Source organism: Desmodus rotundus, chromosome 6 (assembly GCF_022682495.2).
Source record: "Desmodus rotundus isolate HL8 chromosome 6, HLdesRot8A.1, whole genome shotgun sequence".
Classification (NCBI taxonomy): Eukaryota; Metazoa; Chordata; class Mammalia; order Chiroptera; family Phyllostomidae; genus Desmodus; species Desmodus rotundus.
This window is the reverse complement of record NC_071392.1, coordinates 71,303,295-71,375,383: the sequence shown is the minus strand read 5'-3', so window position 1 is coordinate 71,375,383 and position 72,089 is coordinate 71,303,295. Positions and strand designations below refer to the sequence as shown.

At 41.6% G+C, this 72,089-nt stretch overlaps 3 pseudogenes; 1 reads left to right on the top strand and 2 right to left on the bottom strand.

The window, feature by feature from the left end:
- Positions 1-32,149: 32,149 nt before the first annotated feature.
- On the bottom strand, positions 32,150-37,244 carry LOC112299820 (large ribosomal subunit protein eL6 pseudogene; annotated as a pseudogene).
- Positions 37,245-60,748: 23,504 nt separating this feature from the next.
- Positions 60,749-63,343, bottom strand: LOC112299819 (rho GTPase-activating protein 20 pseudogene; annotated as a pseudogene).
- A 3,316-nt stretch (positions 63,344-66,659) lies between these two features.
- LOC112299798 (cytochrome b-c1 complex subunit 7 pseudogene) lies at positions 66,660-66,898 on the top strand (annotated as a pseudogene).
- Positions 66,899-72,089: the final 5,191 nt, after the last annotated feature.

Here is a 72,089-nt window from a genome sequence, read left to right as displayed (position 1 = left end):
TTATGGTTAATCAACACTTCTAGCTTCTCCAGTTTCTCCAATCTCATTTACAAATGTGAGTAAGAATCTGGATAGTATGAGTATACAGCAATAAAGCTAAATCAACTAGATTTCCACAGTAGTCATAGCCAGGAAGCCAGGCCGTCCTCTTCTACCTGACTACAGTGTGGGTGCCCAGGTAGCACTCACTACTTCTGACTTCTGTCTACAGGAGGACCATTTTTCCTCCTCACAGAGACACTGACTCAACAAAGATCCATGGATTAACGTTGTTTGTGATAAATCCGAAAACCAGTTCAGAGGCCTCTGCACCCCAGGTGAGCATGACACCAGCCTCATCAAAGCCAGTAGGAAAATGCATGCATTCCCTCGCTCACATTAGTCCCTTCCACCAGCTCAGCACCACGCAGTTAGAGGAAAACTGCTAGTTCCCTGCTGCTCCCTGGGAAGGGATAGAGAAGATTTGACCTGACGTTCGTCAGACTTTTCAGGGGGCTGTCCAAGGAACTGGTGTCTGCCTCACCCAACTCAGACCACTGACGAAACCCAGCACACTCTGGAAGCCTGAGTGGTCTGCAGCAGCTCCAGAGAACCTGCAGTATTGCAGACAGACACCAGAGGGAACAAGAGAGAACATACTCCTGAAAAAAGACAGCAAATCCCTCTAATCGGAAATTAAACCCAGAGAAGACACAGCCACAGAACAGATTTGAGAGGCCCCTAGACTCTCAGGGAAATGAAAATTAAAACAGCAATGAGACATCACTGCATAGCTGTTTGAATGGCCAAATTCGGAAACTGACAACAACAAATGCCGCTGAGGATGTGGAGCAGCAGGACCTCTCACTCACTGCTGGGGAGAGTGGAGACTACAAAATGGTACAGCCACTCCGAAGCTGGCGTAGCAGTTACCAAACTGAACATACGCACACTTACCATACATCTCAGCCGCCATGCTCCTTGATTTACCCAAAGGACCTGATAACTGGTATCTGCACAAAAACCTGCACAAGGATGTTTATAGCAGTTTTAATCATAATTGCCGAAACTTGGAAGCAACCCAGATGTGCTTCAGTAGGTAAATGGATAAGTAAACTGTGGCACATCTAGGCAATGAAAAATTATTCAGCCCTGTTCTAAGGAATGAGCTATCAAGCCATGAAAAGCCATGGAGGAAGCTTAAAGCATATTAGTAAGTGGATGAAGCCAATCTGAAAAGGCTGCATACTGCATGATTCCAACTCAGTGAAAACTCTGGGAAAGGAAAAACTATAGAGACATTGAAAAGATCAGTGGTTTCCAAGTATTGGAGGAGGGGGAAGGGAGGAGGTGGAAGCATGAATGGGCAGAGCACAAAGAATTTTAGGCAGGAAAATGTCTATATTATAGTATAATGATAGGTATATGCCATTATGCATTTGTCCAAATCTATAGATATACAACACCTGGAGTGGACTGTAGTGCAACCTATGGACTGTAGGTGATGTGTCAATCATTGTTTGTTCATCGGTTGTGCTAACAAATGTACCACTTTTGTGGTGAAGGTTAACAAGAAGGGGGCAATGCATGAGTGAGACAAAGGAGTAATAGGAACTCTCTGTGTGCCTTCTCAGTTTTGCTGTGAACCTAACACTACTCTAGAAAAATGAAGGTTTTTTAAAAAAATAGAAAGTCTTATAAAAATACATTAAAAAATACATTTCTAATACATTTCTGTTAAAAAACAGAAAGTCTTCCTATAAAAATACATTAGTACACGATATAAAAAGATATAATTTGTGACATCAATAACTTAAAATGTGGGGGAGACTAAAAGTATAGAGTTTTACATGTACCCGAAGTTGTTATCAGCTTAAAACAAATTACTATAACTTTATGATGTTTTATGTAGCCCTGTGGTAAATGCAAAGAAAACACCTATCGCACATAGAGAAAAAGAAAATGAGAATCAAAGCATGTCAATGTAAAGAAAAATCAATGAATCACAAAGGAAGATAGCGAGAAGCAAGAAAGACAAAAAAGCTACAAGAGAGAAAACAATGATCAAAATAATAATAGTAAGTCCTTCTCTATCAGTAATTACCTTAAATGATGTAAAAACATCTAGATGTGTTCCCAGGTAATAAAGATATTTTCCTGGATTTTTATCTAGAAGTCTTGTTGTTTTAGCTTTTACGTTTATGTGTATGACTCTAGATTACACCTTATTTTTCAAACTTTATTATCAATTTTCTCCTACTTTTCCATGTATTATATTCTTACATGGCTGTATTATATGTACACAAGCAATCCAAATCAAGCCCCTTTTGGAAATGACTCAGAATCTAAATAAAGCATTATTTCAATGCATCTCTGAAAACAGGTTTTACAATTGAGAACAATAGCACTTACACTAGTTTAAATTTATCAAATATCTAAATGGGAGTACCATCTTTTCTCTCAGGCCATGAACTAATGTGGGAGCAAAACAAGGGCTTAGTCATCCTATCACAGGTGTTGGGTCGTGTTCAATTCCCCCTTTTCTCCTGTTTCCCCAACTGGGCCATGGTCTCTCTTCGCCACCAGTTTATAGTGTACAGATAAGCAGTACTTAAGGGAAAAGTGGTATGGGGCTTTGTTCTTACACCATTTATTCTAACTAGAACCACTGAAGTTCAAGGGCATTTGATGAGACTTCAGGGAATTCACTTCTTCTTTCTGTTAGGGGAGGAAGAAGAGCAAAAAGAGCTGCAGGCTCACTGTTTCCACATGTTCCTGGCTGGCAGGTCATCAGGGTGTAGCAAATGATATCTTTCTTTGTCTCCCAGCTCATCTGAACTACCAACACTCAAGAATAAGATATCTGACCTATGTTCCCAGAAATATTAGCTCTAGACTTCTTTCTAATGTAATATCTTTTTTTTCCTATCAGGCATTATTGCTTTTTTTTCATTTGAAGCATTATTGATTATCTTCTATGTTCTTGATATTGTTGTATATGTTGGTGATTAAGAAAGAAATAGATATGGACTGGAGATGAAACTGCTTGACTTTGAAATAACAGCATTCATCAGCCACCCTGAGTCTTCCCTACCCTTTCACACACTGCAAATCAGTCACTTAGCTTTTGAGAACTGAATATTACTCTTTGAAGGTACTACTAGGTAGGTGAAAGCTGTTTCATATAATAAAATGAAATGAACCTAACAGTGGAGTTTCCCCTCAGTCTGTGAGGGAAAATCTGTGAAACCACACAGGGAGAACCAAATTAGTCCCCTGAGTTCTAATCTCTTTTATCCTGGGGGAGAAAATGTTTTAAATTTGCTTAAGCAAAAATACATTGAGGAATACAAAAATGACAAAGATATTTCAAAGTGCTATAATCCAGGCAGCAATATTTCTCACATATTACTTTTCACTTAATTCCAATCAGCAAAACAATACAGTATGTGTGCATACTATTAAAAATCTCACTGTATTTATTCAAGGTTCATAATGGCCAAAGCAGCCACTAAAAACAAAGATCCAAATTTTGAGGAAAAATGAACAACTGTAAACCTACTTTTGCCCACCCCTCTATATACAATTTTAATTTGTCAAATATACATGAAAAATGACATATAACACCATGGGTACCTTCAGGCACAACCCATCATTCCTGCTGTGACTTACCTTGCCACCAGTGTGTACCCATCTCCTGGCTGCCACCCTGGTGCAGCTGGTTTGACAGAGATAAGTGACGATGGAATTTAACTAACTGCCAGAGACAAAGAATACAGTGATGTTCAACTGCAGGAGAAAATCTAAAAGCAGAGAACTCTGGGAATTCTCACATCTTAGAGCCCACCATACATAAAATTATCCAACAAGGAAGAGAAGTGTTTAATCTATCCTTATTATTGAAAATGCATCTGCTCTTAAATAATGCCTCAAAATTATATCAGTGATAGCTACAGATTATACCTTGTTTTGAGTTTACCTATTTGCTCACAAATAAAATTTTGAATGAAGCCTAATGATAACACTTTATTTTTTCCAGTTTTATTGAAGTATACTTGACAAATTAAAATTATATAGAGAGGAGTGGGCAAACATAGGTTTACAGTTTTTCATATGGAAAAAATGCAGGTTATAATTACTATAATAGCTTTATTAACTCAAAAGAATGTCATAATGCAACTGTAAACCTACTGTTGCCAACACCTGTATTTAAGCTATACAAAATGAATAAGTTTTGATTACACTTTTTAAGAAGCTGACTTCATCAGAACAAAAAATATTATCAAATGACAAAAAGGATGAGTAATTGGTAACAAAAATGCTAAAAGAAAATGTAAAATCTACTTAAATTTAAGTTTTTTAGAACCTACAAGTTTTGGTGGAAATTAAAACCAAAACTATGCAATAAAGAAGCTATCACCAGAAAATAATGTAATACATAGAGCTATCTCACAGAGCTTAGAGAAGAGCACACTACCTTTCCGTCACTACCAACCCACTCACATGCCTCAGGATGCAATAATTGATATGTTTAGAATAGCACAAAAGTGAATATTCTTAATACACTGACAACAGTTACAGAAAAGAAAATATTCAGGCATCAAATTTTTCTGTGCTTGTCCTTTATTCATAGTCCTTCCTCCCATCATTAAATTGAAGCTATTACTCTTAAAGTACTCTGAATAGCAGATAAATGAGGAACTGTGGCATGAATATCAATATTAACATTTATTTCACATGAATATTTTCCAAAAGAATAGCAATGAATTATCTAGAGTTTCTTCAAAGTCTTAGCAGAAGTATGGTACATGGCAATTGCTTATTAACTTTAATAATAGTCTATCCAAAGCAGAAAATCTCAAAACATTTCTATTTGGTGGTGAAATGGTTTGTTTTTCCAGCAGATGTTTATGAACCATGTGACTCTAATGGAAGGCATCTGAAATGATTTTTCTCCACTGCACTGGCAAAAGTGCTCATGAGGCCAGAGAAAGTATATTGATTGGCATTCCATTTTTCTAAAGAAAACCCAGATAGATAACTAAAATCAAAGTGTCTGTTGCAAACAGAAAAAAAATAAAAAATAACATCTCTTCTAGGTTTAGCTAACAGCATAATTTCATGTACCAAGAATGCCTCTAAAAGCTGGAGGTCCAATGGGGAGCATGACACTTGGCCCTGGACTGTTAGCATCCAGTGAAAGATAGAGGCAGGGGCTGATGCCACTACATTGAAAAGTAAGGATGCTGCAGGAGAGCTCGCAGTGGAAGACCACACGCCAGGTTTACAAAATCAAGAAAGACTTCTCAACCTCACACCTAAGCAGAAACCTTAAGGAAAGTAAGGTTAGGTAGGTTAAACGCCATAGAATCAGGAAGTTTTGACAATTAACAAATACCAAACACTAACAGAGTAGCTATAATTATTAGGAATTGCAGTATTCCCAAATAGTCCATAATTGTATATGGTGGTACTGACTATAGTTATATCCAGTTCCTGAGCTATTTTTTAAGCATTAAAATGGAAATAATTGTAGTGAATTTGTATCATGCTCACTTAAGCAAGATGTGTGTTTCCCAGAATTCACTTCTCTGCACAGTTCTGAGTTAGGAGTACCGGAAAAGAACGTGTTGAGTGAGTTTAAGAAGGTGAAGTGAACCTGAGGCATCCACATCCTTTGCTCATGGATAAGGGCAGTGAATTGTTCCACGTGCATGCTTGTGGTTCCTGATCTGCTGTCTCCTCTGCTCGCCCTGTACCCCATTAGAGTGGGTCAACAGCCAGGCCATAGCTCCTACTGCTCACAACGTTCTTTATCAACTTCCCCAGCTCCTGACCAAGTGTGCATTTTGCTATGAAGGGTAGACACTTGCTTCTCTTTGCAGGTCGTCTCCATCATCAAAGTTGGAGGTGTGGAGGCCATGAGAAACCAGTGTTTGTTCCAGTCCAGCCTCATCAGTCTCAGCTCATCCTTGTAGGTTCTGGGTTATTCTGCTCCTCCTGTTCTTTCTTCTAGATTGCATACCTGGCTGACTTCAAACTCCTCTACCAATCACAGGACAACAGCTTCTTAACCTGCTTTCTCATTGCGTAGGATCAAATTCTTACAATAAATGCCTTCTTATTTTATCCTCTGATCAAACTCTGATTGCCTCAATGATGTTTTTACATCCTGAATAATAATATTGTAAAAAGAATCATGGCATAATGTCAAGTTAAAACCTCAGCATGCAAAATTTATGTAAATTTTAATTTCAATAGTTTAAATATAAATGGATCTAAAATTCACCAAAATATTAACTGTGATTTTATTTGGGTAAGTGGGACAATGTGTGGATTTTGTCTTCTTTATATTATTCAGTGTTTCTACATTTTAAAAATGAACATACATTCATTTTATAATTTAAATCAGCAAGAGTATATAAACTTATTTTTCCAACAACAAATCTTCAGAGCAAAAAAAAACGCATTCACCTAACTGTGTGATTGTAGGTCCTCTTAATTCAGATAAATGAATCCTTAGGGGCTTTCTGAATGCTGGTATTTAAAAACCAGGAGTAGAAAGGGTTTTAAACAATTAAAGCATATTTAATTGTTTAAACATATTTTCAGTATGTTCAGCTATGGTTCAGCCACCAAACTTCATGAATGCTAACTTGAAAAACTGTGTCATATTTCCCAGCACAACTTTATGTATATTTTTTCCTATGGAAGGGGTAGATTTAAAAGACTTTTAGGTAAATTTATTTAAATTATATATTCTAAACATAAATTTATTTTTTTGCAATTATATCTATATCTTATGCCAAACACCCACAAACACACACACAAAGGAATTTCCATTTTGAATACCTAATTGCAAATTTTGAATAAATTTATTAACCATCTGTGTATGTTTCACTTGAAAGTTACACATATGCATATACATACACTCACAAATTTTGAACTTTGAAATAGGTACCTTATTTAAGTAAAAATCCTTTATAGCTTTTTAGTAAGTCATCATAACAAAGAACTTACATAAAGTTATGGAAAAGACATTTTTGTTTTTTAATTGTTGCAAATACTAAGGTCCAACTAAATTAAGAAATGAGGTTAGGGTTCTCATTAACTTTATTGCTGACTTTATAAAACATTATCACCTGGTTATTTTTAAAAGTGAGTTTCAAACACTAAGAAAAGGTGAATATTTAAAGGTACAATACTAACATAAGAAATGAAAGTATTGATATTAACTGGCTATTTTTAAAGTTTAAAACCATTCATAAAACCATTCATATTTCTCTGGCTAATGTTGACAAACATTGGACTTTAACAACATCACATTTCCCTCTGCTCATGGAAATCTTTTAATCTTTGTTAACATTTTCAATGGTGAATGAAATACATACTTTAAAAATTAAAGTCAATACACCATACATAAAAATGAATTCAATGTGGATAAAAGACTTAAATATAAGTTGTAATACCATAAAAGTCCTAGAGGAAAACATTGGCAGGAAAATCTCAGACATTCCACACAGCAACATCCTCGAAGACACATCCCCTAAAGCAAGGGACATAAAGGAAAGAATAAACAAACGGGACCTAATCAAAATAAAAAGCTTTTGCATGGCTAAAGAAAACAGCATTAAAATACAAAGAGAACCAACAGTATGGGAAAACATATTTGCCAATTATACCTCAGACAAGGGCCTGGTCTCCAAAATATATAAAGAACTCACACGACTCCACTCCAGGAAGACAAACAACCCAATTAAAAAATGGGCATAGGACTTCAACAGACACTTCTCCAAGGAAGACATACAGAGGGCCCAGAGACATATGAAAAGATGCTCAGCATCACTAGCCATCAGAGAGATGCAAATTAAAACTACAATGAGGTACCATCTCACACCAGTCAGAGTGGCCAACATAAACAAATCCACAAACAAATGTTGGAGAGGATGTAGAGAAAAGGGAACCCTAGCGCACTGTTGGTGGGAATGCAGACTGGTGAGGCCACTGTGGAAAACAGTATGGAATTTCCTCAGAAAACTAAAAATGGAACTGCCCTTTGACCCAGCAATTCCGCTGCTGGGATTATACCCTAAGAACCCTGCAACACCAATCCGAAAGAACCTGTGCACCCCAATGTTCATAGCAGCACAATGTTCATAGAAGTACAATAGCAAAGTGCTGGAAGCAACCTAAGTGCCCATCAGCAAATGAGTGGATCAAAAAGTTATGGTATATTTACACAATGGAATTCTACGCAGCAGAGAGAAATAAGGAGCTTATACCCTTTGCAACAGCATGGGTAGAACTGGAGAGCATATTATGCTAAGTGAAATAGCCAGGCAATGAGGGACAAATACCATATGATCTTACCTTTACCTGGAACATAATCAACAAAAGAAAAAAGCAAACAAAATATAACCAGAGACATTGAAGTTAAGAACAACCTAACAATAGCCAGAGGGGAGTGAGGAGGGGACAGTGGGAGAGGGGTTTACAGGAACTACTATAAAGGACACATGGACAAAATCAAGGGGGAGGGTGGAGGTGGGGGAGGGAGATGGGTTTGGCTGGGGTGGGGTGGAGGGATGGGGAGAAAATGCAGACAACTGTAATTGAATAACAATAAAAATTTAAAAAAGAAATTAAGAAACAGTAAGAATTGAGTAATAAGTTTTGAGACACAGCTAAAAAATAATGAAACAATTAAAATTAAAGTCAATATTGTTTATTAAAAATGTTTTGCTGAAATTACATTACCCAAGATTAAAGATAAGGAGAGAAATTTAAAAGCAGCAAGAGAAAGGGAGACAGTTACCTACAAAGGAGTTCCCATAGGACTATCAGCTGATTTCTCAAAAGAAACCTTTCAGGCAAGAAGGAGCTGGAGAGAAGTATTCAAAATCATGAAAGGCAAGGACCTACATCCAAGATTACTCTATCCAACAAAGCTTTCATTTAGAATTGGAAGGGCAGGTAAAGTGCTTCCCAAGTAATGTCAAGTTAAAGGAGTTCATCATCACCAAGCCCATATTATATGAAATGTTGAAGGGACTTATCTAAGAAAAAGATGATCAAAACTATGAACAGTAAAATTACAACAAACTCATAACTATCAACAACTGAACCTAAAAAAGGAAAGCAAAAACAAACTAAGCAAACAACTAGAACAGGAACAGAATCACAGAAATGGAGATCACATGGAGAGTTATTGGTGGGGAGGGGAAGTGGGGAGAATGGGGGAAAAGGAACAGTGAATAAGAAGCATAAATGGTAGGTACAAAATAGACAGGAGGAGGTTAAGATAGTGTAGGAAATGCAGAAGCCAAAGAACTTATATGTATGACCCATGGACACAAACTAAGAGGGGGAATGCTGGTAGGAGGGAGGTGCATGGCAGAGGGGAATAAAGGGGAGAAAGAAAATGGGACAACTGTAATAGTATAATCAATAAAATATACTTAAAACAAATTAAAAATAATAAAAAAGAAATTAAAATCATGCTTACTTTGGGAGTGATTAAATGGGAATATTCCCTTCATAATGAGCTTTTGAGGTATATAATCATTGTATATTCTCATTTCTCAATGTCTGCTATCCTTCAATAAAACACTTTAAAAATACAATATAATGATTAAATTAATAGTTTATCAAAAACACAGAGGTAAAGTAAAAATGTTACTGATAAATCAGGGTGCGTATTTTGAGTTGCCCTGAGAATGGGGTGGTGGTCTTTGTCTGTTCTATTTAGTGTTATTTTGTTTCCACAGTAGAACCTTTCTTGCCCAATACAATGTGACACATTCAATCTAGTGTGAGGAGTTAAAGGTGAGGAGAATGGCTCTATGCAAGCATATTTTCTTTGTGTAGAACAAAGTGGCCTTGGAGGAATGAAACTATAGGCTAGGTCGTCGTAGTAGCACCCTGAAGCCAAAGGAGTAAACCAGGCTGGATTGTAACTACCAATGAGTGTACATCTGATTAGTGGTATTATACACATCATGTGTGTCCAGCATACTGAAAAGCCACAAATAAGACTGAACGTATGTTACAGGAACACCCCACCCCATACAGCCATGCATGGCAAGAAGAAACATGTTCACACCAGCTGGCGTGGTTCAGTTGGTTAGGCGTCATACTGGAAATAAAAGGTTCCCAGTTGATTCCAGGTCAGGGCACATGCCTTGGGTGCAAGTTCGGTCCCCAGTCCAGGCATGTATTCTAAGGCAGATCCATGTTTTTCTTCCTCCATTTCTCCCTCCCTTCTCCTCTCTCTAAAATCAAAAAGTAAAAGTAATATTTTTTAAAAATAATAAGAAATATCTTCAAATGAGCACTTAAACGTATATGAGACTTCACGTATATTTAATTCTTTGGCATTAGTCCCTACATATTTTAAACAATTAACTCATTTTATTTCATTAAAAAACAAGTTTTAACTACCTATTTTAAACACCTAATATTTTCATTAAAAACATTTTAGTTCCTCTTTTACAGGAACAAGCTTGTCACTTGTATTTTAAATATGTATCTATTCACATTACACTCCACAAAATACCTCAGGCTTGTAGATACTCCCTGACAAAACTTAAATGACTCAAAACAACTAAAATGTTCATTCTTTTAAAATTATTTTTAAAAGCTTAGTAATCATTTATGACCACTAGTAAAAATCTCCAGATCTCACCAATAGTCATTGTGTAGTTAGCAGCAACCTTTGACTTAAGAAGCCATTTGCTTGGTAGGCTGATCTTGTGTAAAGTACACCTGGTTTGCTATTTATCACATTACTAGTCAGAAAACACATTTGTCTTAAAACATTATATGACTTGAATGAGAGTCTCTGGGTTTAAAGTATTAATCTAATACTTATTGTTATGTGGCCTTGAAAATACTATTTAACTTTGTATCATTAGATTCTTCTAACTGTAAAATAAAAATAAATACCATCAAATAATTGTGAGATTAAATAAGAGAACCCCTGAAAAGTACTCAGTACATAGCCTGGCATTTAGTAAATGCTGAATAAATGTTAACTATTATTATTTATTATCTCAATTTATCATTCTTGATGCATTCTGTTATTTGTCACAGCTTCGATTTATATTTTATTCTGCACTTGTAGATTAATAAAATCTTTTGAACATGTTTTCCTAAATTGAGGAGATGGTTCAACTAATTAATTAAGATATATCCCAACTGTTTGGTTGACAAAAAAGCCAATATTTCCCTACACTATAAATTCTGATTGGACAGACACTGTTACTTAGCTCACCTACACTCATTCATTCATTATTAAGAAAGTACCTATTATAAATTACAAAAAAGTAAGGAATATATAGCATTAATTGCATTTTAAAGGATCCAGTGGGAGAAGAAAAATTGTGTGAAACTAGTTAACAGAAGTGAAAAAAACATATGTGATGACAGAAGTTGATTTGAAATGATAATATCTGATTTAGTCAGGCACTTTATGGATGGAGAAAGAGGTTCTAAAACCAAAACCCATTTTTTTACCAAAGTCTTGAAATTCCTCTGCATTCCACAACCCCTCTGCCTGTGGTTGACTGAACCCTAACTGCTCAGCTCTTCCAACCACTTCCATTCTGAATCCTGCTTTGGAGTCCTGCTACAGACAGGATTTGCTACTCTTGCTTAGCCAGCACCTATTCTCCCCATTTTCTGGTAATAATTTCCCTTATAATAAAAAAATTGAAACAAAATTGCCTCAAACTCTGGTCTGAACAGGAAGCCAATTATAATGTCTCAGTTTCCAAAGAAGAACAGTAGCTTCTATATTAGTTATTTTTATGTTAATAGAATATTTTATTGAGGAAAAATGTACGTTGCATGAAAAGTACCATTTTAACCATCTTTATGTGTATGTGTATAGTTCATTGGCACTCAATGCATTCACAGTGCAACTATCACCATCTATGTCCAGAGTTTTTGCCTTTCCCACCTGAATTTCTGTACAGATTTAATGCCAACTCCCCACTTCCTCCTCCTCCCCAGCAACCACCATTCTGGTTTCTGTTTCTATAAATCCGATTACTCTAGGTATTTCATATAAGTGGAATCACACAATATTTGTTCTTTTGTTACTGGTTTTTTACTTAATAGAATGTCTTTAAAATCCATCCATGTTGTATCATGAATTCAATATCCTTCCTTTTTAAGGTTGAATAATATTTCATTGCATGCATGTACCACATTTTGTTTATCCATTCATTTGTCAATAGACACTGGGTTTTCCTCGCCTTGGATTATTGGGCATAATGCTGCTGTGAACATGGGTGTACAAATACCAGTTAAAGTCCTGGCTTTGATTGTTCTTTTTTTTTTTTTTTTGGTGCATACCCAGGATTGGAATTTCTAGAGCATATGGTAACTCTAAGTTGTTTTTTTTTAGGAATACCATTTTACACAGTAGCTTTACCAATTTACTTTCCCACCAACCATGCACAAGGATCCCAATTTCTCCACATCCTCAGCAATACAACAAGTGTTGAATAACAACTTTTCTATTTTTTTGACTAGGAATCCTACTGGGTGAATAATTAAATATTCTTAATATAGACAGAGACTGTAACTTTTATCTCAGGCATGTAGATATAGAATATATTCACATAATGACACCTAAACAAATATAACAAAAATCAGTAAATCTACTTGTTATTTTGTATATACTGCCTGCTAATATTTTGATAGTATGATTTGGCACTAGGTTGCTGTTGTCATTTTACATATTTTTGTTTTGTATTGAATTTATTAAGGTGACATTGGTTAATAAAATACAGGTTTCAGGGGTACAGTTTTATAATACATCATTTGTATGTTGTATTGTGTGTTCATCACCCCAAGTCAAGTCTCCTTCCATCACCATTTATCCCCCCATATCCTCTTCTACCTCCTCACATCCCCCTTTCCCTTTAGTACTCACTACACTGTTATTTGTGTCTCTTGAGTTTTTTTCCCCTAAACCCCTTTATTTGGTTTTATTTTTCACTGACAGGTCTGCAATCAGCCTGTAGTTTTGGCATACATCATAGCCCCTTGCTTATTTCATGAAATGTTAGAAGAAGGATCCTGAAGTTCATCTGTTGCAAATCCAACTTGCTCACCTTACAAACCTGTGGTTTTGAGATACGCAGCAAAATGAAAGGAGGCAGCAAAACCAGGGGGCTCCTTATCTTAGTCTTCCCCTTGGGGCTTTGTCTCTTCAGCAGGACTGCTTCCTAACATTCATAGCACATAAATAAATAGAGATAGAGGGACACGGACTCAGGAAGAAAAAGACAACAAGTCTCATTTGGTTACCTTGTTATTTAGCAAATATTTCTATTGGCAGAAAGACAAGCTTAGTGTGTAATTAGATCTGCACCTCACAGAACCCAGAGGCCTAAACCTGCCAGTGGAAGGACCACAGATACATTCCATGTGGAAGTTCACAATGATAATGTACCTTCGATTGGTCTGAAAGCTTTCATTTAAACACTCTCTGGAGCTCACCCATAATGCTGTGGCTGTGCCTGAAGTAAGAGTCAGATTCCTAAAATCCATTCTATTACAACACATATTTCAGTTTCTAAATCCAAGCTCTTTCTCAATATACCCTCCCCCAAAGTCTGTCTGTCCCTTCATCACTAAATTCACTGATGTGATGTTTAACCGGCCACCTCATCAATCTTTCAGCTGCCTCACCACTGAGGTGATAAATCCCCATTTCCCTCTTGCAAGTTTGACACTTGGTGGCCCTCCCTCTTCTGCAATTATAATGCTCTTCCGGACTCTCATGATTAGAATTTCTAATTATGCCCAAGTCTGTGCAGCAAAATCACATAACAAGTCGCTAACTTCTTTTAATTTTGTTATAGGTGGGCCTTGCTTTAAAATAATGACTTCAATGTTTCACCTTCCAAAAGGGCAGTGCATGCCATGTCCTTTTAATGTTAACAACACATGGTCCACTTTTCCCGATCAGGCCCATTTATATTAAAAAGTGGTTTAAACCTCAGGAAGATAGCTATGCCTTTGGAGTGCTATTTTCCCTAATGTCTAAGAGGCTTTGTAAAGCGTTCATAGGCATTGTCTGCATTTATCTTGGTTCTAAATACAGTGAGTATATTAATCTACACTCAAATTTATTGATTAAGTGGGAAATATTTTATAGGGAAATAATGTCAACTGGAAACAGATAATTTGTCTCAAACTTTAGGAGAAAAATGAAGATCACTTAGGTCTCGAGGACCTGCGTGCTCACGTGGTCACAGGACTGACACGAGGATACCTGAGAACCCAGTGCCCCACCCTATGCTAGTTTTTCTGAAATGCTTAAATTTTATATTCATTTTTCATTGGTTTTCCCATAATTTATTTGAATGAATCATTGATACTCTATTACATTTTAAATATTTTCTTTTAACTAATGAGAATATATGAAAAGGATAAAGCCAGTGTGCAAAATGCCAGAATTCTAAAAGGTACATTTGCTACTGTTTAAACCACTATTAAAACTGAATACACAGTGTCCAGCAGAAGTAACGCCAGTGAGTGTGGTGAGAAGGGTACTTGAGTGTCTTGCATGAGATGGACAGCAACTTGAACATTTCACCTAAAATGTCATGTGGTGTGCTTGAGTGTGATATTGTTATGTTACAGAATTACATGCTTATGATTTTGTAATAAAAGATTTGGAATAGATTACCAGCTCATTAAAAAGGGCATTATTTGTGCCAGACCCTGTAGGTATTCACGTTGACTTGAGTGCAACTTATATTTATATTAAGAAGTAGTTTTCAAGCATAATATTGGTAAATCAAAATTATAAAGAAGATTTTTTTAATTTCTTGAACAGATCAACTTGTTTTACTTAAACAAGGCAATTTTTTTTTCTGCCATAAGAAAAAAGCCTGTTATTTGAAATTTATACATTTTGTAGAAAAGATGAGCTCCCTAGCCTTGAACTCTTGGCACTAGCCAGTGTCCAACTTCCTGAAAAATATGGAGTTTTAGTATTTGAGAACAAACCTATGACTAATTTCATTCATAATTTCTGGAGCAATCAATGCCAGATGTAAAAAAAGACAAAGTCCCTTCATTTTTCCAAATTCCCAGATTATAAATGAAGAGTGTCCTCCAACTCACAGGATGGGGTCAATTACAGAACACTACCAGAGGAATGTCATTGCTCATCACGGAAGGGCTCTCGCAGACCAGGTAAGGGAGAATGGGAAATGCAGTCTAGTATCAGGGTTCCTAAGCACGCTGTCAGAAATCAGGGCGCCCAAGTCGATGACACAGTCCCGGAGCTCACAGTCTTGCAGCGCTTCATTAAGTTTTCAAAGTTTGCTGTATGTGGGGATATTTATACCTAACACTGTGATGCTGGATCAGAAACATCATTACATACCATGTTCCCATACCATGTTCCCATCTTACTCTAGCCACAGTGAATCTGTATCATGATCTGAAGACATGTATACATTTACATCTCCATATGTTTATATGTTTTCCCATAGATTACACTGCTTTTATCTCTTTTTATTCCTTAAGTATAGTTTATTATATGCATAGCACCTGTGTATAACTTCATAATTATAATCATCATATTATATTCTAATTGCAAGTAATAAATTAATCAGTGGTCCTCCAGTTTTAGAATTGTCTGCTTAACCCCTAACAGACATACTTGACTCTAAGCACCATGAAAGAAAGGATCTTCACTGTCTTGTTCTCCCTCACAGCCTAATGCCTTTTGCAATGCCTGGCTCAGAGGACATCATTATTATTTTCTTTCATCAGTTTCTGTGGAAGCAAAGTCTGCTGTTCATTCAATAAAGCACATCAAGAGCCTGCTATGAGCTAGTTATCCTCAAGAAAACCAGGCTAATGGGGAGGACAGAAATATAAGACACTAATTATAATACTAGATCTTGACTCCCTGTGGTAAAGATGCTGAAGAAGACTAAAAGAGGAAGAAATATGTATTATAAGGTATCAACCTAAAGAGGAGTAATCTAACCTCAGTTAGACAGTGGAATCAGTCATTACTGGCAGTGAAGGCTGGAAGCATTTTAGGGCTCCCCTGATGCTCTGGTAGCTTCCTCAATTGAATCCTCTTCATAAAGACTTCCTTCCACATCTTTCCTCTTCTCAGACTCATTGATCATCTCTTCTGACCCATCAGTCCTCACCAGAGGATCCATAAACAGTGAAAGGTGGAATGAACACAAACTGGGTTATCAAAACCAGGATACTACAGAGCAACGTATTTATTCTTAGGAGAGATACTTTTAAGAGAAATAAAAATGGTCAATGCCAAATGATTTAGTATATATTCTGCTGCCAAGAACACAAGTAGAAAAAGGAGGAAAGTACATAAGGAAATATTATGTGTGAAAGCCTGGAAAAATAACTGTGCCTAAATCTCTAGGAAGTAATTTATGATGGTTGGGACAGAACACAAAGGAGAATGTTAGGACACAAGGCTGGAAATGCAAGCAGATTTTGGAGAAGGTGTTCGGGTCTCATTCAGTTGCCAGTGGGAGCCATTAAAAGGTTCGGCAAGGACGGTGATGCAATCTGACGGGTGGTTTGAAAGAGTGACTGTAGTGATGCAGAGCGTGAAGATGAGAAGGAGCATTTGCTGGAGGCAGGGAAAGTCTACAAGGTTTTTGCAAAACTTCACATTAAAAAATCCAATAAATTCCCTATCTACTTTGTGTACCCTTGGTATATGGTAGGCATTTAATCAGATAAGTAAACTACACATGAAGTTCTCCCACAACAAATATCTGTGCACTCCATTTATACAATTTAAACAGTTTAAAGTCCTAATGATAAGGATTATTCTTTGATAAAGAAGGAGACAGAACTATTTTCTGTTTATTTTTGTTCTTTTTACACAGCCTCTGTGCCGATGAATATTAAATTACTGACTGCAACCTTTTTCTTAATCTATTTTTGGATTACCTTAACATAACATTTTGCCTAACTTTTAGAATTATCTATCAATTCAGAATGGTGCAATATTTCTTAGGCAATCTTGATAATCAAGGCTTCTGATCTTCATGAGGTCTCAATAAAAAAAAGTATCTGCAAAATATCATAGACTAAGTGTCATCATTCATATGCCATTTTTCTGCATCTGTTAAATGGGAACATAGGGATTAACTAAATTAAAATGATATAAACACAGTATTATTACCATATTATGGAGCAATTAGATGAAATATGTGCTTAATTATACTTGTTCTAAAGAGAGTACCTAATAAGATGCCTTGGGCCAAATGTTATTTTAAAATGTCACTGAACATGTTTATATATTTTTCTGTTATATATTTAATTTTACTCTGCGTTTTCTACCAATTTGTTGAGAAAGTTAATAAATAGTAGCAATAGGTAGTTCTTTTATCCCTTCAAACTACATTTCCAATGCAGAAATCTCTTCTTTTTTCCCTGACAAATCATATGGACTCTGCTTGGAAGGAAGAAACAGCCTTGTGAGGCTGCCTGATGTTGAACTCAGTGTTCTACCGAGTAGCTTGGGTGTTCAGTCTTCTCATTGCCACCTGAAGCAACACAGTCTGCACCTGCTACACCACAGATCCTGGGGCACTTAGAGGTAGCAATTGTTTCCCTCAGTCTGGAAGCCGCTGCAGTAAGTCAGGAGTTATAACAAGGCTGTAATCTAGAGTGATTCCTGGAAGAATGGAAATGAACCATCAAGAAGAATGAACAACTTTGTTCCCTTCTTAGATGTGAGGGTAAAAACCCAAAATTACAAGGAGTTTCAATCCTGAGTGAGGAAAAAAAAAAGAATCTGCCATTAATAGGGATAGAAAGTCAGAAGCAAGTTGTCATTACGGGAAATTCTCTGTCTCAGGAGAAGACACGAGACAACACATGAAATTCATTCTTCCCATGACTGAACTGATTGAAAAGTATTTATCACTGAAGTGGAAAAACAGGGAATTCCGGGGCCTAGTGTTCGCTTGGATGTGTGTTGTATTTTGCCTGGATTGCTGATTCTTGTGGGACCTGAGTCAAGTGTTCTGCACTGTTTGGATGACAGGCTCCAGGGTAAATTGCGAAATCAAGTCTCATGGGGCAATAAACAACAAGCTCCTCAGCAGAACAGCAAAGCAAAACTCCTGAAAGTGTGCTGCCAATTGTAAAATCAGTGAACAGACTTTTACTCAGAGGTGTATTACCCAAATTCTAAAACATGCTCGGATTTGCAATTTCTGAGGCCTCGGAGAGCCATCGGGTTCCTACCGACAGGGTTTCACATGTTACGCTAATCAGCCTCCTTGGGCCAATATAATTAGGCAAAATTAGTTGGTACTTTTATTGCTTGGCCTTCTCCCCTAGAGCCATTTTACTTTGAAGTTTATTGTCTTGCTCCAGCATTAATATTTAAATTATAAATACAAAATTCTTAGGAGAGTTCATTAAGGAATATCTACAAAGTACTTTTAAAACCTTTGATTAAAAAATCTTTGATAAGAGCATGGAGTGAGAAGGGAGGTGTCTGGAGTCAGCGAGATGAGTTGAACCAGGGCTGGTGATCAATATAGTGACAAATATATAAGAGAAACAATTTAGCCAGTAGGACTTTTTAAATGCATCTAATAATGGTCTTGCCAAATACCTGCTTGCAACCCCATGACTGCTTCCCATGAGCCCTCAGTATGGCTTATAAGACTCTCCAATATCTTTCTTCCTCTCCTATCTCACTCCTTGCCATTCTGTAAACATTGTGCTGTAATCAAATTAGCTTCATGGGCAAATGCACCTTCTCACGGGCTGGCTCTATTCTAAAACACGCTTTACTCACTCTCCTCACCCCATTCCTATGGCTCATCATGGATTCGCTCATCCTTTAGGTCTCAGGTATTATGTCTTTTTCCATGAATATTTTCCTTGAACTGCTTTACACTAGACCAGCTGTTGTTCCTGTTTTTTCTCTTATAACACTTTCAATATAACCATAATAGCTCTGCACTAGCATTCCAGTCTGGATTGTCTGCCTCCCACCCATCCTAGACTGGAAGCCCAGAGTGTCTTTCACCTTTATATCCCAAGAACTTAGTCCAGTGCCAACAAAAAGTAGGGTTCCCATAAATATATATTGAATGAATGAATGAATGAGTGAGTGAATTGCTAACAGAATGGCATTAAAAAATGTCAATCTGTACCTTAAGAAAAAAACACACACACTTTCATATTTTCTTGAGTTTTAGCACTTTTTGCCATTAGAAATTAAACTTTTTATGCAGGAATTAATTTATGTAGTGTCCTATTCTGACATTGAAATAATTGAATCCTGAAAAAATCAGCCGACTAATCAACACTCATGGAGAACCTATTAAATGTTTAATTCTGTGAATGAAAGATTTTCTGGCTTTAAGCCAGTGAGAATGCAGAGTAGAAGTTGAGATTTTTCAGTGATGTATTAAGGTCTTACAAAACAGGGTAACAACCTTAGTAGCAAAATATAAACTGTTTATCACAAAATCAATTTTCCCCCAAATCTAGCAATATGTATGTCACCTGTTACAATTACAGTCTTCTCACCTTTTAAGACCCTCTCCTGTCCTATACTTTGGTTTACCTCAGTGCTTAAATAGGCAAAAGTCTAATTTTTGCATGATTTTCTTGCAAACAGTTGGTTATTATGGGTTATATAGAATACACAGAAATAATTTTCTTCTAAATTTTGATATATGGGTAAGGTTCTAATGACCTTATAGGCCATCTAATACCATTAAAACACAGCAATATTAACTAAAACCTCAACTTGATCAGTAACAATATTGCCAAAAGGACTGAATGAGAGATGTCCAGTGAAAGACCGACGATAATGCAGGAGATGATGTTTTGTAAGTCATAAGTCACTATGTAATTTAAAGATGTATATATTTCTTCATTCTTAAAATACTCCAAAAGAGAATAGTCTGTTTGTGGACATCTTCCCAACATGGAAGGATCTGAGAGTTTGAAATGATTAAGACTTGGTTATTAGTAAGATAAGGAATGCACTACAGTGTTAGAAGGAAGGATATGATCACAGAGGAGTAGGAGGCCAAGTGACCAAGAGGTCAAGGTGTTAGAAGGATGATCTATGTGGACTGCATTTTCATTAAAGATTATGACAGATGAAATTGGAATCATGCCAATGAACCTAGAACTAAATGCAAGAGAGGGGTGGCCTACGGATCAGTGACATAATTCAGGGAAGTGAATGGTAAAGTTGTTAGAAAGAATTAATGTTTTTTAAAGTACTTGTATTAAGCATAACTCCTATCTACATACATGTGAAAGGTAATTCAGAGAGACACATCTATGAAAACAGTTTGTGGAACATGCTTTCGGGTTCAGAGGGAATCTATTTTCAACAGTTAAGAAAAGGCTGTACCATATCAAGCTCAATTTGACATTCCTACTGAATTACTTAAGGAGATCAGAGAAGGTGTCCCAAAGAGTGGGACATTTGAATTGATCCATGAATAATATGACTTTTTCACTCTAGTCTCTTTCTTTCATAATTTGTAAGTATTCTTCTAAAATCTAAGTAGGAAAAAAGCTTCTTGTTCTTTGGTTTCTTTAATGGCTCTCTCTCTCTCTCTCCCCCCTCCCCTCAACTGTAATTATTTCAAGAATATGACCAGAATTTCACTTTTTAATGATGCTTTGATCTCTGTTTCCATTCAAAAGTCACATATACCTGTACCTTCCTACAGTAGGTTCCGTGCATATGCCAGGTTTTTGCTTGTTTGTTTAATTTATTTATCATCAACTTTCAAAGCCTTGCTCAAAATATACCTTCCCTGACGTCCCAGTTACCAACTAAGTCAGACATTCTGTAAATGTACTTCCAGCATGTACCTCTTCTCCTATCATTTATCAGTACGAGAACTAAATGTTTAATGGGTACTTTTGGGTAATTTTCTGTCCTGGTCACCACTGTCTTTCTAGCACCAAACATTGTACTTTGCATGGAGTAATCAGTAGATAATTACTGGATTTGTGAACAGATGCAACAATGAATGAAAAGCCCCAAATTGGAAGATACTAGTCATCCATTAAGAATTTTATCAGTAAGTAAAGAGATTACAAAGCAGTTTTAGAAAATTATACCATTTTTGTTAATCAAAAATTAAATGTCAAAAATATCTGCAAAACATTAGTGAAGAAAAAAATTGGGAAATCCTCCTTTGATTGGTTTTAAAGTTAATTTTTGGTGATTTTATACACATAACTTTCCAGAGAAAAAAAATTTAGATACACATATATTAGAGTATTTATTTAACTAGATCAGTTGTATAACTGACACATTTTTACACATGAGCTAAAAGAATATTCACTTTGTCTATAGGCTGTAAAATATCTATCATCGATATGATATATGAAGATAATTTTCAGACTCCAAAACAAAAATATTAGGCTAAATAAGGGCAGGGTGGCTTTTACAACTCAGCCACAACTCTTGCTTTGAATGTATTTGATATTGTTGCTCTTAGTAAAGAAAGTCTGTGTAACACACTATGTGTGTATATATGTATATATTTATATATGTATTTTTATTTTATTTTGACAAAAATGGGTACAGAAATTTCAAAGACCACAGCTGCATTTTGAAGATTGATTCCCTAAGAGCATAAAAAACATATGATGATCTTAACACATCCATTTATTCTTTGAATCAATTTTAATTAAGCCTCCTGAGTCTTGATAAGTTAATTTTAGGTGCCCTTTTGGAATATTCTGATGCTCTGTGATACATGGCCTCAACATAAGATAGACTCTTTCCACAAACCTTTCAAAAATATCATAGAGACCATCTGGGTAAAATTATCTAAATTAATTCTATAACAAATGAAGCCTGGATTTTGTTACTTATAAAATTAAAATATATCTATTTTTAAATTATTTTCTACTAGACACCCTCTATGTCATACTAATTTTCTTAAGGAAATGTTGATGTGGCCACCAGTTTTCTTTGTCATATCTAATTGATCTGCCACAATTGATAACCTGTTTTTAGCAGTGATCTCATTCCAGTTGTACCTCACATGCAGCCCCAAGGCAATTAAGCTGTTGTTGAAGATAGAGAACCCAAGGATGTTCATACAGGGCTGAGTGTGAGGGAAATCTCCAGAGCCAAGTACTTGTGCTCCACTGGCTAAGTCTTCTGGAGTGCCATCACATTCCGGAGAGAAAGTTTCACTTTATTTTTGAAAATTCTGATTATGACGATTTCTGATTAATGGCAGCAGAAACTTATTTGCATACACTGGAAAGATAGAACATGTATCAATAATGATGAACTTTTAATAATACTATACTTCTGAGAAGATGGTGGCGAGATAGGTGGGAGCAGAGTCCACTTCCCCTCAAGTCCAGTGAAATACCTAGCTGATCTGAGGAGCAGAGCGAACAGCCAACAGTATTCCAGCATATATGAAGATCAGAGACCAAAGATAGAGGACATTGAAAGATCAGATGGTAAGAAGAGTGCTTAAGGACACTAAGTTCCCTGGGACCAGCGGGGGACCAGGGCAGCTGAAGCCCCGGCCGGGGCGCAGGGTCTGCTGCAGGATTGTTGGGAGAGAGCCAGGCTGGGCTGTGTGAGCAGCCAGGTGCTCGTTTGGACCAGGGGGGCTTGGATAGGAAGAATTTCTCAAAAAGGAAAAGAAAATAGCAGCACTCAGCAGCTAGTTAGAGAACTCTTCGCAGCAGCCCTGGCCTCTGGTGCCCCTCCCTCCTCAGACCCTGGACTGTGAACGTGGAAAAGCAGCCACGGTGCTCACCTGAAGCCCGGCTGGCGTGCACCCAGATTAGTGGACTGCGGGCCCACAACTGAAACTCTGGGTGAGTGCACACCCTGATAAGTGGCCCGGCTGCCTGGGCGCCAGACCCAAAGTGCCCCAGTGGGTGCGTACTCCAATCAGTGGCCTGGGGCCCACACCTGAAACCCTGGGTGGGCACACGCCCTGATAAGCGGCCCGGCTGCCTGGGTGCACAGACAAAAAGCGCCTGGGTGGGTGCGCACACCTAAAACCCAGGCTGGGCGCCCACCTGACACCTCGGGTGGCTGCGCAACTGGATCAATGGCTGGCTGCCCCCGCACACAGACCCAAAGAGGGGGATCAGCAGCCAACCCAGGCCCAAAGCCGAGATCGGCCACACAACCCAATCAACGGCCTGGCTGCCTGCAGGCGACCACACCCAAAAGCACAGGTTCTGAAAAACTCCAACCTAGCCCCTGCGCACAGAACCCTGCAGGGCCTACTGGCTCTCTAGGACTAAGGCAGAACACCCAGCAGAGGGAAGCTTCAGGGCTAGGGGAGACTGCATTCCCCGGAAAGACTAGACCCAGTAGGGGGCTGAACTACCCCATAGCAGCACTGAGAGCCCCTAGCATCTAAGACAGCAAAGAGCAAGAAGGTGGAATGTGAGTTGCCCCTAATTGGTGCAACTCAAGGATAGCACAGCTGGTGAACTAAAGGCCTAGTGGGGAGCAGAAGGACCCTGAGGAACTGGACTGGAGGCTGAACAACAGCGAAGAGTGTGTCTCAGGAAGGGAGAAAAGGGAAACCAATCCTTCCAACCACCCCCTCCTGTTCCACAGACAGGAAGACCAGCAGAACTAACTTGACAGGTTTAAAGCCAGCAGAAGACTTTTTTTTTCTTTCCTCCTTTCCCCCTGAATTCCTTCTTCCTTTCTGTCCTTCTTTCTTTTTTTTATTCCTTCTTCCTTCCGTCCTTTACCGTTTTTATTCCTTCTTCCTGCCTTCTTTTATTTATTCTGTTGTTTTAACTTTTGTTAAAATTCCTTCTTATCTTGCCTCCAATCTTTCTTTATTCCTTCTTCCTTCCTTCCTTCCTTCCCTTTTCTATTCCCTTGTTCCCTCCTTCCCTTCTTTTTTTTTTTTGCCCCCCTTTCTCTTTTTCTCACAGGTGAGACAAGAAAACCTGGAGTACTGAAAAGACCAGCGTTAGACTGTGTTACACCCATAAACATCAGCTCAAGACCAGTGAGCACAAGAGATTAAGGAGACAGCACGACTGAATCCCATTGGCATTCTAACATAGAAGTTCATACCATAAACCCAGGGAGTCAGAATAGATCAATTTAAGAAGCAGAGGCTAATAAGAACAGTCTCACAAACAATAGGAAGACAAAGAAACAATCCCCAAATGAAAGGAAAGGAGGAAGCCTCAGAAAGAATGCTAACTGAAAAAGAGGCAAGTCAACTATCAGATACTGAGTTCAAAGCAATGGTCATCAGGAAGCTCACTGAGCTCTCTGAGCTCACAGACAACTACCAGAAACTACAGGGAAACTACAATGAACTCACTGCAAACTATATCAACATGAAAAATGAAATAGAAACTATCAACAAGGGCCAACAGGAAATGAAGAATACAATTTCTGAATTGAAGAACACAGTAGAAGGAAAGAAAAGCAGACTTGATGAAGCAGAGGATCGGATCAGCGAGCTGGAGGACAAAGTAGAAAAAAACACCCAGAAAGAGCAAGAAAAGGAAAAGAGGCTCAGAAAGAATGAAAAGGTAATAAGGGAAATGCAGGACAACATGAAACATAACAATATCCGTATAATAGGAATACCAGAAGGAGAAGGAGAAGAGCAAGGGATATAAAACCTGTTTGAAAAAGTAATGATGGAAAATTTCCCTAATCTGAGGAGAGAAAAAGTCACCCAAATCCAGGAAACACAGAGAGTCCCAAGCAAGAGGAACCCAAAGAGGCCCACTTCAAGACACATCATAATTAAAATGGCAAAATTCCAAGACAAAGAGAGGATCTTAAAGGCAGCAAGGGAGAAAAAGGAAGTAACATACAAGGGAGCCCCAATAAGGTTAGCAACTGACTTCTCAATGGAAACGCTCCAAGCCAGAAGAGAACGGCAAAAAATATTCCAAGTAATGAGAACCAGAGGCCTGCAACCAAGACTACTTAACCCAGCAAGGCTCTCAATCAAGATAGAAGGCCAAATAAAGAGTTTTCCAGACAAAAGAAGTCTAAAAGAATACAATTCCACCAAACCAGCTCTGCAAGAGATGCTAAAGGGACTGCTTTAAGGAAAGGAAGGAAAAGAGAAAGAGAGAGGAACACAGGTAGGGACAAATGGCAATGAATAACTACCTATCGATAATAACCTTAAATGTAAATGGATTAAATGCTCCAATCAAAAGACACAGAATAGCTGAATGGATAAGAAAACATGACCCACACATATGCTGCCTACAAGAGGCCCATCTCAGCACAAAAGACCTACACAGACTGAAAGTGAAGGGCTGGAAACAAATTTTCCAAGCAAACGGACAGGAAAAAAAAGCAGGGGTAGCAATACTCATATCAGACAAAATAGACTTCCAAAGAAGGGCCGTAAAGAGAGACCCAGAAGGTCACTTCATAATACTCAAAGGAAGAATCCACCAAGAAGACATAAACATTGTAAATATATATGCACCCAACATAGGAGGACCCAAATACATTAAGAAAATCTTGGAGGACTTCGAGAAAGATATTGACAGCAACACAATTATACTAGGGGACTTTAACACCCCACTGTCAAAAATGGACAGATTTTCCAAACAAAATATCAAGAAGGATATTGTGTCACTTAACAATACCCTAGAGGAAATGGACTTAACTGATATATATAGAGCTTTTCATCCCAAAGAAGCAAAATACACATTCTTTTCAAGTGTCCATGGAACATTTTCAAAGATAGACCACATGATAGGACACAAAGCAAGCCTCAACAAATTCAAGAAAATTGAAATCATATCAAGCATTTTCTCTGACCACAAGGGACTGAAACTAGAAACCAACCCCAAAGGAAAAAAACCCAAAACACTCAAAATCATGGAGACTGAATAGCATGCTATTAAACAATGAATGGGTCAAGAACGAGATTAGGAAAGAAATCAAAAACTTTCTGGAAACAAATGAAAATGAACTCACAACAACCCAAAACCTATGGGACACAGCAAAGGCAGTCCTGAGAGGGAAGTTCATAGCAATACAGGCCTACCTTAAAAAGATAGAAATGGAGGGGAACCAAGATGGCGGCATAGGTAGACACACTGCGCCTCCTCGCACAACCAGAACTGACAGAAAATCAAATGGCAAGGAAGTCCAACACCAAGGAAATAAAAAATAAATATTCATCCAGACCGGTAGAAGGGGTGGAAACAAGCATCAGGGCGGAAAGGACTCTCATGGCCATGGTGGGAACGAGACTGGCGGAGTATGGGAAGAACAGTGCAAGCAGTCTGAGCACTAGCAGACCCTTCGGCTCCACATTCACACACAGATGAACCCAGAGGGCCGGATTCAGAGTGGCGGAGAATGGGGCAGGAAGAGAGACAGGTAGCACCCTGAGGCCCCTCATTCGCGCACAGATAAACCAGACAAAGGGCAGGGCGCAAAGCAGACCTCACAACCCAGGGCTCCACCGCAGGGAAATAAAGCCTCAGACCTCTGAATGAAAATGCTGTGGGGGTTGCGGCGGCAGCAGGAGAGATTCCCAGCCTCACAGGAGAGGTCGTTGGAGAGACCCACAGGGGTCTAGGGTGTGCACAAGCCCACCCACTCGGGACCCAGCACCAGAGGGGCCCAGTTTGATTGTGGGTATCAGAGTGAAAGATTGAAATCTGGTGGAGAGTGGAGCAGGTGCCATTGCTCCCTCTGGGACCCTCCCCCACATACATCTTCACAGCACAGCGACCAGCGTCACCCTGCCCTGGTGAACACCTAAGGCTCCGCCTCTTTAAGTAACAGACATGCCAAGACAAAAAAAAAAAAATGGCCCAAATGACAGAACACTTCAAAGCTCCAGAAAAAATACAACTAAGCGAGGAAGAGATAGCCAACTTATCGGATGCACAGTTCAAAACACTGGTTATTAAGACGCTCACAGAATTGGTTGAATTTGTTCCAAAACTAGATGAAAAAATAAAGCCTATGCTAAGAGAAAGAAAGGCAAATGCACAGGGAACCAATAGTGATGCGAAGGAAACTGGGACGCAAATCAGTGGTGTGGACCAGAAGGAAGAAAGAAACATCCAACCAGAAAAGAATGAAGAAACAAGAATTCGGAAAAATGAGGAGAGGCTTAGGAACCTCCAGGACATAGGGGGGTTGCCAGAAGGAGAAAAGGAAGAACAAAAAATTGAAAACTTATTTGAACAAATAATGAAGGAGAACTTCCCTAATCTGGCAAAGGAAATTGACTTCCAGGAAGTCCAAGAAGCTGAGAGAGTCCCAAAGAAGCTGGACCCAAGGAGGAACACACCAAGGCACATCACAATCACATTACCCAAGATGAAACAGAGGGAGAGAATCTTAGAAGCAGCAAGAGAAAAGGACACAGATACCTACAAAGGAGTTCCCATAAGACTGTCAGATGATTTCTCCAAAGAGACCTTGCAGGCAAGAAGGGGCTGAAAGAAGTATTCCAAGTCATGAAAGGCAAGGATCTACATCCAAGATTACTGTATCCAGCAAAGCTATCATTTAGAATGGAAGGGAAGACAAAGTTCTTCTCAGATAAGGTCAAGTTAAAGGAGTTCATCATCATCAAGCCCTTATTATGTGAAATGTTAAAGGGACTTACCTAAGAAAAAGAAGATAAAAAATATGAACAGTAAAAATGACAGCAAACTCACAGTTATTAACGACCACACCTAAAACAAAAACAAGAGCAAACTAGGCAAACAACTAGAACAGGAACAGCATCATAGAGATGGAGATCAGATGGAGGGTTGTCAATAGGGGAGTGGGAGGGGGAGAGGGGGGGAAAGGTACAGAGGATAAGTAGCATAGATGATAGGTGGAAAATAGACAGGGGGAGGGTAAGAATAGTGTAGGAAAGGTAGAAGCCAAAGAACTTATAAGTATGACCCATGGACATGCAGTATAGGGGGGGAATGTGGGAGGGAGGGGGTGGGCAGGATGGAGTGGAGCGAGGGGGGGGGAAATGGGACAACTGTAATAGCATAACCAATAAATATATTAAAAAAAGAAAAAAAAAGATAGAAACATTTCAAACAAACAACCTAACCCTACACCTACAAGAACTGGAGGAACAACAACAAAGACAGCCCAGAGCAAGCAGAAGGAAGGAAATAACCAAGATCAGAGCAGAGTTAAATGACATAGAGACTAAAAGCACAATTCTAAGGATCAATGAATCCAGGAGCTGGTTCTTTGAAAAGATAAACAAAATTGACAAGCCTTTAAGTAGGCTCATCAAGAAAAAAAGAGAGAGTATCCAAATAAACACAATTAGAAATGAAAGAGGAGAGATTACAACTGATACCACAGAAATACAAAGGATTGTAAGAAATTACTACGAAGAACTGTATGCCAAGAAATTTGAAAACCTAGGTGAAATGGACATATTTCTAGAAAAATATAATCTTCCAAAACTGAATGAAGAAGAAGCAGAAAACCTGAACAGACCAATAACAGCAGATGAAATTGAAGCAGTAATCAAAAAACTCCCAACAGACAAAAGCCCTGGACCAGATGGTTTCACAGGAGAATTCCACAAAGCCTTTAAGGAAGAGCTAACCCCTATCCTTCACAGACTATTCGAAAAAATCCAAACTGATGGAAGACTCCCAAACTCTTTTTATGAAGCCAGCATCATCCTAATCCCAAAACCAGATAAAGACATAAGGAAGAAAGAAAACTTCAGGCCAATATCGCTAATGAACATAGATGCTAAAATTCTCAACAAAATATTGGAAAACCGCATCCAGCAATACATTAAAAAGATGTATTGTTGGATCCCACCATGACCAAGTGGGATTCATCCCAGGGATGCAAGGATGATACAATATTCACAAATCAATAAACATAATACATTACATCAACAACAGCAAAGACAAAAATCACATGATCCCATCAACAGATGCGGAAAAAGCATTTGATAAGATACAGCACCCATTTCTGATAAAAATACTCAGCACAGTGGGAATAGAGGGAGCATTCCTCAACATAATAAAGGCCATATATGAGAGACCTCAGCAAACATCATACTCAATGGACAAAAACTTAGAACTTTCCCACTAAGATCAGGAATAAGACAAGGATGCCCTCTCTCACCATTCCTATTCTACATAGTATTGGAAGTCCTAGCCACAGCAATCAGACAAGAAAAAGCAATAAAAGGCATCCAAATTGGAAAGGAGGCAATGAAACTGTCACTGTTTGCAGATGACATGATAGTGTACATGGAAAATCCTATAGACTCCACCAAAAGACTACTGGATCTAATAAGTGAATTTGGCAAAACAGCTGGATACAAAGTCAATACTCAGAAATCAAAGGCATTCCTGTACACCAACAATGAAACTGCAGAAACAGAAATCAGGAAAAAACTCCCATTTCATATAGCAACAAGAAAAATAAAGTACCTAGGACTAAACCTAACCAAGGAGGTGAAAGACCTGTACTCAGAAAACCACACAACACTGAGGAAAGAAATTAAAGAAGACACAAACAAATGGAAGCATGTACCATGCTCATGGATTGGAAGAATTAACATCATCAAAAGGGCCATACTACCCAAAGCAATTTATAGATTCAATGCAATCCCTATTAGAGTACCCATGACATATTTCACAGATATAGAACAAACATTTCAGAAATGTATATGGAACCATAAACGACCCCGAATAGCTGCAGCAATTTTGAGAAAGAAGAACAAAGCAGGAAGGATGACAATACCTGATATCAAACTGAATTACAAGGTCACTGTAATCAAAACAGCCTGGTACTGGTATAAAAACAGGCACATAGACCAATGGAACAGAACAGAGAGCCCAGAAATAAACCCAAGTCTCTATGGTCAATTAATATTTGACAAAGGAGGCAGGATCATAAAATGGAGCAAAAACAGCCTCTTCAACAGATGGTGTTGGGAGATCTGGACAGCTATGTGCAAAAAAATGAAACTCGATCACCAACTTACGACATACACAAAAATAAACTCAAGGTGGATAAAAGACTTAAATATAAGTTGTAACACCATAAAAGTCCTAGAGGAAAACATTGGCAGGAAAATCTCAGACATTCCACACAGCAACATCCTCACAGACATGTCCCCTAAAGCAAGGGACATAAAGGAAAGAATAAACAAATGGGACCTCATCAAAATAAAAAGCTTCTGCATGGCTAAAGAAAATAGCACCAAATTACAAAGAGAACCAACAGTATGGGAAAACATATTTGCTAATGATACCTCAGACAAGGGCCTGATCTCCAAAATATATAAAGAACTCACACGACTCCACTCCAGGAAGACAAACAACCCAATTAAAAAATGGGCATAGGACTTCAACAGACACTTCTCCAAGGAAGACATATAGAGGGCCCAGAGACATATGAAAAGATAATCAGCATCACCAGCCATCAGAGAGATGCAAATTAAAACTACAATGACGTACCATCTCACACCGGTCAGAATGGCCAACATAAACAAATCCACAAACAAATGTTGGAGAGGATGCAGAGAAAAGGGAACCCTAGTGCACTGTTGGTGGGAATGCAGACTGGTGAGGCCACTGTGGAAATCAGTATGGAATTTCCTCAGAAAACTAAAAAGGGAACTGCCCTTTGACCCAGCAATTCCACTGCTGGGATTATACCCTAAGAACCCTGAAACACCAATCCAAAAGAACCTATGCACCCCAATGTTCATAGCAGCACAATTTACAATAGCCAAGTACTGGAAGCAACCTAAGTGCCCATCAGCAAACGAGTGGATCCAAAAACTATGGTATATTTACACAATGGCATTCTACGCAGCAGAGAGAAAGAAGGAGCTTATACCCTTTGCAACAGCATGGTTGGAACTGGAGAGCATTATGCTAAGTTAAATAAGCCAGGTGGTGAGAGACAAATACCATATGATCTCCCCTTTAACTGGAACATAATCAATAGAAGAAAAAAGGAAACGAAATATAACCAGAGACATTGAAGTTAGGAACAATCTAACAATAGCCAGGGGGGAGTGGGGTGTGGACAGTGGGAAGAGGGGATTACAGGAACTACTATAAGGACACATGGACAAAATCAAGGGGGAGGGTGGAGGTGGTGGAGGGAGGTGGGTTCAGCTGGGGTTGGGTGGAGGGATGGGGAGAAAAGGCATAGAACTGTAATTGAATAACAATAAAAAAATTTTTAAAATTTAATTGAAAGTATCAATATGAAAAAAATAATAATAATACTATACTTCTTAAAGCCAAGCACTTCCAGAAACTTTGCCTGTAGTGATCATGCCGTAAATTAGAAATCTTGATAGGGTCTCTTTATCCTTGTTTTGCAATTTGAGTTTGGTATTTTTACTAGCAAGACATCTCCTCATGAACCCTAGTGCGCTAGCTATGTGGTCTGAAACCTTAGATCATTAGCCTACTTAGTAGTTGATTTGAGAACACATTTCTAATGTGAATAAGGTCATTAAGTGCCCTAGAAGCCAATTACCTTTGTTGGAAGGGCACAGTTTACATTAAAATACTAGCAGGTTTTCTTATCATGTGTACCTTTAGCTTGAAGGTAAATCACATGAGAAATGATAATGACAGAGCTCAAACCTCTCAGCACTAGTAAAAAGTCTACTCAGTTCAAATGATCTTATAACAATATGCAGGAATACTATCTTCACATAGGAAAAAAAGTGTCAATTATTGGTGTCACAGCCTCTTATAATTAGACCAGTTATTCATCAATTTGCTTCTGCCTGTTTTGTTATATATCTATAAAAGTATATTTGTAGGGAAGAAGAATAGGAAAATAAGGATATTAGAGAAAGGTTTATCGTGAGGTTGAAGTAGATGGGAACTTGGAAATCATCTCTCTTCATTTTCCAAAAGAGAAGACTGAGGGCTACAAAAAGTAAGTGACTTATCACTCTCATTAGAATTATAGGGAAAAATACCAAGTGTCAGTGATGGGTAATTTTCTGTGGCAACTTAGCTTAGCCACCATACCCAGATATATAGTCCAACATTCTTCTGGATGTTCTGTGAGAGTGTTTTATTTTGATGTGATTTGGTTTGATTTTACTGTATTTTATTTTGTTTTAAACAGATCATGTATTTTAATAAGGTTGCTACAAGAAATTTAGACCACCCGTTTGTGAGGATAAAGCCCATTGTGAGAGCACACACAGAGTGCAGATAGCCCAGAAGCCAAGGGACAGCTTTGATTTTTGGCAGAATTTGTGAGCGCATGGCTTTCTTATGAACCTTGTGCTGCTCTGTAGTCTCATATTTCTCTTTCTTAAAGATCTCACCCTCCTGGTGTCTGGGCTTGCACAGTGCCTTCTTCTTGAAGGAATTATCCATGAGATGTTTGGGGATGGTTCACACCACTGATATTAATTTGGGTGAAGGTGATGATGACAAATTTCTAGTGTGTTCTACACAGAGGAACTCAAAGGAGGGACAGAGGTCCAGTCACAAGTAGCAGGCCATGGCTCAGCTGCGTCAGGAAAACGACCCTCTTACATCTGTGATGCCCAGTGAGGATGATCAGATTGGCCCTGGAGTGCCCTGACCAGTGTAGCTCAGCATAAGTAAAACCAGGTACAAGAAGCACCCTGAATGAGTGGCTCAGTTTCTTGGAGTGTCATCCCATACAGCAAAAGGTTGGGGGTTCTATCCCCTGTCAGGGCACATGCTTAGGTTGCAGGTTCAATCCCCGGTTGGGATGAACATATGAGAGGCAACCAATCAATGTTTCTCTCACATTGATGTCTCTCTTTCTCTCTTTCTCACTCCCTTCCCATCTCTCTAAAAATAAATAAATAAAATCTTAAAAAAAAAAAAAAAGATTTGCCTCAGAATGACCTGATCTACAGGTTTCTCATATGCTGAGTAAAGGGTTTCTTGCCATGGCTCAACAGCTTTTGAAGCACATCTTCACTGGAATAACATCTACACATTTTGCAAAGTTTAACCACTTGGCTACCACCAATCTTGTTGCCACCAGTTGGTTTTGTGACAGTAGCAAGAACTTTCTCCTCTTTTTCTTTTCAATCCTGGATTTAGCTGCAGAATACTTCCTCTTGTACATGGCCTTTTACGAATACATAGCCGACCAGAAATACCTCCCAGTTCCTCTGAATAGGACAGGGTTTCAGCTGCAGTGGGGCTTCCCCCTCTTAGGCATCTTGGCCTTGAGCTTTCCCTTCTTAACCTTGCCACCAGCATCAGCCCTCTTGGCTTCAGCGTTCTTCTCCTTAGTATCCAGCTTCTCAGTTTTTTCACCCACTATCTTGAAAGACAAGAAAGAGAACTAAGGTCCTGTGTAAGGGTGTTTTTAGATGAGATTAATATTTAAGTCAGATTTTGAGTAAAGCAAGCACCCTCCTTAATGTGGGTGGGCCTCATTTAATCAGTTGAAGACTTGAATAGCACAGAAAAGACTGACTTCCTCCAAGGAAGAGTGAATTCTGTATGAGATGGCCTTTGGATTTGAACTGCAACATCGGCTCACCTTTGGCTCTACAGCCTTCCAGCTCACCCTGCACATTTTTAACTTTCTGGCTTCCATAATCACGTGACCCAATTCTTTAAAATAAACCTCTCTTTGTGTCTGTATGTGCGTGTGTATGTGTGTGTGTATCCTCTTGGTTCTGCTTCTCTGGAAAACCCTGACCAACAGAGTGTCATAAATTACATGTACATACAAGTGAAAAAAGAAATGGGCAAAATCAATTGTCTTTTCTTCTAAATGTTTTCTTCTTAACTTTTTGGAAGGAACTTTGAAAAACAACTATGATAAGCATTATACAAAAAAATGGAATTTTCTTTTAAATTAGTATCTTGAATCATGAACTAATTTGTTTATCTTCTCTTACTCTGAAGTGTTTGACTAAACAGCTAATCAAACTGCATAATCATAAAGCCATTCATTTTCTAAGAACAACAAAACTGATCTTTCTGTTGCAAGGAGGGAAATCAGTGTTTTTAGCCCATAATCAGGTACCTACATCATATAGATATATATAATTATTCATCATGTCTGCCTGCCCCTATGCTATTCTCAATCAACTTCTCTTCCTTTAAAGCATATCTCAAGGCTCCTGTTGGCCATGACATTTTCCTGTTGGCTACAGCTCATGTTTATCTCTCCCTTCTCAAACTCCTTTTTCACTTGAGCACTTTATCTCCCACTATTTTTTAGCTGTCTGAATCACCCAATATAGTGATTAACCTTATGGGATTATCTTTTAAGATGAAATAGAGGCATTCAGGCTGAGAGAAAATGCCTGAGTGACTTAATCCTCCAGAACTTAATCATACAAGTGGTGTCATTGCAGGACGCAGCGGAAAGTAAGAAGCGTGGTTATAGAAACTAAAATCTGGACTCTTCTCCTGGAGAATTTAAATAATTATATTGTAAGATATGGGTTGTAAGAACAAAATTGGAGAAAATATATAAACTCAGACAAAAGTGGGAGTGTGGGAGTGTGCGAAATTTATAGGATGATCCCATGCAACATGCTAAGAGCTCTTGGGGAGGTGAGGCAGCCCAAAGAGTCTTGTGCTATGTATGGGGTTTCGCCAACCCTAATCTCTTCTGTTTGTAAAATCACTCCTTCTCTGGGAGGCAAAAATCTTCCAAAGTCTTTCAAAATGTGATTAATCACATTTCCTATCTCACACAGAAATGTGATTAATTTTAACCACATCAAGACGTTAAGATTTGTCTGGAGGAATCATCACACTTCCAATTAACTTTCCATTTCTCTTTCCCAAAACACACACTTGAAGTTATGAAGTATTCCATAAAGTTTAGATATGTGCAATGCAGCATTTACAAAATGAGTGTTAATGCTCATTAAATTTCTGGAGAAAAAGATTAAGAAACATTCTGAAAAGCTTTTAAAATGTAAAACACCTGATTCAGTATAACTAGCAAAACATTTCTCAGGTTTAATAGCTAAATAATATTGATTATAAATGTAAAGATCTTTTTATATTCTTTGAGACTGTGACTTACATCTTCTTCATAATGGTTTGCCATATTGTTGTTCTGCTGAAGTCAACTGCTGTGTCTAAGCTGTTTTATGGGCCAATTTGAATAATTGAAGGTGGTCTGCAGCCCACAGCCAGGGAAGAATTAAAGTCCTTAGTCCCAGAGTCAGCAATGAGCTGAATTCTGCCAAAAATCACTGAGAGAACTTATAAGCACATCCTGCACCAGGATTGTGAGCCTAAGCTCTAGCTTGAAGCCTTGTCTGAGACCATGACCTTGAACCAGAGGACCCAACTAAATTTTGCTCAGATTCCTGACCCAGAGAAACTGGAAGGTAATAAATGTTGTTTTAAGCCTCTAAACTTTGGAATGATTTAACAATAGATGGCATTTACACACTCCAATAAATGTTCTTAGTGAATATGAATCTCCTCTATCCTTGAATGATACCATTCACTCTGAAAGTCAATCACAAATTATCTTGCATTGTTTAATTATAATTAATTGGTCATTTTTCAGTGGGGTTCTACACATAATGGGTATGTGTGCATGAATGTGTGTGTGTTCTGTATGTGTAAAGTGGTTGTGTGTTTAAGGGGAAGTTTAAATGAAGTTAAGTGGGTTGGGCCCCCAGGCCACTTTCCTCTTTTTTAACTTCTAAAAGCATTTGGCTATGATAAATGTTTAATTAGGGAAGGAAGGCATTTTTTTTAACTATTAAAATTATCAGCTTAAATGTTTTATTTATTAAGTCTTGTCCACCACTAAACTTAATACAATGTGAGCTTTTCAAAGACCAGGAACTAGTAGATAATTTTAAACAGTCAGAAAATGTCCTTCAGGTATCCAAATCTAAAGGTTCCAACCTAGAACTTCTAAGTCACACTTTATAAAATATAATTCAATCAAGTAAAATAAAATCAGAAGTCTGAATATGAAGCAACAGTATTACTACTTTACATCTTAAGAATGTGATTAACATAATTAATTTAGGGAACAAAATTGATTCTATGCCTGAATTACCCATTTAAGCCATAAAATAATAGAATCTCAAAGTTGAAACAGGTCATAAAAGTTATCAATACTTAAAATACCCACCTGATGTTTTAACTTCCCAAAGACCTCATTATCAAGTTGCTGATCTCTTCTTAAAAAAGCTGTGATATCAAAGTGGAGACTTAAGAAGCAAGTTCTTGATTTGGACTGAAGATATTACCCCTGAAATCCACACAGTTGGCCTGTCCATTTTCAATAACAATTTAATAAGTTCAGTATAACAGGTAAAGCCACTGCATCCAGAAGTAAAACATTCTATAAAATGGTACAACACAATACCTTAATTTATTCATTTATACTTTTTTGTATTCTTCTCCACTGCTCATGCAACTTTTCAAAAATGTTCTCTTCCGTCACCTGCTCTTCTGCACTTTCTCGCTCAACACTGCACTGACACCGCTCAGATGTTGCTCTTGCTAAGATTGGCAATGATATTATATGACAGTATTTCTGTCTGAAACTCTCTAATATATATTTCAATATTTAGAAGGCCAAATAATTAAGATGTTTTGCTTTATCAAATATTGAAAGTAAGAGAAAATGAAGACCAAAGATGTCTCCTAGATGCTTAGTTTTAATAATGCTTGCTCAGATTTTCCCTCTTCTTAATGTGTCTTAGACCTTGTTGTGATAATTTCAGTGGTTTTCAGAGAGAGAAACAAAAAAAGGAAGAAGGCCACTAAGGAGAGAGGAAAATTAGTAGAAGGATACGGAAGGAGTTACAGTGGAAGTAAAGGAAGTCTCAGGTCCAAATGGTGAGTAGGCCTGCCACTGCAGCATCAAGCCAGGGGCCACAGGATATTCTATATGGTATTACAATGCTGCATGGTATGAAGAGTAGGATCAATAAAATGGCATTGGTCCAAGCAAGAGAGCACAAAGTATATAAAACAAAGTGGAGTCACTTGTGTCAACCAAGATGGTTTCCAGTCAGCCATGACACTTTGGTTCAAGAAGGAAACTACCTAAGTCACACTAGACCCACCTGGTAAGGAGACACACTTAAGATATCTGTATGCGTGATCAGAACAGCCATATCTGCAGAGTGGGACCACACAGAGATAGGCTCCTGGGGCAATTCCCCAGTTGCCACCAGGGGTGCCAAGACAATTATCAAGAGACCCAGAAGGGTGGTGTCCACCATTTCAAGGTCTAACTGAGGCAGGCTCCAGACCATGCTGAGACAGCTGAGCTCCACATACAAACATGCTGCTCCATGCCATGCTGTTTCCTTTGGCATCAACTGCCAGAGGCTGTGCCCTGCTGACTGAATACTTTGCCTCCCCTGCTACCCACCTGGCTCCAGAGATCCTTCCTTGCAAGACTCTGACAAGTCTCTTGCCCACCATGCTGTCTCTCGGACCTGCAGACTGAGACTCTGGGACTCAGGTTCCTTATTCCCCACTGATTGTTGTGTGTGTGTGTTGTTTCTCTTAGGATGTTAGAGTGTGAGTAGGATATTAATGTAACTTGATGCTCTACTTTGAGTGAGCCGGCATTCAATAAAAGCTGAGTGAATAGCATAGTTACCTTGTGTGACTCTTATCTATTCCTTGGTGCCGAGCTGCTCAGCAGGCAAGTAGCTGAGCAGTTGCCAGTTCACTTATGGGAAAGACTATATTGCAAACATACACTCATGACAATCTTAAAGAGTGGTGACTAGCTCTACGTAATATTATATTTAAGTATATTTTACTGTTAAATTAATTCAGTTTGGTGCTGGTGTCTGAATAGACAAACACATGATACAAAGTATAAAATCCCAAATACAGTGAAATGCACAAATACTTCTATAATTAAATTTAAATCATCAAGAAAAAAATGTGGTTTTCAATAAATTGTCTTTATACAACTGGATAACATCTGGGAAAACAACAACAAAACAAAATGAAAGCTAAGTAGGAGCTCCATATCACTTCTTACTCCAGAATATTAAATCCCAGATTTAGCAGACTTAGACATGGCAATAAATAAATTAAACAAAAGCCTTCATTAAATGAAAGCTTTTCTAAGCATCACCCCAAATCCAGAGGCTACAAAAGACAATACAGATAAAAAGAATAAATATCAGCAATTTGTGCATGTCAAAACATTCTAAACAAATTCCAAGATAAACAGCAACTGATGATAAATGGGATGTATTACAAAAAATTTATTTTCTTAACAAACGAAGGACTTCAAAATTGGTAAAAGACAAAAATAACCAGAAGTCAGTAAAGAAAATGAGTCAACAAGGGACCACAGTTAAAAAAAATTGAAGTGCTTTTTACATACACCTATACTCTACCTCTATTACATGCATACAAAGAAAAAAATATTAATTTAAAATATAAATTACAGGTTCCAGCCAAAACGGAGGTATAGGTAGAGACCTTTCACTTCCTTGTACAACCAAAAGGAGGATAACAACCAATCTGAAATCCATAAACAACCAAAAGCACCAGAAAATCAAACTGCATGGAACTCTGAGAACCAAGGAATTAAAGAAAAAATCAACCAGACCTGTAAGGCGGCGGACTGCCCGACTGACTCAGAAAAACCATGGTGACTTGGCGGACCTTGAGGGCAGGGCTGGCTGCCAAGCTCAGGGGGCTTCGCAGGAGGGGCTGATGTAAGGGGATTCAGAGGTGGCTATGGGCTACAGCAGTTGCAGTGGTAGGAGAAGCTCCCAGTCTCACAAGAAAAGTGCACTAGAGACTAGTTGGTGAGCTGCACTGTTCCCTCTCAGGCCCCTCCCCAGCAGGCAGCACTACAGTGCAGCAAAGAGGGTTGCCCCACCCGCTGTGAAAACCTAAGGTCCCGCCCCCTTACAACCTATCAGCTGCGCCAAGACAAAGAAATGTGGCCCAAAAGAAAGAACAGAGTGAAGCCTCAAAAGAGAACTAAGCATGGAGGAGATCGCCAACCTATCGATGGAAAATTTAAAGCCTTAGTAATCAAAATACTCACAGATCTGATTGAGCTTTGTCAAAAAATGAAAAAAAACAAATGAAGTATACCCTAAGTGAAATGAAGCAGAACGTTCAGGGAACCAACAGTGACAAGAAGGAAACCAGGACTCACAGAAATGATTTGGAACAAAAGGAAAAAATTAACATCCATCCAGAACAAAGAAGAAACAAGAATTTGAAAAGTGAAGAGACTCTTACAAACCTTTGGGACAACCTGAAATGTTCCAATGTCCGAATTATAGGTGTGCCAGAAGGAGAAGAGTAAGACCAAGAAATTGAAAACTTATTTGAAAACATAATGAAGGAAAACTTCCCCAATGTGGTGAAGGAAATAGACTTCCAGGAAGTGCAGGAAGCCAAGAGAGCCCCAAAGAACTTGGACCCAAAGAAGAACACACCAAGACACATCATCATTAAGTTACCCAAGATTAAATATAAAGAGAGAATCCTAAAAGAAGCAAGAGGAAAGGAGAGAGTTACCTACAAAGGAGTTCTCATTAGACTATCAGCTGATTTCTCCAAAGAAACCTTGCAGGCAAGAAGGGGCTGGAAAGAAGTATTTGAAATCAAGAAAGACAAGGACCTTCATCCAAGATTACTCTATCCAGCAAAGCTTTCATTTAGGATGAAAGGGCAGATAAAGTGCTTCTCAGATAAGGTCAAGTTAAAGGAGTTCAACATCACCAAGCCATTAGTATATGAAATGTTAAAGGGACTTATCTAAGAAAAAAGAAGATCAAAAATACAAACAGTAAAATGACAGCAAACTCACAACTATCAACAAATGAACCTAAAAGAAAAGAAAAACAATGAAAACAAAACTAAGCAAATAACCAGAACAGGAACAGAATCAGAGAAATGGACATCACATGGAGGGATTTCGGTGGGGAGGGGGAAGGGAGGAATATGGGGGGAAAGGTACAGGGCAGAAGAAGCATGATTAGTAGGCATAAGGTAGATGGGGAATGGAAAAAAAATGGTAAGAGGACTCAAAGAACTTACATGTACAACCCATGGATATGAACTAAGGGGTGGAATGCTGGAGGGTTGAGGGGGCAGAGCAGAGTGGGGATAGAGGGGGAAAATTGGGAAAACTGTAATAGCATAATCAATAAAAATACTAAATAAATATAAGAACTAAAAAAAGGAAAAATATAAATTACAGTTTTTAAGCATTCATATGGGTAAAAATTTAAAAGTTCCATTTGTTAAGAATATATAGAAATAGGAACTGTTAGCACATTTTGGGTGAAATCATGAATTCCTACATTATTAAAGGTTATTCTAGAGCCCCTATGAAAATAATGCTCATACCATTGACCTTTAATTTGTTAGAACATACCCAAAGATATACTTGCCAAGATGTTTGTTTTACTTATTGCCACTAATTATTGTACCAAATATCAGTAATATTCCATCAAAAAGAGTTATTTTACAATTAGATCCATATGTGGTTGCTTGTGGGAAAGAGAATTTGGGTTTAGGAATCAGGGGTGGAAAAGACATTTCCTTCTATTCCTCTTCTAGTTGTTTGATGTTACACTAAGTGTACATGTTACTTTTTAAAGTACACAGAAACACACACACTTAAGATAATGCTGGTAAAGAAAAATGATCCAAAAGAAAAATGAAGAGTGGAAATGCGTGATAAAGTCAAGAGTTAGACTGAGTCACAAAATGTCTGAAAAGTTATTCTCAAAGTTTGTACATTTGCAAGAGTTGTGGCACAGATAAGCCTTTGGTGTCATGGTGAGTATATGGCCATTTATAGAAATTGATGATGATATGATCAGGAAGAAAAATCAATTTCTAAAACAGACACAACCACTTGTGCTCCAGAGACCTTTCAGCTGGAATAGATGAAGCATAATACACTTCGCTAGATACTTAATTCTGTGACACAATTCACAGAAAGCTCTTTTATATAATGTTATTATTCCAAAGTTTATTTCAGAACATTGAAAAATCTATTTTATAGAGGTGTACTATGGTAGATTTCAGGCTTTCTGACTATAGGGCTTAATCTGGTAATACAGTTTAGAAAAAGCATCCATGGGTATTATTTTTTTCCACTGAAGAACTGAGCAGCATTAAATTCAATACTATAGTCTGGGCCACTTACTTGGAATATAGCAACTGTATGTTCCAGGTAAACGCAGAGCTGCACAAATCAGCAAGACTGGTGATAGGAGAATGATTTGTTTGTGAAAACTAAAGAGCCACTAGGACATAGATCTCAATGCAAGGCAATGAAATGCCATCCTACATTTGTATCATGTAAGGTGTGTGCAGTTTGTAAAGGTCTCTAGCATAAATTGACATTTTATTTCTGACTGAAGCAACAACTCTGAGCAGCAAGGTAAGCTATTATGGAAGAAGAAACTGACTGTGTGATTTGGTCAATGTCATAAGGGCAGGTAAACAACAAGCCAGGTCTAACTACCAGACTTTTGATTTCAAATCTGGACTCTTTTCCTTATATATAGTTTATTAACCCTGATGAATACATATATACATACATATATATTTAAAGTACTAACAATATAATTAACTTTAAATATATATAAATATTTTATATAAAATATTTTATTTAATATAAAATATAATTAATTTTTTAAAATTAATAACATAACATAATATGATACTAAAAACAATATGTGTATATATTTAAATATATAAATATATTTTCATCTCCTAAGTATATTCTTTTTCTGCTGTCCCAACTCTATATATTATTAATTCTCTTACACTTTCTAGGAATCTATTTTTTTACTTGGATTTTGGATGCAAAGAGAGCTGTGGTGGAGAAGGGATGTGGGGTCAAGTGGTAATACACACACACACACACACACACCCCTGACACACACATGTACAAACATATGTAAGAATGGAGCATACCTTATTGCTGATGAGGAAAAGGGGAGCCACTGGGGTCTGAGAAGAGAAATGATGTCTAATAGGTAGACCCATACCTGACAACACAAAGCTTCAGAGAGTTCAGAGAAGAGATGGGGAGACAGAATTTTCTTACTCAGCCTATGAAGAAAAAGACGGTGGGCAGAAGTTGTAGCAGAGCACATTGGCCAGTGGGTCCTTACCCTGCTTTCTTCCAAGGCCTGTACCAAACCAATGTTTAGATTATACTGAAAAAACAAGGCTATGAAAATACATTTGTATGTATTATATGTTAACTTTTATTAGTACTAAGAAGGAAGATGTAATCAAATGTCTGTTTTAGTTTTTAAGTTTTGATAAATTTATTAGAGGACTAAGAAGGCAATCAAGCTATGCACAGAATGGACTGAGGGTATAGATTCCTTAGGGATACACACATCTGACAGAGGAAAATAAAATCAAATGTCTAGAAGCATTGTGTAAATTTTTAAACTTATTCACATAGGAAGAGTTCCATAGTAAACATGTGTATACTTGCTTTGTCCTCACTACTAGACTGTAGGATTCTTAAGACTGAAAACTTCTTTTCTGTTTCTCTCTCTTGTATAACACATTGCCTTAGCTGTTGTCAGTGTCATATACAGCTTTCTAAATTCTTACATTAAAGAACTTTGGATATATAAATATACAAAGATGTTTGTTTTCTGAATCATACAGGCATAGAATGAAATGCTGAATTACATTGGTTCTACCACTTACAAATTAAGTGAGTATGTCACTGAACCTAAAATAATTTTAATAATAATTATCCCATGACATTTTCATGAAGATTAAATAACTCATTTGAAGAACTTGTACGATGTGAGCAAACATCATTAGTAGTCATCATTAACTGATTTCCTTGACTAAAGGAAGAAATCATGCACTGTCTTTAAAAACACTCGAAATGGGAATATACTGGGTCTCAAAATACTGCATCTCATCCAAAGAATGCTATAGTTTGATAGTTTTCAGAGCAGCTACTTGTATATAGTTCATATCTTTGAAATTAGCTATAGTCTTTGAAGGAAAGATACCTTTCAAGGAATTGAGAAGGCTTATGTCAGGTTTAACTTCATGATTTGACCCAACAGTATGTCCACATCTGTCTAAAAATGCACTGGGAGTTCCTATCATTCTCCAAAAGCAGACCTGACCTGCAAGACACCAGATCCCTGTGAAATACAACTTCCCACTCAGACAAAGGATGTATCTTGGCTCCAAATTGCTCTTCACAATTTTAGCATTCAGGACATGACTGAACTAAAGACCAGTTTAGACTCTAGTCTCTCTGCAGATAAATAAATCATGGGCACAATCTCCAAGACAGGAGGAGCTCTGGATGTTCGGAACAGCTGAACACATACACGCACGAAAGACCAATCTTGAGCACATATCCTAAATCCCTTTGGCATTCTTGGGCACATCATTTGATATCAAAAATTCCTTTTGTAGAGAAATTTTCATTGAGGTTTTAATGGTATTTATGGATTTGTTTCCTACTATTCTTGTCTAAAGAGTAATGTGATACAAGATTCCTGTTCTGTGGATTGAAATCTACTGGCTTATCTTGTGCAGGCATGTTTTTCAGGTTATTAATAAATTATCAGTATCAGAAAAAAGTAATATGAGATGTATATTAGAAAAATCTAAATACATTCATTATTCTGACATTTAGAAAATTCTAGATTGATGTTATGGATAAAAATCATTTTAAGAAAAAATTCCCAGCTCTGAATTCTTACTATGCTACAGATATATGAGATAATGATTAGATCTAGAAGAATATGCATGGGGCACTTTATACATGTAAATGACCACCAGTGTGCAAATATCTACTTATGGTAATCCATATCTATATCTACAATTATATATCTCTATCTCCATCCATCATTCATCTATCCATTCATTCATCCATCCATCCTCTGGGTCAAATTCAGTCAATTTCATGGTGAGAAGAAAACGGAAGCTAAAATAAGCACATCGCCATTATTATAGATCCTTTCAGATATTGGTACAGTGATGATGTAGGTCCAAAGGATTCTTTCATCTGGTATAATCAAGAATTGCCCTACTGGGTACACCATACAGAAAGAGGCAGAGGTACATGTTTAACCAGTAGTATAGGATGTTGACTAATTCATTCCCAGGTTTATGTTTATTCTTAACCCAACTTCAAACAATTAATTTGCAAGCTTTCTCTCATTTCTGCTTCTGATGAGAGCAGCCCATTTGATTTAATGTTGGCTTTATATTAAATTAATAGACACTTCTCATCTAATGTCAAGCATCAAAAAAGGATTGGCTCAGAAACTGAAGATGATTGTTGGATTTATTTAAACAACAAAGCACCAATGACTCACATTACCATATTATTATTAACCAATCATTAATTAGTTCATAATTTTCTTTATTTTTCAGAATGAAGCAAATTCCAAGAACTTAACCTAAAACATTTATTTTATAAAAACACAAACTTAGACAAGTAGTTTAAAAACACTGAAATAAAAATGTGTGCTTGTGTGTGTCTGTGGGTTTTAATAAAGTGAGATCCATTTTGGCACTTGGATGTGAAAATTAAAGACCTATGTGCCTTCCCTTTATGCTTTGGCAGATAGAAATTTAACAAATTCCATGCCCGGACTATGCACTCAGTGTATTCGGAAATGCTGTCCTGGGGAGCATGTATGAAGAATGAGGGGATAAAAAGGAAGAAGGGAAACTGACCCAAGTTGTGTTTACACAGTGACCACCATTTCGAGGGACAGATATGTGACCTTGGGGGACCTCAGAGGATCCTGGTTGAGAAATGCAGTCTGTGGGATATGAGTTGGGATGCTGTTAGGTTGCACCTGTGTTAAGCTGTTTGATGTCCCTGTTGAACAGGCTGCCACAATACACACGGGCTGGTGTGAAAGACGTACACATTAAATGGTTCATAAAAGGGAGTCAGAAAAAAATTAAACAAGACAAAAGTGTTCAGGATGCTAGCCTGAAACTATAAAGTGAACAATAAGATTAAATGAAAAACATATAGTCTCTTTACATTATGAAAATTAAAGTTTCTTTGGCATTTTATATTAAAAGCTTGGAAATCTGACAGCCTTGTAATTAGAAATATTTTAAACAGAACTCTCTTTTTGTTATATAGGAAAGAAATTCTATCAAACACATACATAACCTTTAAAAAATCACCACTGCTATTTTAAATCAGATTTGTTAAAGAATTGTTAGACTTCCTTTAAATTACTTCTGTAGTACATATGAGTTTAAAAAAAAAAAAGCAGAACTCTCTCTTTCGTTGTGTTTTTCCTTACATAATCAGGCTGTGCCTGATCACCTTAGCATCCTGATTAAAGTTATTCAGTTGCTCCAAAAATTCTGTTTAAAAAGCCAATTGTATATACACAAAGTTCTCACTAGGAAAATCTACACTAGTCATGCAGAGTCCTTTGACTTACTTTTTGTCTGGAAAAACAATTATATCTGATTTTCATGGTTTTAATTGTTGCAATCTCCACCCGAAATGCCACTGAACTTTCAGTGAACAAATTTATAAGCAATGTCATATGTTTTACTTTGAAATGCCTCCTTTCTCTAAACCAATGGAGACTTAGGTACAACACAAAAAAATACTCAACTGGGTGTCCAGACACTTGAGTTCTGCACTGAGCCCCGCCAGCAGCCAGGTGCATACAGGTGGGAAGGCCAGTTTAGCTCTCTCAGCCTCACAACCTACTTACTTACTAGTCAATGACTAAGTACAATTTTAGCTCTAGAAGCAGATTTAGAGTCAGGCTGATCTCTGATTTCAGCTCCGGCACTGACTGAATCTGATATTTGGGGCAGATCATTTAATTCCTCTGACTCTCTGTTCCATCAGCTGTTAATTGAAATTTTAAAATACTGATTCAGGGTTTTGTTTGTTTGTTTGTTTGTTTGAGACCCGAAATAACTTATGTAAAGCATTAGCAGAGAGGGTGGCCCATTCTAAACAGTATTAGATTTTCTTATTATTTGTCCCTTTGCAGAATGCAAAGCAAGAACCCAGTGGCCAAAGTTCTCTGCTACCCTGGCATGCAGCCTTTCCTCACATATGCCAAGGACTGGACTTCCCTCATCCATCATGGGCTGAACTTGGACTTCCCACATCTTCCCTAATTCCTGGCCTGCTTTGTCTCCTCCAGGAGGATGACATGTGGATCCCAAACTCACTATTCTCACATCAGCACAGACTCACGCTCTATTGCTCTAACCACATGTGTGTGTGAGTGTATTCTCCCTGATGTGGTATCTCCCTGCAGCTATTTCTCTCCTTTGTCACCACACACTCTAAAGAGCTGTCTCCACAGCCTACCTCGACTTTCTCTCTCATCCACTCCTCATCCCACCTGTCAGCCGCTTTTACACTGGTTCATGCAAACCTCTCTTTCCAGGGTCCTGAACAGTCCCCATGACATGATCCAGCACAGACGTTTCTGTCGTCTCACTCCCCTCTCAGCACCGTGTAGCAGAACCTAGCCCTCACTTTGTTCTAGGACACTCCCTCTCTTAGTTCCCTGCCACTAATTCATCCTGAGTTTCCTGCTATTAGGAGATGACTGATTGCCAGTTTCTTGCTAGATTCAGCTTTCTGTTCAGCCCACTCTGGTAGAGTCAGCCAGGGCTCAGTCCTGGTTCTTCTCTCAAAACTAAATCCCCACCCTCCAAAAAAAAAAAATCTATCCTCATGGATGTAAGCATTGCTTAATGCTACTTATGCACAACTTTGAAAAGACAGGTGATAGATGCTTGCTAGATAAATACAGGTTGTTACTCTCCGGCATATGACTGCTCAGGTTAAAATCCTAGTTCTGCCACTTATGAGCTGCAGAACTTTGGACAAATCATGTAACCTCTCTGTGTGCCTTACCTTATTTCCATTTCATAGTGTTATTGGAAGTATTCATCAATACTGAGTCCTTTAAAAAGTGTCTGGCACATAACAAGTGCTAGATAAATATTTACTATCATTGCTGTTTTTACAGTAATTTGGTTCATCACTCCCCTCCTTAAACCCTTCTTCCACTGCATCTAGAACAAAATTCAGCATCTTTATGTCAGCTTAGCAGGCCCTGCATTGCCTGACACCAGCTTCCCCCTCAATCTCAGTTCACACCCTCCATCCCCTCCTGTTCATTATCTTCTTGTCACATAGCTCTTTTTACTTTTCAAGCTTCTCAGACATGACAACATTCTTGTCTCTGGGATTTTGCACACATCCACCCACCCTGCTTTCCTAGGTGGCTCCTTCACACCCTTTAGGATCAAGTGTGAGTATATCTTCCATTTCTTACACAGTGTTCCATGGCTACATAGCCAGGCCTGCTCCCTACTTCCCTACCCCAAATTTCTACCTGGGCCCTTCTTTTTTTCCTTCACAGCACTCAATAGCTGATATTGATGGTTTTCTCTTTGTTCTTCTTTGCTAAAGTGTAAGGTTCAAGAAGGCAGGAATTCTGTTTTCTCTGCACTGTTCAGTGTCCCATACTTGCAAGGCACTCAAAGCTATTTGTGCAAAATTCAGTAAAAGAAGATATTGGAGAGTAGTGGCTTTCTTTTTTTTTTCCCCCCTCTCAATATAAAGTACAACTTTAAATAGATTCACTGAGGAAGGATCTTATAAGGAAGTATTCAAGCAACATTAAAAACACACTGGCAAATGATGCCACAGTGAAAGTCAGCTGGCCTTGACCAGTGTGTCTCCCACTGACCCCACATGACCCCACAAATGGAAAGGTCTCCAGCTCCATTCCAGGTCAGTACACATGTCTGGGTTGTGGGTTCAGTTCCTAGTCAGGGTAGGCACAAGAAGCAACCCATCAATATTTCCTTCTCATTCTCTTTCTCCCTGCCTTTCCTTCTAGAAAGAAGTAAAGGAAGGAAGGAAGGAAGGAAGGAAGGAAGGAAGGAAGGAAGGAAGGAAGGAAAAGGAAGGAGGGAGGGAAGTCTTCTGCATTTCTGTTTTTTCTGTATTTTTTAATGAATGAAAAAAAGATGTTATACTATTTGTATAACATGTGTGTAATACCACAAATTGTCCCTGTTACTAAATAAAATGCACTACTTGTTTTTCCCATGTTTACAAATTTGAAAAAGTTAACAGTCTCTTTTTTTTACTTGCAGAATGGTACTTTGTTTAATAGACAGCATAGATTTCATACATATTGATTATCAGGCCGATGATCTGCTCCAGCACCTTCTGATTCCTCCAAATTGGCCATCTGCTTGGCTACACCTTCTATCTGCTGCAACCTGGTCTTCTGCTCCACACCCACACCTTCTGTCTCCTCCAACTGGGCTTTCTGCTTGCCTCCCACACCTTCTCTCTGCTCCAACCTGAGCTTCTGCTTGGCTCCAACATCTCTGTCTACTCCAACACCCACCTGCTTGACTCCCACACTTTCCATCTCCTACAACCGGGCTGTCTGCTGGCCTCTAACACCTTCCATATCCTCTGACCTGGCCTCCAGCTTAGCCCCGAGACTGTCCCTGTCCTTGGAAAGGACCTTCTTCTCACCTCCCATACCTTCAGTCAGCTCTGACCTGGTCTTCTGTTCAACTCTGACATATTCTGTTACCTCTGACCAAGCCTCATGCTGGACTCCAACACTTTGCCTTTCCTTGAACCAAGCCATCTTCTGGCTTCCAACACATTCTGTATCCTCTGATCTGGCCTCCTGCTTGGCTTTGACACCATTACTGTCCTCCAATAGTGCCGTCTGCTCACCTCCCAACCTTTAGTCTCCTCTGACCATGCCTTCTACTTCACTACGACACATTCCTTCTCCTACAATCAGGTCAACTGCCAGCTTCAGAGACCTTCTGTATCCTACAACCAGGCCTTCTGCTCACCGACCTCACCTTCCCTCTGCCACGACTGAGCATTGTGCTCCACTACAACACTTCTGTATCTTCCAACCGAGCCTGCTACTTGACTCCCACAATTTCCTCCTCCTCCAACCAGCCCGTTTGCTGGCCTCTGGTTGACATTTTCCGTCTCCTCCAACTGGGCAGTCTGCAGGACTTGAACATCTTGCTTATTCTCTGATCTGGCCTCCTACATGACTCCGATTACTTTCCAGTCTTCCGTTCAGATATTCTGCTTGCTTCTTACACCACACCTTTTCTTTGCCTGCACTAGGACTTCTGCTAGACTCCAATACATTCCATTGTCTATGACCTGGTTCTCTGTTCTCCTGCCACACATTCTGTCTGCTGCAAACTGGTTCTACTCAGCACCCATGACATCCACAACCAACATGGTCTTCTTCTCAGCAAAGACACATTCTCTGTACAACTAATGAGCCTCTTCAGAAGTCACACTTTTAGTCTCCACCAACAGGACAGTCAGTTGGCCTGCAACACCCATCGTATCCACTGATCTTCCATGTAGATTGTTTCCAACGCCCTTCCACTCCTACAAAGGACTTTGGGCTCACCTCCCACACCATACCTCTGTAAAAGAAATTTCTCCTTGCATCCCACACCTTCTGTATGCCACAGAAATTCATTCAGCTGGCCTACAACATCTTCTGTCTCCTCTGACCAGGATGCCTCATTGACTCCCACACTTTGTATTTCCAACAACCAGGCCAAACGTTGCCCTCGACACATTCTGTATACTCTGACCTGGTCTCTGCACATGTCCCACACCTACTTGCAGCAACCTGGTCCTCTGCTCATCTACCACAACTTCCAACAACCCTGACTGGGCCTGTGGCTGCCTCAGACTTCTTCCCTCTGCCAAGACAGGGCCTTCCGCTCACCTCCAACTCCATCCCTCTGCTCTGACAGGACCTTCTGCAGGCCTCCCACATTTTCCCTTTGCCCCATAAGGCTTTCTGCTCAACTCCCAAACCATCTCTCTCACTGGAAGTTAGCAGGCCTGTTAGGGGCAGAGAGAAGCTGTGGTATGGGATGGGTGCAGAGGCCCGGTGTTGGCAGAGGGAAGGTGTACAAGTCCAGCAGGAGGCCTGTCAGGGTAGACAGAAGGTGTCGGAGACGAGCACAGGACCAGGTTACAGCTGATGGGATCAGTGGGACATACCCACAGACTGTCAGAGGATACAAAAGATGTGGGAGGACAGCATTTGGCCTGGAAGTTGCAGACAGAAAATGTGGGAGTCAATGAGGACCCCTGGTCAGAAGAGACAAAAGGTTTGGGAGGTGGGCAGAAGGCCTGGCTGGGGAAGATCCAAGGTGTGGGCTGCAAGCAGAAGGTTCTGTGGAAGAGGCATGTTGTGGAAAATGAGCCAAAGGCCCTGTCAGAGACCTGAAAGGGAGATGCAACCAACGGGGAGGAAAGATCACTGGATACAGAAGGTATAGGAGGCCAGCCAACTGTCCAATTGGAAGAGACAAAATGTGTGGCAGTGCAGCAGGAGGCTCCTCAGGAGGAGAGAGAACATAACAGAACTAAGCAAAAGACACGGTCAGACCAGACAGAAGGATTGGGAGGTGAACAGAAAGACTGGTCGAGGTGTGGGACTGGAGCAGAGTGGCTAGTAGAGGCAGAGAGAAGGTGAGTTAGATGAGCAAAAGACCTATTCAGAGTAGATGAAAGGAGTGGGAGGCTAGCAAAAGGTTAACAGCAGAGAAAAGGTGTGGGCAAGTAAAAAAGGCAAGTAGAACTGTTCCTCTGCTCCTCTCCCACACCTTCCATCTATACTGATTGGGCCTCCTGCTTCCTTCCAACTCCTTCCCACTGCTCTGAGAGGGCCTCCTGCTGGCCTATTACATCTTCCTTTTGCCCCCACTAGGCCTTCTGTTACCTCCCAAAGCTTCTGTCTCACCATAAGCTAACAGAAGGCATGGTCCGGGCAGAGATAGGATGTGGTGTGGGAGGGTGCAGGAGGCCTGTTGTTGGCAAAGGGAAGGTGTGAGAGGCCAGGAGAAGGCTCTGTCAGGGTGGACAGAGTGTGGGAGATGAGCAGACGACCAGGTTGCAGCAGGTGGAATGCAAGGATACACGGGAAAGACTACAACAGAGGATACAGAAGGTGTGGGAGGCCAGCATTTAGCCTCATTTGAGGAAACAGATAGTGGGAGTCAAAGAGGCCTTATGGTCAGAGGAGACATAAGGTTTGAGAGGCAAGCAGAAGACTTGGCCGGGATAGACCCAAGGTGTGGGCTGCAAGCATAAATTTCTCTTGCAGAGGCACAGTAGGGGAGGTGAGCAGAAAGCAAGGTCTGAGAGCTGGAAGGGTGTCGCAGCCAAGCGGGAAGAAACATCATCAGGTACAGGCAGTGTGGGAGGCCAGCCGACTGTCTGCTAGGAGGAGACAAAACATGTGGGTGTCCTGCAGGATGCTCCTCAGTTGCAGACAGAACATGTAGGAGGCAAGCAGAAGACAAGGTCGAAGCATACATAAGGAGTGGGAGTTGAACAGAAAGACTGTTCCAGGTGTGTGAGGGGAGCAGAGGGCCTGGCCCGGGTAGAGGGAAGGAGTGGGAGGTGAGTAGAGGACCTTTTCCTCTGCTCCTCTCCCACACATTCCATCTACACTGACTGGGCACCCTGTTCCCTTCCACTCTTTCCCTCTGCTCAGACAGGGCCTTTGGCTGCTCCAAACTGGTCTTCTGCTCGACTCCCCCAACTTTCCTCTGCTCTGACCTGGTCTTCTACACAGCTCTGAAACCTTCTGTTTCCTCTGAACAAGTCTCCTGATTGCCTCTTTCCATGTCTTCCAACTGCGGGACCCCAACATCATCTTTGTTCTCTGATCTAGCCTCTTGCTTGGCTCCGACTGCTTTCCTGTCTTCCCACAGGGCTTTCTGCTGACCTCCTAAACCTCACCTTCTCTGTCTCTGGATGAGGACTTCTCCTAGTCCCCTATACCTCCAAACTGCTATGACCAAGTCTTCTCTTCACCTTCTATCTACCACACCTTCTGTCTCATCCAAGCCGGTCTCCATACGCCTCCCATACTTTCCATCTTCTATGACCTGGTCTTCCCTTCTCCCCCCACACCTTCTGCCTGCTTGAAACTCGTCTTCTGCTCTGCTCCCACAACTTCCATCTTCTCCACCCTGCTCTTCTTCTCAGTTCAGTCACCTGACTCCACACAAAGAGCCTCTTTCCGAACTACCCCACTCTTTGTCTCCACCAACCAGGGAGTAGACTGGCTTGCCACACCCTCAGGATCTGCTGATCTTGCCTCCTGATTGGATCTTATGCCCTTTCAGCCCTCCCAAAGGACTTTGGGCTCAAATCCCACACCATGCTTCTGTAAAAGAAACTTCTGCTTTCATCCCAAACCTTCTGTCTTCCTCAGCAAGGCTTTCTGCTAGCCTCCCAAACCTTTTGTCTCCTCTGTCCGGGAGTCCTCATAGACTCCCACACTATCTGTCTCCAACAACCAGGCCTCCTGTGGGCCTCCAACACCATCTGTACCTCTCACCTGGTCTCTGCGCCTGTCCCACACCTTCCATCTGATGCAACTTGGTCCTCTGGGTGTCTCCCAAAACTTCCAACCTCCAAGATTGGGCCTGCAGGTTCCCCATACGGCTTCCCTCTGCCAAGATGGAGACTTCTGCTCGCCTCCAACTCCTTCCCTATGCCCTGACAAGCCTCCTGCTGGATGAAGACACCTTCTCTTTGCCCCCACTGAGCCTTCTGTACCTCCAAAACTTCTGTGTGACCCACAGCTTGCAGATGGCATGGTCCAGGCAGAGATAGGGTGTGGTTTTGGAGGATGAAGAAGGCCTGTTGTTAGCTGAGGGAAGGTGTGGGAGGCCAGCATGAGGCCCTTTAAGGGTGGACAGTAGTTGTGGGAGACCAGCAGAGGAACAGGATTCAGCAGATGGAATGCGTGGGATACACTCGAAAGACTACATCAGAGGATACAGAAGGTATGGGAGGCCAGCATTTGGCCTCATTTGAGAAGACAGATAGTGGAAGTCCAAGAGGCCTCATGGTCAGAGGAGATAGGAGGTTTTGGAGGTGAGCAGAAAGCCTGGCTGGGGAAGACCCAAAGATGTGGGCTGCAAGCAGAAGTTTCTGTTGCAGAGGCATGGTGAGGGAGGTGAGCAGAAGGCAAGGTCTGAGAGCTGGAAGTGTGACACAGTCAAGCAGGAAGAAACATCAGCGGTTACAGGCGGTGTGGGAGGCCAGCTGACTGTCTGCTAGGAGGAGACAAAACATGTGGGAGTCCTGCAGGATGCTCCTCAGTTGCAGACAGAATGTGTAGGAGGCAAGCAAAAGACAAGGTCAAAGCATGGAGAAGGAGTGGGAGATGAACAGAAAGACTGGTCCAGGTGTGGGAGGGGAGCAGAGGGCCTGGTCCCTCAGAGGAAAGGAGTGAGAGGCTGGCAGAAGGCTGGTCAGGGTACAGAGAAGGTGTGGGAGGCAAGCAGAGGACCCATTCCTCTGCTCTTCTCCCACACATTCCACCTACAGGGAATGGACCTCCTACTTGCCTCTCACTCCTTCCCCCTGCTCAGACAGGGCATTCTGCTCTCCTACCACACATTTCACTACTCCAAACTGGTCTTCTGCTAGGCTCCCACACATTCCAACCACAATGACCGGGCCTGCTGATGCCCCTACAACTTCCATCTTCCAAGACGGGTACTTTTGCTCACCTACAACTCTTTTCCTCTACTCTGTGAGGAATATCTGCTCACCTCTCACACCTCCCCTTCACCCAACCAATCCTTCCATTACCTCCCAAAGCTGCTGTCTGACCCCAGGCTCACAGAAGGCATGGTTCAGAAAAAGATAGGTGGTGGGGTGGAAGAGCCCAGAAGGCATGTATTTCACCAAGAGTAGGTGTGGGAGGCAAGCAGGAGGCACTTCAGGGTCGACAGATGGTGTGGGACATGAGCAGAGGAAAGGTTGCAACAGATAGAATGTGTGTTATACCAGATAAAGAATAGAAAAGAGGATAAAGAAGGTGTGGGAGGCCAGCATTTAGCCTCACTGGAGGAGATACATAGGAGGAGTCACAGAGGCCTCAGGGTCAGGGGACACAGAAGCTATAGGAGGTGAGCAGAAGGCAAGGTCTGAGAGCTGGAAGGGTGTCACAACCAAACGGGAAGAAACATCAGCGGGTACAGGCAGTGTGGGAGGCCAGCAGACTGTCTTCTAGGAGGACAAGAATGTGTGGGAATCCTGCAGGAGACTCCTCAGGTGGAGACAGGACATGTCAGTGGCAAGCAGAAGACAAGGTCAAAGCACACAGGAGGAGTGGGAGTTGAGCAGAAACACTGTTCAGGTATGGGAGGGGAGCAAAGGGCCTGGTCCAACATGGGAAGGACTGTGAGACTGACAGAAGGCTGGTCAGGGTACAGAGAAGGTGTGGGAGACAAGTAGAGGACCTGTACCTCCGCTCCTCTCCCACACGACCCTTCTACACTGACTGGGCCTCCTGATTGCCTCCCACTCCTTCCCTAGGCTCAGACAGAGATTTCTGCTCCCCTACCACATCCTCTACTGCCCCAAACTGGTCATCTGCTCGACTCCTACAACACTCATCTGCTCTGACCTGGTCTTCTTCTCAGCTCCGATACCTTCTGTGTCCTCCTAACTAGTCTCCCTCCTGCTTCTTTCCGTCTCCTCCAGTGGGCAGTATGCGGGACACCAACATCATCTGTGTTCTCTGATCTAGGCAACAGCTTGGCTCCCACTCATTACCTGTCTTCCAAGAGGCCGTTCTGCTGGACGCCAAAACCACACCGTCTCTCTATAAGGACCAAGACTTCTGCTAGTCCCCTACACCTCGAAGCTGCTATGACCAAGTCATCTCTTCACCTATCACACCTTCTGTCTGATCCAAACAGGTGTCCATCCGCCGCCCATACTTCCATCTGCTATGACCTGGTCTTCCCTTCTCCCCCACACCTTCTGCCTGCTTGAAACTCCTCTTCTGCTCTGCTCCCACAATTTCCATCTTCTCCAACCTGTTCTTCTTCTCAGTTCGGACACCTTCTCTCTCCACAGAAAGAGCCTCCTTCCGAACTGCCCCACTTTTTGTGTCCACCAACCAGGGAGCCCCTTGGCTTGCCACACACTCTAGATCCACTGATCTTCCCTCCAGATTCGATCTGACCCTTTGCAGGCCTCCCAACGGACATTGAGCTTACATCCCTCACGATGCCTCCGTAAAAGAAACTTCTGCTTTCATCCCAAACTTTCACTCGTCCTCAGCAAGGCTTTCTGCTAGCCTCTCAAACCTTCTGTCCTCTCTGCCCAGGAGGCCTCATTGACACCCACACTTTATGGCTCCATCAAACAGGCCAAAAGCTGGCACCCCACACATTCTGTATCCTCTCACCTGGTCTTTGTGCCTGTCCCACACCTTCCATCTACTGCAACCTGGTCCTCTGCTCGTCTCCCACAGCTTCCAACCACCATGACTGGCCCAGCTGCTGCACTCCAAAGGTTCCCTCTACCAATACAGGGAATTCTCATTGCATCCAACTCCTTCCCTCTCCCTGGACAGGGCCTCCTGATGGCCTGCAAACCTTCCTTTGCCCCCACCCGACCTTCTAGTACCACCCAAAGCTTCAGACTGACCCAATGCTAGCATAAGGCATGGTCCAGGCAGAGATAGAGTGTGGGGTGGGAGGTCGCAGAGGACCTGTTGTTGGCGGAGGGAACGTACGGGATGCCAGCAGAAGGACCTGTCATGGTGGACAGAAGGTGTGGAAGACGAGCAGAGGACCAGGCTGCCGCATACGGAACACGTGGCATTAAGGGACAACACTACATCATAGAACACAGAAGGTATGGGCGGCCAGCACTTGGCCTCATTGAAAGACAGACAGTGGCAGTCAACGAGGTGACACACTCAAAGGATACAGAAGGTTTTGGAGGCGAGCAAAAGGCCTGGCTGGGGCAGACCCAAAGTGTGGGCTGCAAGCAGAAGTTTCTGTTGCAGAGGTATGGTGAGGGACATGAGCAGAAGGCAAGGTCTGAGAGCTGGAAGGGTGTCGCAGCCAAGCGGGAAGAAACATCATCAGGTACAGGCAGTGTGGGAGGCCAGCCGACTGTCTGCTAGGAGGAGACAAAACATGTGGGTGTCCTGCAGGATGCTCCTCAGTTGCAGACAGAACATGTAGGAGGCAAGCAGAAGACAAGGTCGAAGCATACAGGAGTGGGAGTTGAACAGAAAGACTGTTCCAGGTATGAGACAGGAGCAGATGGCCTGGTCTCAGGGAGGGATGACGTGGGAGGCTGGCAGAAGCCTTGTCAGGGTACAGAGAAGTTGTGGGAGGCAAGTAGAGGACCTGTTCCTCTGCTCTTCTCCCACACATTCCTTCTACACTGTCTGGTCCTCCTGCTTGCCTCCCACTCCTTCCATCTGCTCAGACAGGGCTTTCAGCTCCTCTACCACATCTTCTGTTCCAAACTGGTCTTCTGCTCAACTCCCACAACTTCTATCTTCATCTACCTGGTCTTCTACTCAGCTGCGAAACCTTCTGTCTCCACCTAACAAGTCTCCTGATTGCCTCTTTCTGTGTCTTCTAGCTGGGCAGTCTGCTGGGCTCCAACATCATCTTTGTTCTCAGATCTAGCCTCTTGCTTGGCTCCAACTCCTTTCCCATCTTCCCACAGAGCCTTCTGCTGGCCTCCTAAACCTCACCTTCTCTCTTTCCTGACCAGGACTTCTGCTTGTCCCCTATACCTCAAATCTGCTATGATCAAGTCTTCTCTTCGCCTACCACACCTTCTGTCTTCTCAAAACCGGTCTTCATCTGCCTCCCATTCTTTCCATCTTTTTGACCTTGTCTTCTGTTCTCCTCCCACGCCTTCTGTATGCTCAAAACTGGTTGTTGCTCGGCTCCTACAACTTATATCTGCTCAGACCTGCTCTTCTTCTCATTTCAGTCACTTTCTGGCTCCTAGGAAAGAGCCTACTTCAGAACTCCCTCATTTTTTTTTCTCCACCAACCTGGCAATTGGCTGGCCTGCCACACCCTCCCGATCAGCTGATCTTGCCTTGTAATTGTCTCTGAAGCCCTTCCAGCCCTCAGACTGGGCTTTCTTCTCACCTCCCAAACCATGCCTCTGCAAACAATCTTGCTGTTCTCATCCCACACCTTCTGTCTGCCCCATCCAAATCTTCTGCTGGTGTCCCAAACATTCTGTCTCGTCGGACTAGGAGGCTTTTTTGGCTCCCACACTTTATTTCTCTTCCTTCCAGGCCAAATGTTGGTCTGTGACCCCTTCTGTATTCTCTGACCTGGTGTTTTGTGTGTGTCCCACACTTTCCATCTGCTTCAACCTGGTCCTCTGCTTGGCTCCCATACATTCCATCTACCCTGACTGGCTTCCTTCTGGCCTCCCACTCTTTCATCTGGTCCGAAATGGTCTTCTACTCCCCTTCCACACTTTCTCTTTACTCCCAGTAGGCCTTATGCTCGCCTCCCATACTTTCTCTCTGACAGGACCAGTCCTTCTGCTCCCCTCCCACTCCTTCCATCTGTTTGGACCAGTAACTCTGCTCAAATCTGACAAGTTATCTCTGTGCCTAATGAGCCTCCTGCTGGACTTCCACCGTTTCTGTCTCATCCAACCAGGCCAACTACTGTTCTCCCATTCCTTCTGTTATCCTTGGTCCAGGCCTTCTGCTCACCTCCCACACCTTCCATCTGTGCTCAACGGGCATCCTGTTTCACTCCAACACCTTCCATATCCTCTCAATGAGCTCCTGCTTGACTCCCACACTCCTTCCTGCCTAACCTCGTTGGCGGCTGGCGTCTGACATCTTCCATACCCTTGGACTGGAACTTCTCCTGGGCTCCCACTTCTTCCCTCTGCCCTGACCAGGATTTCATCTGGATTCTGACATTTTCCTTTGCCACCATCCAGGCCATCTGCTGACCTCCGACACCTTCCATATCCTCTGTCATTGCCTTTTGCATGGCACCCAGACCTTCCATTCGCTGCAATATGATCTTCTTCTGGCCTCCCACACCTTCTGTCTGCCCCATCCGGGCCTTCTGCTAACCTCCCAACCTTCCACCTCTATGACCTGCTCTTCTCTTCTCCTCACCTTTTGCTGCTCCAAACTGGTCTTCTGCTCGGCTCCCATGGCTTCAATCTGCTCTGACCTGTCTTCTCAGCTACAAAACTTTGATCCTAATGAACCTCCTGCTTGACACTTTCCATATCTTCCAACTTCACAGTCTACGGGACTCCAACATCGGGCATATCATCTGATCTGGCCTCCTACGTGGTTCCAAGTCCTTTCCAGTCCTACAATAGGGCCTTCTGCTTGCCTCCTACATCATACCTTCTCTCTGCCTGGACCAGGACTTCTGCTGGCTTCCCATACCTTCCATCTTCTATGACCTGGTCTTCCGTTCTCCTCCCACACCTTCGTCTGCTTCAACCAGGTCTTCTGCTCAGCTCCCACACATTGTGTCTCCTTTTAGTGAGCCTCCTGCTTGACTCTTTTTGTCTCCTCTTACTGGGTGGTCCAAAGGACTCCAACACTTTCGGTATCCCCTGATCTGGTCTTCTTCTTGGTCCAACACCTTTCTGAGACACCGACCAGGCCTTCTGCTGGCCTTCTCCACCATCCCTTGCTACCCAGCATTCTGCTTGTGTCCATCACCTTCCATCTGCCATTGCTGGGCCTTCTGCTGGTCTCCCACTCCTTCCACTTGTCTCCCACTCCTTCCACTTGTACAGAACATCCTCCTTTTCCCTTCCCACACTTTCCCTCTGCCCAGACCAGGCATTCTGCTAGCCCCCAGATCCTTCCATTTTCCCAGACTAGGCCTTCTGCTGGCCTCCCACAACTTCTCTCTCCTCCAAGCTTGTCTTCTGCTCAGCTCCCACAGCTTCCCTTTGTCCCAACCAGGCCCTTTCCTCCCCTCCCACATCTCAACCAGTCTTTCAGCTCACCTCCCCCACTTTCAGTGTCACTGCATGGTCTGCTTGGCTCCTTCATGTTCTGTCTTGGCCTGACAAGCCTCCTGCAGGACTCCCACACTTTCTGTTTCCTCAAACCGGGAAGTCGGCTGGCCCATAACACCTTCTTTTCTGGTGATCTTTCCTCCTGCTTGGCTCCAACACTCTTCTGGCCCTCTAACTGGGCTTTCTGCTCACCTCCCACACCATGCCTCTGCAAGGGAACCTTCTGCTTGCATCTCATACCTTCTGTCTGCCCCTGCCAGGCCTTTGGTCGCCTCCCAAAGCTGCTGTGTCCTCCGACCCATACAACTGATTGACTCCTACACTTCCTGTCTCCTCCAACCAGGCCAAAGGCTGGCCTCCAACACCTTCTGTACCTTCTGCTTACTGTCCTCCCAAACCTTCTGTATCCTCTGACCAAGCTCCTGCTTTACTCCCATGCTTTCCTTCTTCTCCAACCAAGCCTGCTGCTGGCCTCTGACACCTTCCATATGACTGGGGCTTCTGCTGCTCTCCCACTTCTTCCCTCTGCCCTGCCTGGGTCTTTCACTGGGCTCTGACACCTTCCTTTTCCAACATCCAGGACATCTGCTGGCCTCTGATACCTTCCTCATCTTCTGACATTGTCTTTTTTGCATCTCTCACACCTTCCATCTGTTGCAACTGGTACTCTGCTGGTCTTATCTCCCATTCCTTCAGTCTATCCTGAGTGGGTCTCCTGCTGCCGCCCACACCACCCCTCTGCCATGGTCAGGCCCTCTGCTCGCCTTCCACTCCTTCCCTCTGCTCATTCCACATCTTCCCTTTGCTCTCACCAGGCCTTCTGCTTGCCTCCCTCACCTTCTCTCTGACCCGACCAGTCCTTCTGCCTGCCTCCCACTCCTTCCATCTGCTCAGACCAGTACCTCTGCTCAACTCCGACAAGTTCTGTCTCTGCCTAGTGAGCCTCCTGCTTGATTACCACACTTTTTGTCTCCTACAACCAGACCTACTGCTGGCCTCCCACACCTTCTGTTATCCTGGGACCAAGTCCTCTGCTCACCTCCCACACCTTCCATCTCCCTTCACTGGGCATTCTGTTCCACTCCAACACCTTCTGTATCCTCTGAACAAGCTCTTGCTTGACCCCCACACTTTCCTGCTCCTCCAGACTGGCCTGCTCCTAGCCTCTAGCACCTTCCGTACCCTTCAACCAGGATTTCTGCTGGGATCCCACTTTTTCCCTCTGCCCTGACTGGGCCTTTGCCTGGGCTCTGACACCTTACTTTTCCACCATCCAGGCCCTCTGCTGGCTTTCAACACCTTCCATCTTCTATGACCTGGTCTTCTGTTCACCTCGACACCTTCCTTTTGCTCCAAACTGTTCTTCTCAGCTCCGACACACTGTGTCTCCTCCTAATGAGTCTCCTGCTTTACTCCCACACTTTCTGTCTCTTCCAACCAGGCCTTTTGCTAGCCTCGGACACCTTCTGTCTCCTCCAACCAGTCCTTCTGCTCACCTCCTACACCTTCCCTCTGCAGTGACCAGGCCTTCTGCTATTTCCCATACCTTCGGTCTCCTCTGACCGGGCTGCCTGTTCTGCTCTATGTTCTCACATTGCCCTTTGGAAGATGTCTTTCTGATTAGCCTGCAGTGAATTGGCTTTTGGAACACCACACGCATGGAGAGGCAATTCTGTGGCTTTTCTAGTTAAGGTCTTGTCTTTTTATATGATCTTACCTCCCTCTCTTTCTGAGGGACTAGTTTTTCAACCTGGCTAGACCTGTCTGCCATCGTGTTCTAGGCTGAGGACTTTCAGATGCGTTTGTAACTGACACTCGAGGGTGTCTTCTTTTACACAATCCAGATAATCTTCCTCTCCATGCAAGTGACCAGCCCTGCAGGTAGTTTTATCTTTCATCTTTGCAGATATCATCCTGAGATAGCTCAGTTTGCCCGGGCTGGTCCTTGATGTTGGGCTCTGTGCAGCACTGGTGCCTGCTGGAACTCTGGAGGGCCTCTGTTGTTTGTGGTGGAGGGTGTCCGGATGTGTCAGCTTCAAAGGCCTGGTTCTTGGGGGAATCATGTGGGGACATGTGGCTGCAAGATACCACAGAAATGGCCACCAGTGTGGATTCAAGGGGCTGTTGCTTTTGAATGTCCTCCTCTTTAGAAAAGTCCAAGTCGATGTCACTCAGGCTTAAAAGATCTTCCAGCTCAGGTTGGCCAAGGTGATTGTCGTGAAAGGTTAAGATACAGCCCATGCTTCTGCTCCCCTCACTAAGGTTCTCTACCAGGTCACTGCAGGAAGCATCACGGTCCTCACTCAGCACATTCTCCCCACTGTCGGGGATGGCAGTTGTCTCTGCACCAGGGGTGTCAGAGGCTCTCTCTGTAGTATCATTTCTCACTGAAGATTCTCCAAAGAGACAAGTGATTTCCTCTCCAAATATCCTACAGCAATTTTCAATCAGAAATTCAATAAGCAGATTATTCTTTTTTATAAATTCATTTTCTAGTTCTAAGCTGAAGGAAGTTGGAGGCCAAAGCATGCTTGGAGCAATACACACTGCTAAATTAAACGCAGTCATCTGATTGAATGAGGAATGTTGTTCGATATTGTGTAATACTCCAAAAAGGTACCGTAAGAGAACAATATTGGCTCTCGGAAGCTGGTCTAACAGCCTTTGAATTTTATTTATTTTCTGTTCATCACTTTCTTGATCCATTACAGAGACCCAGTGATCAAAAAGATCTGATGACAAAACACTTCCAGGAATATTTTTTAGGAAACCTTTAAAAACAGATGCTATCACAAAAGTAGATTCATGGTCTAGGTGGACTTCGACTCCAGAATTTAGTTTTTCTTTCAGCTCTCTGCAAGATTTCATGTTGGCTGACTGTCTAAATATTCCTTTGGTGAGGGGTCCTTTCTGATGAAGACAAAAAAGCATATCCCAGACAGGTTTGGGCACACTGTCATGCCTGCAGAGATTTGGCAGAGACACTCCAAACAGCTGTCCTGGCACAGGAGAGGTTGGTGACATGGGCAAGTTATCCTGGTGAGTGCTAGAGCCCCGCCCAAAGAGCCACTTGGTGATAGACCTTCTCCTTTGAAAGGTCTTCTGCCCAGAGTCCCTGAGCTGCTGGGCCATGGCCAGGCATCTGGGCTTCAGGATAAACTGGCACCGCATCTCCCGGGGCAGCTGTTCCATGAGGCAGAGCTCTTGGAGGGTGAAAGGGCTGGTGGCATCCTCTGAGCCTTGCATCAGGAATTTAGCATCTCGAAGGTGGCTCATTTTGATTCCATAAGGACATTCATGCCCAATAAGTGGACACAATTCTTTTTCTTTGCCAGAATTCACCCATAACTGGTAATCTCTCTCAGAGCCAGTTATCCTTAGCATTGGTAGTAACATGTTGATAATGTCATTTGCTGTATCTGAATTCCTTATTGTTACGGTTTTGGAATAGGCACCATTCCCAATGTCTGTGGTGAAAATTTTGAGGGGAATGGTCTTCGGATGGTCCTTCTCTTTCTCTAGACTGATGTACCTCTGAAGGAGAAAGAGCCATTTGTCCTTTTGTTCTGGGGAACTGAGAGTGGCCACGAAGTTCACTGTGGGCCAGCCCAGGACAAACGATCGAGTGGCATCGGTGTTGCCTCCTCCCACTTCTTTCACACAGCTTGCTATCCACATGTCACTCAATTTTGTTTTGCTTTTCACCTTCCACCTGTTACTATATGTGGTTTTGGCCACCACAAGCAGATCCTCGAACAGGAAAAGGTATCGCCCCCGCTTCTGCAGGCCTCTCTGGAGCTCTACCCAGCCCTCAAGGAGCAGAGTCCTGCTGGGGGGCATGAGTGCAGATAGAAATGCACGCGTGTCCAGGATATCAGAAGGCTTTTCCTGGGTACTAGGCCCTGTCGAGTGGGCTTTACCCGGGGCAAGAGATGGAGCATGCCCCCTGCCTCCTGCTAGTGCTTTCATTTTCTTCATTTTGGTAGCTGGGAGCCCTGCCAGACACCACCAGCCCTGATGACCTGGAAGCTGATGCCTGGGGACCTTGAGGGAGACCCCGGTCAGGCATCTGAAGAAGCCCCGCCCCCTGGCCTGAGGAGGCGGGGCTGCCTGCCTACCTCTAGGTGGATGGAGAGGAGGATGAGGCTGCTGCTGGGTCCACTTGGAGAGTGGTGACGCTCAAACGTTCAAAGGCAAAGAGTACAAGGAGAGTCATGGGGAGATCTGGGAGAAGGCGAAGGGTGCTGGGGTGATCAAGGAGAGGCGGTTCAGGGTCTGGTCCTGAGGGAGGTTAGGGAGGGAAGTTCTAGAATTAGAACCGAGGGTCTGTCATTAAATCACCATGGTGACAGTGTCGCTTGCCCACATGCGTAGTAGGGGGGCGGGCGGTTCCTTTTGTGGCCTCATGTGGCAGCTGGCATCCTCACCTTCTTGCTGCAAGAACTCCTCCTGTAAACATAACTTTTGGGGGCAGGTGCTCATGATCTCTCAGCTGCGGTGGTTCTTGGAAGTTAGCTGTGTCCCAGCCTTTCATCTCCCATGGCCAGCTCATCAGTAGTGAGAGAGTAAGGGGCCTTGGACACCATATCTGGACCCTGTGAATGTGAGGAGGACTCCAACATTGCCCTTTCCTTATTCCCAGTTCCAGTCAGTGCTGGATGAGCCTCCCTGAGCCACTGCAGCAGCGCTGAGGGAGGCAGAGGGCTGGGAACCAGCCACCACTGCTAGATAACACAGGTGGGCAGCACTCAGCCATAAGCCAGCATTTTAAATATTCTAAATATTTGATTCCATGTCCCTATACTTATCGGCTTTTCAAGCATTCACTGTAGGCATCAATAGCTTCTGACAGTCCAATCGTGGTGATTGCATTAAACATTGGGAAAGCTTTAGCCTGCCCATCAGATATAATCCAATGAACATCCCATTTAAAAAGTGGTTCTCATCCTGTAGAGAACCATTAGGAGTCATCTACTCTCTATCAAGAGCCAATGAACTCTTTGTGGCAAATCAGTCCTCCAAAGCAGCAGGGTGCCAGAGGCAATTTACCTCCCCAGGGGCATGAATTGGTACCCTAGAAGCCTGGAAGACTTAATTTGCCTCATACATTGAACACAAATACTAGAGAAGTATGCTTAGTTTATTTCAGGCAAGTTCAGGGGCGTTCAGGGTGGTATGGCCATTGACTGCTTAGTTTATTTCAAAACAAAGCAGAAATAAGACACAAAATAAAAATAGCTTAAATTTGTACTATCACACATATTCAGGTGACAAGAAAATGGTCCTATAGCTAGGATGTCATTTTTCTTCCACAGGTATTTTGGGAATTTGTAGTTTTTAAACTCAGTGTCTTTTTCCTCTGCTTCATATGACAGGATCCCTGCTGTACAATATTGACACATTTGCAATTAACATAGGGCATTGAGACATTCTCACAGATCATGGTGCTGTATCACAATTTCCAATAAATACTTTTTTGTGTGAAATTCTATGAAAAGCAAAGAAAAAAGATTAAAGCAATTGTATAGTGTCCTGAGTTGCCTCAATTACACATGGCCATGAACTGAAGAGTCACTATTTCTCTTCATTCACTTGGGGAACAAGTACAGTTACAAATTGAGAGTGTACATGAGTTATCCATCAATTTTATTGAGAGTGAAAATAACTTGAGAACACATGTTAATGTCATAATATAGTACTATGCCAGTTGAAAACACCTGTGGTTTTCACATTTTTAACTTTATTAAATGTAGTGGAGTGACACTGCTTCATAACATTGTATAGGCTTCCAGTGTACAATTCTACAATCCATATCTGAATGTTGCATTGTGTGTTCAACACTCAAAGTCAATTTTCCTTCTGCCACCATATATTTGATCCCCTTTACCCTTTTACCTCCCCCTAATCTCCTTTCCTTCTGGCAACCCCCAATCTGATCTGTCCCTAAGTTTTTGTTTGATTGTCTTGTTTGTTCATATTTTGTTTTTAGATTTATATCCCACATACGAGTGAAATCATAAGGGTCTTGACTTTTTCCATCTATATCACTTAGAACGTTACTCTCATGATCTATCCATGTTGCTGCAAATGGTAATATTTCACCCAACATTTGTAAAGCCACAGAAAACCACTGGAGCAAGCCGCTATGATTGAACTGGATTTGGGGGGTCTAAGATTTACAAATTTGATCCTTTAATCACCCAAGAGAGGGCTGAGTGGTACCTTTCAGAGCTGAAGATCCTTTGGACCAATGGGGTTTCTAAACTTTTAGAATAACATCAGAATAAACTGGTTTCCCAAATTCAACAAAAAGTGGTCACCCTACCTCCTCAATGTCCATAGCACTTGGATTTCCCATGTGGCATTCTGCATTATTCCTCATGTGAATATTCCACATCTTTTTCCACAAACAGGTCTGTATCTTGCTCATATTTATGTTCCCAGTGGCATTTTTACACATGAGGAGTGGATGGTCAATAAATATGAATTAATTAAAGTCTTAGGCTCTTTTGCTGTTGTCAGATGCAGACTTGATGTTATGATAGAACTATAATCTCCTTTACTGAAAGTCAAATTTACCCAGCTGGAACCTGAAGGAAGAGAAGGAATTCATGGGCAAGGAGGCAGGGGAAGGGTGTTGGTGTTGAGGGAGACAGACACTGTAAAGGCTTAACACTGGAAAGAAAACAGAGAAATCTGAAAGTTGGTCAGAAAGGCTGTAGCTTGGATTGTGGCAGGGAGAGAAGTGGTAGACATAAAGCCTAGAGGAGTTAACATGGCTCCGGTACTGAAGTACCTTTCATTTCATGTCAAGAGTTTTGTGTTTTATCCTAAAGTAACACGGAACCCTTTAGCCGGGAGAGATTTTTCAGATTTGTACACCAAAGAGAAGAGTTGAACTGCAGGACTCTTCTCTGGATTAGAAGAGAATATAAATCTCACTAAATTTGTTTTCGATATTGTGGAGAGCTGGACCAGTAAAATGGCATTGGTCCAGTCAAGAGAGCACAAAGTATATAAAACAAAGTGGAGTCGCTCGTGTCAACCAAGATGGCTTCCAGTCAGCCATGACACTTTGGTTCAAGAAGGAAAGTACCTAAGTCACACTAGACACATTTGTCAAGGAGACACACTTAAGATATACGTATGCGTGATCAGAACAGCCATATCTGCAGAGTGGGACCACACAGAGATAGGCTCCTGGGGCAATTCCCCAGTTGCCACCAGGGGTGCCAAGACAATTATCAAGAGACCCAGAAGGGTGGAGTCCACCATTTCAAGGTCTAACTGAGGCAGGCTCCAGACCATCACTGAGACAGCTGAGCTCCACATACAAACATGCTGCTCCATGCCATGCTGTTTCCTTTGGCATCAGCTGCCAGAGGCTGTGCCCTGCTGACTGAATACTTTGCCTCCCTTGCTGCCCACCTGGCTCCAGAGATCCTTCCTTGCAAGATGCTGATGACTCCCTTGCCCACCATGCTGTCTCCGGGACCTGCAGACTGACACTCTGACTTGGTTTCATTATTCCCCATTGATTGTTGTGTCTGTGTGTTATGTTTCTCTTAGGTTGTTAGAGTATGACTAGGATATTAATGTATGTTGATGTTCTACTTTGAGTGAACCTGCATTCAAGAAAAGCTGAGTGAATAGCATAGTTACCTTGTGTGACTCTTGTCTATTTCTTGGTGCCAGGCTGCACAGCAGGCAACTAGCCAAGCAGTTGCCCGGCTGACTTACAGGAAAGACTACATCATGAACATATGCTCATGACACAGGGTTCAATAAACCAGGGTTAATGCGAAACAATACTATACATGTTGATGAAAATGTAAAAAGCCATAATAGGGTTCCCTGAGAACCTGTATAACGATAGTTCGCTTTGCATTGAAAGGACACTGGACTTGTTCATGAGGCAGCATATCTTGCCTAAAGAGCAGTGGACAAAATATGAAGAGGATAAATTATACCTTGGCCCACAGCTGAAAGAGGTTAATTTGGGAAAGAAAAGGAAGAGAAGAATGGGCAAAGAAATAATCATGCAATTGAAATCTGTGGATACAGCTGTCCTTAAAGTATTTTAATGATGTTGGTTAAACCTGAAATGGAAAATTTAGAAACATCTGAGCTGCAAATATATTACTTTAAATAATTGTTTATTTTGAGAAAAGAAAAAGAGGAAGCGTTTTTGATTGGCAGTTGAAAGTGAAGCGGGACAAGAGAAAGTTCTGGGCACAGCTACAGTATATAAGGAACTTGATGAGCAGCTGGAACAATGAAATGGATGTTAGGAGGTGTGTATTATAAACTGAACCTTCTTTGATGTTCTAAAAGAAGCACCAAAGAAGATCAAATATTGTAATAAGAATTACAAACTGCTTAATCAGGTATACTATATATTCCTTTCACATCACTAAGCTGAAACTTGTAGAATCTCAAGACTGATTAAGGTAACATCAGAATCCTTATACCAGGCTAAGAGATGGTCTTTTACTTGGTCTTAGCAGATTGGCTTTGAGATGATCTTATTCTTGCCTCTCCCAGCCATATCCTGCCTCACAGGGCAAGAAGGCTATAAGGTTAAGATAATGGCCCACAGCAAAGCCATTACCCCCAAGCTCCAAGTTACACTAAACCCTGCCTGTAATACTGTGTCCAAAGTTCATCACAGCCACTTACAGAGCCTGAGTTGTTATCTTCTGAGGTCCCACGTTCCAGAGAGTGTTCATCTCACTTTGTATGGCCCAAGAAGTGGCAAGAGGCAACTGTTTGTAGAAGGAAAGTAAATGATGTTTGATCATAGGGCAATTTTTCAAAAATTTTCACCAGTTTCACTGGGGAGCAGGTCTTCAGAATCCTTATACTCTCATGCCAGGACACCCTTACATATTTGCTTGCTTGGGTGATCTGCAAGCTCTCCGGTACTGCTAGAGCATTCATGGCATGTGAGTTTTTGTGGTAGATGAGTCCAGAAATGTAAGAGACAAACATTAATTTCTTTTAACAATAAATAACTACTAAGGAGTCTTAAGCATAAGAGAGATAGGAGCAAATCTGCATTACAGAGCCATGTTTAAAAAACATTAAAGAACCTGGTGTGAATTTCCAGTGTGTGTTAGCATCTATTTGTGTCTATCTCTGCACTGAGTCCCACTGATTATAATTTAATACAAGAGAAGGAAAAGAACAAAGAGAGACAAAAGGGTACCATCCTTGCTGCATTATATATTAAGGCTTTTACTTGAATTTATGCATTTGGGGACGGATAGAGAATTAATGATAAGAAGAAAAAGAGAACCAACTTAGCCACCCATATCTGGGAAAGGCTGTGCAGTATATCTCTCTTGGGTCTTCACAGTACACATTAGCATATAAAAGATCCTAAGAAGTACTGAAACAAAGTAATGTGTTTAATTTTGTTTATTCATAGTTCTCAAGAATTTATTTGCTATTTTTGCCATTTTTCCATCACCTCTTGGTGAGCTGAGGCACCCGAAGTCCTGTATGCTGTGCCAAGCTGCAGGGAGGAGAGGATGCCCTCTGCAGGCTGGGTGTGGAGTTTGCCCTCTTGGAAGCTGAGGCTCAGCTGAACACTGCAGAGGATAGTCTGGCTGCCTGGCATCTCCCCCTGGCAACTGTCCAGCCCACAGGGGGAGAACTCTGACAGACACTGCAAGCAGCAGGGTGCTACCTCCCCTCAGTGGGAGCAGTGGTTGGGCCTGGCTGCAGTAAAGTGTTTACCTGGAGGTGGCAGGGCTGACACAACACAGCCAGCTGGAGCTTCTAAGGGAAGGGAAGCCCAGCAACCCCAGGACATGGGGAGTCAGGGAGGTCTCTCTAACCAGCCAAGATGGTGGCAGGGGAAGGTTCCAGATTGGGGGTGGTGCCAGGGGAAGGCAGACACATGCACTATAGAAGTCAAAACAGTGGCAGGGGAAAGTACTAGTTCAAAGAGGCCTATCAGTCTAGCCTGGAAAAAGAAGGGATTGATTGGGAAGTGGACCCACCCAAAATGTGAGAAAGCACCTAGTCAGTCCCACATCAAAGCATATATGGTCCCAAGGGAACAAGAAACTTGCCCTCTTGCTTATCACTCTTGCTTGTGACCTGGATGCACACATACAATGTATTTGCCTGTTCTCTCCATAGGCCATATGGCCTTAGCAGCCACTTGGCCCATGGCCTCCAAGAGGGAGCCTCTCTCTCTCTCTCTTTTGCCCACCTAGAGAAAGCACTGGCCGGTATATTCACGCAACCTTAAAGCCAGAGCAGCTTCATTGCTCACAGTCACATGGATCCCAAACACACAGGTTCCAGGAGGGAGCCTGAAACAGCAACCTGGCACAAGCTAAACTACCTGAATGACTGCTTAGCAGCCACCTGTGGACTTCAAAGGACTGTGCTTTAAATTGGGGCAGGAACTCTGGGCACTAGCTTTTCCATGGTTTTGCTGAAGTGATGGGCTTTGAGATAGGGAGAATTCGGCGAAATGGCTGGAGTAAAATTGACATGAAGAAATCAATACCCTTCATATGTACAAACAATAAGAAATTAGAAAATATATTAAAAGAAAAGATACCATTACTATAGCATCAAAAAAGACAAATTGCCTAGAAATAAACATAATGAGAAAATTATATGATCAATATGAAGAAAACTTTAAAATGCTCTGCAAGAAGACAAAAATAAACTTGAACAAATGGAGAGACATATCATCTTATTGGGAAACAACACTCAATCTCATGAAGATGTTAATGTCCCTGAAGTAAATGCAAAGTGTAATATACGCCCATTAACAACATCAGTAAGGTTTTAAAACTACGTATAAATTAATTATAATGTGTTAAAGTGAACAAGAACTAGAAAGAGGAACCGAGAAAACTCTGAGACTACAGAATGTTGTGGGGGACTACCCTCATTAGATATCAAAACATGAAAATACACAGATAGAAATGAAGTTGAAACACAGCTTTGAAAATAAAAAGACTGAGAGAAAATATTTGCAAAGCATATATCTGATAAAGGGCTAACTTATGAAATGTATTTTAAAATCTCAGAAAACAGTAATAAGAAACAAACAACCCAAACACAAAAAAAGTGAAAGATATGAACAGACATGTCACCAAGAAAAGTGGATAGCAAATAAGCACATAAAAAGATGAACAACATTATTAGTTACCAGGGAAATGCAAAAAAAAAAAAAATCCACAATGAGATACTGTTATACTCCTACAGGAATGGATAAAATTAAAATCTGACCATCCCAAGTGTTTGCAAGGATATGGAGAAACTAGACATTCATACACTACTGATTGAAATGTTAAGTGGTATAACCACTCTGGAAAACATTTTTTAAAAGTTAAATGTACACCTCCAAATTCATTCAACCTAAGAGAAGTGAAAGCACACATCCAAATAAGTATTTATGGAGCTTCCAGCCAAGATGGAGGCGTAGGTAGACACACTGCACCTCCTTGCACAACCAAAAGAAGGACAACAACAATTTGAAAACAAAAAACAACCAGAACTCATAGAAAATCGAATCCCATGGAAGTCCAACAACCAAGGAGATAAAGAAAAAACATTCATCCAGACCAGTAGGAGGGGCAGAGAGCGGCGGCTGGGGCAGAGAGGACTTGCGGCAAGGCAGCTGGCCGATGGTGGAAGGAATGGGTAGGCAGTGCGACAGCTAGTAGACCCCGCCCGCAGCTCCACATTCACGCATAGATAAAATGGGAGGAACAGTGGGGAAGCAAAGCAGACCACGCAACCCAGGGCTCTAGCAGGGGGAAATAAAGCCTCAAACTTCTCAGTGAAAACACCCATGGGGGTTGAGGTGGCAGCAGGAGAAACTCCCAGCTGCACAGGAGAGTTCACTGGAGAGATCCACAGGGGCCTAGAGTGTGCACAAGCCCACCCACTTGGGAATCAGCACTAGAGGGGCCCAGTTTGATTGTGGGTAGCAGAGGGAGTGACTGAAATCTGGCAGAGAGAGGAGGAAGCGCCATTGCTCCCTCTTGGCCCCTCCCCCACATACAGCGCCACAGCGCAGAAATCAGCGTTACCCCACCCTGGTGAACACCTAAGGCTCTGCCCCTTTACTTAACAGGCACACCAAAACAAAAACAAATGGCCCAAATGAAAGAACAGATTAAAACTCCAGAAATCGGAGAACCAAGATGGCGGCCTAAGTAGACACACTGCGCCCCCTCGCACAACCAGAACTGACAGAAAATCGAACGGCAAGGAAGTCCGACACCAAAGAAATAAAAAATAAACATTCATCCAGACCAGTAGGAGGGGCGGAGACGGGCAGCTGGGGCAGAGAGGACTCGTGTGGCTGTGGCGGGACTGAGACTGGCGGAGTGTGGGACAAATGGGGCAGGCAGTCCCAGCACTAGCAGACCCTGCAGACCCACATTCGCGCAGATAAACCGAGAGGGCCGGACTCGGAGTGGCAGAGAACGGGGCAGGCAGAGCGGCAGGTAGCACCCGCAGCCCCGCATTCACCCACAGATAAACCGGACAAACGATGGGGATCGAAGCAGACCACGTAACCCAGGGCTCCAGCAGGGGGAAATAAAACCTCAAACTTCTCAGTGAAAACACCTGTGGGGGTTGAGGTGGCAGCAGGAGAAACTCCCAGCCGCACAGGAGAGTTCACTGGAGAGATCCACAGGGGCCTAGAGTGTGCACAAGCCCACCCACTTGGGAATCAGCACTAGAGGGGCCCAGTTTGATTGTGGGTAGCAGAGGGAGTGACTGAAATCTGGCAGACAGTGGAGCAAGTGCCATTGCTCCCTCTTGGCCCCTCCCCCACATACAGCCTCACAGCACAGCGACCAGTGTTACCCCACTGGTGAACACCTAAGGCTCTGCCCCTTTACTTAACAGGTGCAGCAAGACAAAAAAAAAAAAAAAAAAAAAAAGGACCCAAATGAAAGAACAGATCAAAGCTCCAAAAATAATACAACTAAGTGGCGAACAGATAGCCAACCTATCAGATGCACAGTTCAAAACACTGGTAATCAGGATGCTCACAGAATTGGTTGAATTTGATTGCAAATTAGATGAAAAAATGAAGGCTATGCCAAGAGAAACAAAGGAAAATGCACAGGGAACCAATAGTGATGGGAAGGGAACTGGGACTCAAATCAATGGTGTGGACCAGAAGGAAGAAAGAAACACCCAACCAGAAAAGAATGAAGAAACAAGAATTCAAAAAACT